Raw genomic sequence first — 72089 nt, 5'->3', positions numbered from 1 at the left:
AGTGAATATTCTAAGAGTTTGTGCTTTGAGCGGCTCCTGGGAGACCAGTATTGGATTCCGATGCACCAGTGCAGGTTTACTGTATCCATTGGACCTTCACATTGACGATGAAACACAGATATCGCATCGGAATTGAATATAAAAGGCACAATGCCGACTCAAGTACAAGAAGAGTGAATCTTCTAAGAGTTTGTGCTTTGGGCGGCTCCTGGGAGACCAGTAGTAGATTCCGATGCACCAGTGCAGGTTTACTGTATCTCTTGGACCTTCACATTGACGATGAAATACAGAAATCGCATTGGAATTGAATATAAAAGGCACAATGTCGACTTAAGTACAAGAAGAGTGAATCTTCTAAGAGTTTGTGCTTTGAGCGGCTCCTGGGAGACCAGAGTAAGATTCCGATGCACCAGTGCAGCTTTACTGTATCCCTTGGACCTTCACATTGACGATGAAACACAGAAACCGCATCGGAATTGAATATAAATGGCACAATGCCGACTTAAGTACAAGAAGGGTGAATCTTCAAAGAGTTTGTGTTTTGAGCGGCTCCTGGGAGACCAGTATTAGATTCCGATGCACCAGTACAGGTTTACTGTATCCCTTGGACCTTCACATTGACGATGAAACACAGAAATCGCATCGGAATTGAATATAAAAGGCACAATGCCGACATAAGTACAAGAAGAGTGAATCTTCTAAGAGTTTGTCTTTTGAGCGGCACCTGGGAGACCAGTATTAGATTCCGATGCACCAGTACAGGTTTACTGTATCCCTTGGACCTTCACATTGACGATGAAACACAGAAATCTCATCGGAATTGAATATAAAAGGCACAATGCCGACGTAAGTACAAGAGGAGTGAATCTTCTAAGAGTTTGTGCTTAGAGCGGCTCCTGGGAGACCAGTATTAGATTCTGATGCACCAGTGCAGGTTTACTGTACCCCTTGGACCTTCACATTGACGATGAAACACAGAAATCGCATCGGAATTGAATATAAAAGGCACAATGCCGACTTAAGTACAAGAAGAGTGAATCTTCTAACAGTTTGTGCTTTGAGCGGCTCCTGTGAGACCAGTATTAGATTCCGATGCACCAGTGCAGGTTTACTGTACCCCTTGGACCTTCACATTGACGATGAAACACAGAAATCGCATCGGAATTGAATATAAAAGGCACAATGCCGACTTAAGTACAAGAAGAGTGAATCTTCTAAGAGTTTGTGCTTTGAGTGGCTCCTGGGAGACCAGTATTAGATTCCGATGCACCAGTGCAGGTTTACTGTATCCCTTGGACCTTCATATTGTCGATGAAACACAGAAATCGCATCGGAATTTAATATAAAAGGCACAATGCCGACTCAAGTACAAGAAGAGTGAATCTTCTAAGAGTTTTTGCTTTGAGCGGCTCCTGGGAGACCAGTATTAGATTCCGATGCACGAGTGCAGGTTTACTCTATCCCTTGGACCTTCACATTGACGATGAAACACAGAAATCGCATCGGAATTGAATATAAAAGGCACAGTGCCGACTTAAGTACAAGAAGAGTGAATCTTCTAAGAGTTTGTGCTTTGAGCGGCTCCTGGGGGACCAGTATTAGATTCCGATGCACCAGTGCAGGTTTACTGTATCTCTTGGACCTTCACATTGACGATGAAACACAGAAATCGCATCGGAATTGAATATAAAAGGCACAATGCCGACTTAAGTACAAGAAGAGTGAATCTTCTAAGAGTTTGTGTTTTGAGCGGCTCCTGGGGGACCGGTATTAGATTCCGATGCACCAGTACAGGTTTACTGTATCCCTTGGACCTTCACATTGACGATGAAACACAGAAATCGCATCGGAATTGAATATAAAGGGCACAATGCCGACTTAAGTACAAGAAGAGTGAATCTTCTAAGAGTTTGTGCTTTGAGCGGCTCCTAACCGACAAGTATTAGATTCCGATGCACCAGTGCAGGTTTACTGTATCCCTTGGACCTTCACATTGACGATGAAACACAGAAATCGCATCGGAATTGAATATAAAAGGCACAATGCCGACTTAAGTACAAGAAGAGTGAATCTTCTAAGAGTTAGTGCTTTGAGCGGCTCCTGGGAGACCAGTATTAGATTCCGATGCACCAGTGCAGGTTTACTGTATCCCTTGGACCTTCACATTGACGATGAAACACAGAAATCGCATCGGCACAATGCCGACTTAAGTACAAGAAGAGTGAATCTTCTAAGAGTTTGTGCTTTGAGGGGCTCCTGGGAGACCAGTATTAGATTCCGATGCACCAGTGCAGGTTTACTGTATCATTTGGACCTTCATATTGTCGATGAAGCTCAGAAATCGCATCGGAATTGATTATAAAAGGCACAATGCCGACTCAAGTACAAGAAGAGTGAATCTTCTAAGAGTTTGTGCTTTGAGCGGCTCCTGGGAGACCAGTATTAGATTCCGATGCGCCAGTGCAGGTTTACTGTATCCCTTGGACCTTCACATTGACGATGAAACACAGAAATCGCATCGGAATTGAATATAAAAGGCACAGTGCCGACTTAAGTACAAGAAGAGTGAATCTTCTAAGAGTTTGTGCTTTGAGCGGCTCCTGGGAGACCAGTATTAGATTCCGATGAACCAGTGCAGGTTTACTGTATCTCTTGGACCTTCACATTGACGATGAAACACAGAAACCGCATCGGAATTGAATATAAATGGCACAATGCCGACTTAAGTACAAGAAGGGTGAATCTTCAAAGAGTTTGTGTTTTGAGCGGCTCCTGGGAGACCAGTATTAGATTCCGATGCACCAGTACAGGTTTACTGTATCCCTTGGACCTTCACATTGACGATGAAACACAGACATCGCATCGGAATTGAATATAAAAGGCACAATGCCGACATAAGTACAAGAAGAGTGAATCTTCTAAGAGTTTGTGTTTTGAGCGGCACCTGGGAGACCAGTATTAGATTCCGATGCACCAGTACAGGTTTACTGTATCCCTTGGACCTTCACATTGACGATGAAACACAGAAATCGCATCGGAATTGAATATAAAAGGCACAATGCCGACGTAAGTACAAGAGGAGTGAATCTTCTAAGAGTTTGTGCTTAGAGCGGCTCCTGGGAGACCAGTATTAGATTCTGATGCACCAGTGCAGGTTTACTGTACCCCTTGGACCTTCACATTGACGATGAAACACAGAAATCGCATCGGAATTGAATATAAAAGGCACAATGCCGACTTAAGTACAAGAAGAGTGAATCTTCTAACAGTTTGTGCTTTGAGCGGCTCCTGTGAGACCAGTATTAGATTCCGATGCACCAGTGCAGGTTTACTGTACCCCTTGGACCTTCACATTGACGATGAAACACAGAAATCGCATCGGAATTGAATATAAAAGGCACAATGCCGACTTAAGTACAAGAAGAGTGAATCTTCTAAGAGTTTGTGCTTTGAGTGGCTCCTGGGAGACCAGTATTAGATTCCGATGCACCAGTGCAGGTTTACTGTATCCCTTGGACCTTCATATTGTCGATGAAACACAGAAATCGCATCGGAATTTAATATAAAAGGCACAATGCCGACTCAAGTACAAGAAGAGTGAATCTTCTAAGAGTTTTTGCTTTGAGCGGCTCCTGGGAGACCAGTATTAGATTCCGATGCACGAGTGCAGGTTTACTCTATCCCTTGGACCTTCACATTGACGATGAAACACAGAAATCGCATCGGAATTGAATATAAAAGGCACAGTGCCGACTTAAGTACAAGAAGAGTGAATCTTCTAAGAGTTTGTGCTTTGAGCGGCTCCTGGGGGACCAGTATTAGATTCCGATGCACCAGTGCAGGTTTACTGTATCTCTTGGACCTTCACATTGACGATGAAACACAGAAATCGCATCGGAATTGAATATAAAAGGCACAATGCCGACTTAAGTACAAGAAGAGTGAATCTTCTAAGAGTTTGTGTTTTGAGCGGCTCCTGGGGGACCGGTATTAGATTCCGATGCACCAGTACAGGTTTACTGTATCCCTTGGACCTTCACATTGACGATGAAACACAGAAATCGCATCGGAATTGAATATAAAGGGCACAATGCCGACTTAAGTACAAGAAGAGTGAATCTTCTAAGAGTTTGTGCTTTGAGCGGCTCCTAACCGACAAGTATTAGATTCCGATGCACCAGTGCAGGTTTACTGTATCCCTTGGACCTTCACATTGACGATGAAACACAGAAATCGCATCGGAATTGAATATAAAAGGCACAATGCCGACTTAAGTACAAGAAGAGTGAATCTTCTAAGAGTTAGTGCTTTGAGCGGCTCCTGGGAGACCAGTATTAGATTCCGATGCACCAGTGCAGGTTTACTGTATCCCTTGGACCTTCACATTGACGATGAAACACAGAAATCGCATCGGCACAATGCCGACTTAAGTACAAGAAGAGTGAATCTTCTAAGAGTTTGTGCTTTGAGGGGCTCCTGGGAGACCAGTATTAGATTCCGATGCACCAGTGCAGGTTTACTGTATCATTTGGACCTTCATATTGTCGATGAAGCTCAGAAATCGCATCGGAATTGATTATAAAAGGCACAATGCCGACTCAAGTACAAGAAGAGTGAATCTTCTAAGAGTTTGTGCTTTGAGCGGCTCCTGGGAGACCAGTATTAGATTCCGATGCGCCAGTGCAGGTTTACTGTATCCCTTGGACCTTCACATTGACGATGAAACACAGAAATCGCATCGGAATTGAATATAAAAGGCACAGTGCCGACTTAAGTACAAGAAGAGTGAATCTTCTAAGAGTTTGTGCTTTGAGCGGCTCCTGGGAGACCAGTATTAGATTCCGATGAACCAGTGCAGGTTTACTGTATCTCTTGGACCTTCACATTGACGATGAAACACAGAAATCGCATCGGAATTGAATATAAAAGGCACAATGCCGACTTAAGTACAAGAAGAGTGAATCTTCTAAGAGTTTGTGTTTTGAGCGGCTCCTGGGGGACCGGTATTAGATTCCGATGCACCAGTACAGGTTTACTGTATCCCTTGGACCTTCACATTGAAGATGAAACACAGAAATCGCATCGGAATTGAATATAAAAGGCACAATGCCGACTTAAGTACAAGAAGAGTGAATCTTCTAAGAGTTTGTGCTTTGAGCGGCTCCTAACCGACAAGTATTAGATTCCGATGCACCAGTGCAGGTTTACTGTATCCCTTGGACCTTCACATTGACGATGAAACACAGAAATCGCATCGGAATTGAATATAAAAGGCACAATGCCGACTTAAGTACAAGAAGAGTGAATCTTCTAAGAGTTTGTGCTTTGAGCGGCTCCTGGGAGACCAGTATTAGATTCCGATGCACCAGTGCAGGTTTACTGTATCCCTTGGACCTTCACATTGACGATGAAACACAGAAATCGCATCGGCACAATGCCGACTTAAGTACAAGAAGAGTGAATCTTCTAAGAGTTTGTGCTTTGAGGGGCTCCTGGGAGACCAGTATTAGATTCCGATGCACCAGTGCAGGTTTACTGTATCATTTGAACCTTCATATTGTCGATGAAGCTCAGAAATCGCATCGGAATTGATTATAAAAGGCACAATGCCGACTCAAGTACAAGAAGAGTGAATCTTCTAAGAGTTTGTGCTTTGAGCGGCTCCTGGGAGACCAGTATTAGATTCCGATGCGCCAGTGCAGGTTTACTGTATCCCTTGGACCTTCACATTGACGATGAAACACAGAAATCGCATCGGAATTGAATATAAAAGGCACAGTGCCGACTTAAGTACAAGAAGAGTGAATCTTCTAAGAGTTTGTGCTTTGAGCGGCTCCTGGGAGACCAGTATTAGATTCCGATGAACCAGTGCAGGTTTACTGTATCTCTTGGACCTTCACATTGACGATGAAACACAGAAATCGCATCGGAATTGAATATAAAAGGCACAATGCCGACTTAAGTACAAGAAGAGTGAATCTTCTAAGAGTTTGTGTTTTGAGCGGCTCCTGGGGGACCGGTATTAGATTCCGATGCACCAGTACAGGTTTACTGTATCCCTTGGACCTTCACATTGAAGATGAAACACAGAAATCGCATCGGAATTGAATATAAAAGGCACAATGCCGACTTAAGTACAAGAAGAGTGAATCTTCTAAGAGTTTGTGCTTTGAGCGGCTCCTAACCGACAAGTATTAGATTCCGATGCACCAGTGCAGGTTTACTGTATCCCTTGGACCTTCACATTGACGATGAAACACAGAAATCGCATCGGAATTGAATATAAAAGGCACAATGCCGACTTAAGTACAAGAAGAGTGAATCTTCTAAGAGTTTGTGCTTTGAGCGGCTCCTGGGAGACCAGTATTAGATTCCGATGCACCAGTGCAGGTTTACTGTATCCCTTGGACCTTCACATTGACGATGAAACACAGAAATCGCATCGGCACAATGCCGACTTAAGTACAAGAAGAGTGAATCTTCTAAGAGTTTGTGCTTTGAGGGGCTCCTGGGAGACCAGTATTAGATTCCGATGCACCAGTGCAGGTTTACTGTATCATTTGAACCTTCATATTGTCGATGAAGCTCAGAAATCGCATCGGAATTGATTATAAAAGGCACAATGCCGACTCAAGTACAAGAAGAGTGAATCTTCTAAGAGTTTGTGCTTTGAGCGGCTCCTGGGAGACCAGTATTAGATTCCGATGCACCAGTGCAGGTTTACTGTATCCCTTGGACCTTCACATTGACGATGAAACACAGAAATCGCATCGGAATTGAATATAAAAGGCACAGTGCCGACTTAAGTACAAGAAGAGTGAATCTTCTAAGAGTTTGTGCTTTGAGCGGCTCCTGGGAGACCAGTATTAGATTCCGATGCACCAGTGCAGGTTTACTGTATCTCTTGGACCTTCACATTGACGATGAAACACAGAAATCGCATCGGAATTGAATATAAAAATCACAATGCCGACTTAAGTACAAGAAGGGTGAATCTTCTAAGAGTTTGTGTTTTGAGCGGCTCCTGGGGGACCGGTATTAGATTCCGATGCACCAGTGCAGGTTTACTGTATCCCTTGGACCTTCACATTGACGATGAAACACAGAAATCGCATCGGAATTGAATATAAAAGGCACAATGCCGACTTAAGTACAAGAAGAGTGAATCTTCTAAGAGTTTGTGCTTTGAGCGGCTCCTAACCGACAAGTATTAGATTCCGATGCACCAGTGCAGGTTTACTGTATCCCTTGGACCTTCACATTGACGATGAAACACAGAAATCGCATCGGAATTGAATATAAAAGGCACAATGCCGACTTAAGTACAAGAAGAGTGAATCTTCTAAGAGTTTGTGCTTTGAGCGGCTCCTGGGAGACCAGTATTAGATTCCGATGCACCAGTGCAGGTTTACTGTATCCCTTGGACCTTCACATTGACGATGAAACACAGAAATCGCATCGGAATTGAATATAAAAGGCACAATGCCGACTTAAGTACAAGAAGAGTGAGTCTTCTAACAGTTTGTGCTTTGAGCGGCTCCTGGGAGACCTGTATTAGATTTAGATGCACCAGTGCAATTTGACAGTATCCCTTTGACCTTCACATTGACGATGAATCACAGAAATCGCATCGGAATTGAATATAAAAGGCACAATGCCGACTTAAGTACAAGAATAGGGAATCTTCTAAGAGCTTGTGCTTTGAGCGGCTCCTGGGAGACCAGTATTAGATTCCGATGCACCAGTGCAGCTTTACTGTATCCCTTGGACCTTCACATTGACGATGAAACACAGAAATCGCATCGGAATTGAATATAAAAGGCACAATGCTGACTTCAGTACAACAAGAGTGAATCTTCGAAGAGTTTGTGCTTTGAGCGGCTCCTCGGAGACCAGTATTAGATTCCGATGCACCAGTGCAGGTTTACTGTATCCCTTGGACCTTCACATTGACGATGAAACACAGAAATCGCATCGGAATTGAATATAAAAGGCACAATGCCGACTTAAGTACAAGAAGAGTGTCTTCTAACAGTTTGTCCTTTGAGCGGCTCCTGGGAGACCAGTATTATATTCCGATGCACCAGTGCAGGTTTACTGTATCCCTTGGACCTTCACATTGACAATGAAACACAGAAATCGCATCGGAATTGAATATAAAAAGCACAATGCCGACTTAAGTACAAGAAGAGTGAGTCTTCTAACAGTTTGTGCTTTGAGCGGCTCCTGGGAGACCAGTATTAGATTCCGATGCACCAGTACAGGTTTACTGTATCTCTTGGACCTTCACATTGACGATGAAACACAGAAATCGCATCGGAATTGAATATAAAAGGCACAATGCCGACTTAAGTACAAGAAGAGTGAATCTTCTAAGCGTTTGTGGTTTGAGCGGCTCCTGGGAGACCAGTATTAGATTCCGATGCACCAGTGCAGGTTTACTGTATCCCTTGGACCTTCACATTATGATGAAACACAGAAATCGCATCGGAATTAAATATAAAACGCACAATGCCGATTTAAGTACAAGAAGAGTGAATCTTCTAAGTGTTTGTGCTTTGAGCGGCTCCTGGGTGACCAGTATTGGATTCCGATGCACCAGTGCAGGTTGACTGTATTCCTTGGGCCTTCACATTGAGATGAAACACAGAAATCGCATCGGAATTGAATATAAAAGGCACAATGCCGACTTAAGTACAAGAAGAGTGAATCTTCTAAGAGTTTGTGCTTTGAGCGGCTCCTGGCAGACCAGTATTGGATTCCGATGCACCAGTGCATGTTTACTGTATCCCTTGGACCTTCACATTGACGATGAAACAAAGAAATCGCATCGGAATTGAATATATAAGGCACAATGCCGACTTAGGTACAAGAAGAGTGAATCTTCTAAGAGTTTTTGCTTTGAGCGGCTCCTGGGAGACCAGTATTACATTCCGATGCACCAGTGCAGGTTTACTGTATCCCTTGGACCTTCACATTGAGATGAAACACAGAAATCGCATCGGAATTGAATATAAAAGGCACAATGCCGACTTAAGTACAAGAAGAGTGAATCTTCTAAGAGTTTGTGCTTTGAGTGGCTCCTGGGAGACCAGTAATAGATTCCGATGCACCAGTGCAGGTTTACTGTATCCCTTGGACCTTCATATTGTCGATGAAACACAGAAATCGCATCGGAATTTAATATAAAAGGCACAATGCCGACTCAAGTACAAGAAGAGTGAATCTTCTAAGAGTTTGTGCTTTGAGCGGCTCCTGGGAGACCAGTATTAGATTCCGATGCACCAGTGCAGGTTTACTGTATCTCTTGGACCTTCACATTGACGATGAAACACAGAAATCGCATCGGAATTGAATATAAAAGGCACAATGCCGACTTAAGTACAAGAAGAGTGAATCTTCTAAGAGTTTGCGTTTTGAGCGGCTCCTGGGGGACCGGTATTAGATTCCGATGCACCAGTACAGGTTTACTGTATCCCTTGGACCTTCACATTGACGATGAAACACAGAAATCGCATCGGAATTGAATATAAAAGGCACAATGCCGACTTAAGTACAAGAAGAGTGAATCTTCTAAGAGTTTGTGCTTTGAGCGGCTCCTGGCCGAAAAGGATTAGATTCCGATGCACCAGTGCAGGTTTACTGTATCCCTTGGACCTTCACATTGACGATGAAACACAGAAATCGCATCGGAATTGAATATAAATGGCACAATGCCGACTTAAGTACAAGAAGAGTGAATCTTCTAAGAGTTTGTGCTTTGAGCGGCTCCTGGGAGACCAGTATTAGATTCCGATGCACCAGTGCAGGTTTACTGTATCCCTTGGACCTTCACATTGACGATGAAACGCAGAAATCGCATCGGCACAATGCCGACTTAAGTACAAGAAGAGTGAATCTTCTAAGAGTTTGTGCTTTGAGGGGCTCCTGGGAGACCAGTATTAGATTCCGATGCACCAGTGCAGGTTTACTGTATCATTTGGACCTTCATATTGTCGATGAAACTCAGAAATCGCATCGGAATTGATTATAAAAGGCACAATGCCGACTCAAGTACAAGAAGAGTGAATCTTCTAAGAGTTTGTGCTTTGAGCGGCTCCTGGGAGACCAGTATTAGATTCCGATGCACAAGTACATGTTTACTGTCTCCCTTGGACCTTCACATTGACGATGAAACACAGAAATCGCATCGGAATTGAATATAAAAGGCACAGTGCCGACTTAAGTACAAGAAGAGTGAATCTTCTAAGAGTTTGTGCTTTGAGCGGCTCCTGGGAGACCAGTATTAGATTCCGATGAACCAGTGCAGGTTTACTGTATCTCTTGGACCTTCACATTGACGATGAAACACAGAAATCGCATCGGAATTGAATATAAAAGGCACAATGCCGACTTAAGTACAAGAAGAGTGAATCTTCTAAGAGTTTGTGTTTTGAGCGGCTCCTGGGGGACCGGTATTAGATTCCGATGCACCAGTACAGGTTTACTGTATCCCTTGGACCTTCACATTGAAGATGAAACACAGAAATCGCATCGGAATTGAATATAAAAGGCACAATGCCGACTTAAGTACAAGAAGAGTGAATCTTCTAAGAGTTTGTGCTTTGAGCGGCTCCTAACCGACAAGTATTAGATTCCGATGCACCAGTGCAGGTTTACTGTATCCCTTGGACCTTCACATTGACGATGAAACACAGAAATCGCATCGGAATTGAATATAAAAGGCACAATGCCGACTTAAGTACAAGAAGAGTGAATCTTCTAAGAGTTTGTGCTTTGAGCGGCTCCTGGGAGACCAGTATTAGATTCCGATGCACCAGTGCAGGTTTACTGTATCCCTTGGACCTTCACATTGACGATGAAACACAGAAATCGCATCGGCACAATGCCGACTTAAGTACAAGAAGAGTGAATCTTCTAAGAGTTTGTGCTTTGAGGGGCTCCTGGGAGACCAGTATTAGATTCCGATGCACCAGTGCAGGTTTACTGTATCATTTGAACCTTCATATTGTCGATGAAGCTCAGAAATCGCATCGGAATTGATTATAAAAGGCACAATGCCGACTCAAGTACAAGAAGAGTGAATCTTCTAAGAGTTTGTGCTTTGAGCGGCTCCTGGGAGACCAGTATTAGATTCCGATGCACCAGTGCAGGTTTACTGTATCCCTTGGACCTTCACATTGACGATGAAACACAGAAATCGCATCGGAATTGAATATAAAAGGCACAGTGCCGACTTAAGTACAAGAAGAGTGAATCTTCTAAGAGTTTGTGCTTTGAGCGGCTCCTGGGAGACCAGTATTAGATTCCGATGCACCAGTGCAGGTTTACTGTATCTCTTGGACCTTCACATTGACGATGAAACACAGAAATCGCATCGGAATTGAATATAAAAATCACAATGCCGACTTAAGTACAAGAAGGGTGAATCTTCTAAGAGTTTGTGTTTTGAGCGGCTCCTGGGGGACCGGTATTAGATTCCGATGCACCAGTGCAGGTTTACTGTATCCCTTGGACCTTCACATTGACGATGAAACACAGAAATCGCATCGGAATTGAATATAAAAGGCACAATGCCGACTTAAGTACAAGAAGAGTGAATCTTCTAAGAGTTTGTGCTTTGAGCGGCTCCTAACCGACAAGTATTAGATTCCGATGCACCAGTGCAGGTTTACTGTATCCCTTGGACCTTCACATTGACGATGAAACACAGAAATCGCATCGGAATTGAATATAAAAGGCACAATGCCGACTTAAGTACAAGAAGAGTGAATCTTCTAAGAGTTTGTGCTTTGAGCGGCTCCTGGGAGACCAGTATTAGATTCCGATGCACCAGTGCAGGTTTACTGTATCCCTTGGACCTTCACATTGACGATGAAACACAGAAATCGCATCGGAATTGAATATAAAAGGCACAATGCCGACTTAAGTACAAGAAGAGTGAGTCTTCTAACAGTTTGTGCTTTGAGCGGCTCCTGGGAGACCTGTATTAGATTTAGATGCACCAGTGCAATTTGACAGTATCCCTTTGACCTTCACATTGACGATGAATCACAGAAATCGCATCGGAATTGAATATAAAAGGCACAATGCCGACTTAAGTACAAGAATAGGGAATCTTCTAAGAGCTTGTGCTTTGAGCGGCTCCTGGGAGACCAGTATTAGATTCCGATGCACCAGTGCAGCTTTACTGTATCCCTTGGACCTTCACATTGACGATGAAACACAGAAATCGCATCGGAATTGAATATAAAAGGCACAATGCTGACTTCAGTACAACAAGAGTGAATCTTCGAAGAGTTTGTGCTTTGAGCGGCTCCTCGGAGACCAGTATTAGATTCCGATGCACCAGTGCAGGTTTACTGTATCCCTTGGACCTTCACATTGACGATGAAACACAGAAATCGCATCGGAATTGAATATAAAAGGCACAATGCCGACTTAAGTACAAGAAGAGTGTCTTCTAACAGTTTGTCCTTTGAGCGGCTCCTGGGAGACCAGTATTATATTCCGATGCACCAGTGCAGGTTTACTGTATCCCTTGGACCTTCACATTGACAATGAAACACAGAAATCGCATCGGAATTGAATATAAAAAGCACAATGCCGACTTAAGTACAAGAAGAGTGAGTCTTCTAACAGTTTGTGCTTTGAGCGGCTCCTGGGAGACCAGTATTAGATTCCGATGCACCAGTACAGGTTTACTGTATCTCTTGGACCTTCACATTGACGATGAAACACAGAAATCGCATCGGAATTGAATATAAAAGGCACAATGCCGACTTAAGTACAAGAAGAGTGAATCTTCTAAGCGTTTGTGGTTTGAGCGGCTCCTGGGAGACCAGTATTAGATTCCGATGCACCAGTGCAGGTTTACTGTATCCCTTGGACCTTCACATTATGATGAAACACAGAAATCGCATCGGAATTAAATATAAAACGCACAATGCCGATTTAAGTACAAGAAGAGTGAATCTTCTAAGTGTTTGTGCTTTGAGCGGCTCCTGGGTGACCAGTATTGGATTCCGATGCACCAGTGCAGGTTGACTGTATTCCTTGGGCCTTCACATTGAGATGAAACACAGAAATCGCATCGGAATTGAATATAAAAGGCACAATGCCGACTTAAGTACAAGAAGAGTGAATCTTCTAAGAGTTTGTGCTTTGAGCGGCTCCTGGCAGACCAGTATTGGATTCCGATGCACCAGTGCATGTTTACTGTATCCCTTGGACCTTCACATTGACGATGAAACAAAGAAATCGCATCGGAATTGAATATATAAGGCACAATGCCGACTTAGGTACAAGAAGAGTGAATCTTCTAAGAGTTTTTGCTTTGAGCGGCTCCTGGGAGACCAGTATTACATTCCGATGCACCAGTGCAGGTTTACTGTATCCCTTGGACCTTCACATTGAGATGAAACACAGAAATCGCATCGGAATTGAATATAAAAGGCACAATGCCGACTTAAGTACAAGAAGAGTGAATCTTCTAAGAGTTTGTGCTTTGAGTGGCTCCTGGGAGACCAGTAATAGATTCCGATGCACCAGTGCAGGTTTACTGTATCCCTTGGACCTTCATATTGTCGATGAAACACAGAAATCGCATCGGAATTTAATATAAAAGGCACAATGCCGACTCAAGTACAAGAAGAGTGAATCTTCTAAGAGTTTGTGCTTTGAGCGGCTCCTGGGAGACCAGTATTAGATTCCGATGCACCAGTGCAGGTTTACTGTATCTCTTGGACCTTCACATTGACGATGAAACACAGAAATCGCATCGGAATTGAATATAAAAGGCACAATGCCGACTTAAGTACAAGAAGAGTGAATCTTCTAAGAGTTTGCGTTTTGAGCGGCTCCTGGGGGACCGGTATTAGATTCCGATGCACCAGTACAGGTTTACTGTATCCCTTGGACCTTCACATTGACGATGAAACACAGAAATCGCATCGGAATTGAATATAAAAGGCACAATGCCGACTTAAGTACAAGAAGAGTGAATCTTCTAAGAGTTTGTGCTTTGAGCGGCTCCTGGCCGAAAAGGATTAGATTCCGATGCACCAGTGCAGGTTTACTGTATCCCTTGGACCTTCACATTGACGATGAAACACAGAAATCGCATCGGAATTGAATATAAATGGCACAATGCCGACTTAAGTACAAGAAGAGTGAATCTTCTAAGAGTTTGTGCTTTGAGCGGCTCCTGGGAGACCAGTATTAGATTCCGATGCACCAGTGCAGGTTTACTGTATCCCTTGGACCTTCACATTGACGATGAAACGCAGAAATCGCATCGGCACAATGCCGACTTAAGTACAAGAAGAGTGAATCTTCTAAGAGTTTGTGCTTTGAGGGGCTCCTGGGAGACCAGTATTAGATTCCGATGCACCAGTGCAGGTTTACTGTATCATTTGGACCTTCATATTGTCGATGAAACTCAGAAATCGCATCGGAATTGATTATAAAAGGCACAATGCCGACTCAAGTACAAGAAGAGTGAATCTTCTAAGAGTTTGTGCTTTGAGCGGCTCCTGGGAGACCAGTATTAGATTCCGATGCACAAGTACATGTTTACTGTCTCCCTTGGACCTTCACATTGACGATGAAACAAAGAAATCCCATAGGAATGGAATATAAAATGCACAATGCCGACTTAAGTACAAGAAGAGTGAATCTTCTAAGAGTTTGTGCTTTGAGCGGCTCCTGGGAGACCGGTATTAGATTCAGATGCACCAGTGCAGGTTTACTGTATCCCTTGCACCTTCACATTGACGATGAAACACAGAAATCGCATCGGAATTGAATATAAAATGCACAATGCCGACTTCAGTACAAGAAGAGTGAATCTTCTAAGAGTATGTGCTTTGTGCGGATCCTGGGAGACCGGTATTAGATTCAGATGCACCAGTGCAGGTTTACTGTATCCCTTGGACTATCACATTGACGATGAAACACAGAAATCGCAACAGAATTGAATATAAAGGGCACAATGCCGACTTAAGTACAAGAAGAGTGAATCTTCTAAGTGTTTGTGTTTTGAGCGGCTCCTGGCAGACCAGTATTGGATTCCGATGCACCAGTGCATGTTTACTGTATCCCGTGGACCTTCACATTGACGATGAAACAAAGAAATCGCATCGGAATTGAATATATAAGGCACAATGCCGACTTAGGTACAAGAAGAGTGAATCTTCTAAGAGTTTTTGCTTTGAGCGGCTCCTGGGAGACCAGTATTAGATTCCGATGCACCAGTGCAGGTTTACTGTATCCCTTGGACCTTCACATTGAGATGAAACACAGAAATCGCATCGGAATTGAATATAAAAGGCACAATGCCGACTTAAGTACAAGAAGAGTGAATCTTCTAAGAGTTTGTGCTTTGAGTGGCTCCTGGGAGACCAGTATTAGATTCCGATGCACCAGTGCAGGTTTACTGTATCCCTTGGACCTTCATATTGTCGATGAAACACAGAAATCGCATCGGAATTTAATATAAAAGGCACAATGCCGACTCAAGTACAAGAAGAGTGAATCTTCTAAGAGTTTGTGCTTTGAGCGGCTCCTGGGAGACCAGTATTAGATTCCGATGCACCAGTGCAGGTTTACTGTATCTCTTGGACCTTCACATTGACGATGAAACACAGAAATCGCATCGGAATTGAATATAAAAGGCACAATGCCGACTTAAGTACAAGAAGAGTGAATCTTCTAAGAGTTTGCGTTTTGAGCGGCTCCTGGGGGACCGGTATTAGATTCCGATGCACCAGTACAGGTTTACTGTATCCCTTGGACCTTCACATTGACGATGAAACACAGAAATCGCATCGGAATTGAATATAAAAGGCACAATGCCGACTTAAGTACAAGAAGAGTGAATCTTCTAAGAGTTTGTGCTTTGAGCGGCTCCTGGCCGAAAAGGATTAGATTCCGATGCACCAGTGCAGGTTTACTGTATCCCTTGGACCTTCACATTGACGATGAAACACAGAAATCGCATCGGAATTGAATATAAATGGCACAATGCCGACTTAAGTACAAGAAGAGTGAATCTTCTAAGAGTTTGTGCTTTGAGCGGCTCCTGGGAGACCAGTATTAGATTCCGATGCACCAGTGCAGGTTTACTGTATCCCTTGGACCTTCACATTGACGATGAAACGCAGAAATCGCATCGGCACAATGCCGACTTAAGTACAAGAAGAGTGAATCTTCTAAGAGTTTGTGCTTTGAGGGGCTCCTGGGAGACCAGTATTAGATTCCGATGCACCAGTGCAGGTTTACTGTATCATTTGGACCTTCATATTGTCGATGAAACTCAGAAATCGCATCGGAATTGATTATAAAAGGCACAATGCCGACTCAAGTACAAGAAGAGTGAATCTTCTAAGAGTTTGTGCTTTGAGCGGCTCCTGGGAGACCAGTATTAGATTCCGATGCACAAGTACATGTTTACTGTCTCCCTTGGACCTTCACATTGACGATGAAACAAAGAAATCGCATAGGAATGGAATATAAAATGCACAATGCCGACTTAAGTACAAGAAGAGTGAATCTTCTAAGAGTTTGTGCTTTGAGCGGCTCCTGGGAGACCGGTATTAGATTCAGATGCACCAGTGCAGGTTTACTGTATCCCTTGCACCTTCACATTGACGATGAAACACAGAAATCGCATCGGAATTGAATATAAAATGCACAATGCCGACTTCAGTACAAGAAGAGTGAATCTTCTAAGAGTATGTGCTTTGTGCGGATCCTGGGAGACCGGTATTAGATTCAGATGCACCAGTGCAGGTTTACTGTATCCCTTGGACTATCACATTGACGATGAAACACAGAAATCGCAACGGAATTGAATATAAAGGGCACAATGCCGACTTAAGTACAAGAAGAGTGTATCTTCTAAGTGTTTGTGTTTTGAGCGGCTCCTGGGAGACCAGTATTAGGTTCCGATGCACCGGTGCAGGTTTACTGTATACCTTGGATCTTCATATTGACGATGAGACACAGAAATCGCATCGGAATTGAATATAAAAGGCACAATGCCGACTTAAGTACAAGAAGAGTGAGTCTTCTAACAGTTTGTGCTTTTAGCGGCTCCTGGGAGACCAGTATTAGATTTAGATGCACCAGTGCAATTTGACAGTATCCCTTTGACCTTCACATTGACGATGAATCACAGAAATCGTATCGGAATTGAATATAAAAGGCACAATGCCGACTTAAGTACAAGAATAGGGAATCTTCTAAGAGTTTGTGCTTTGAGCGGCTCCTGGGAGACCAGTATTAGATTCCGATGCACCAGTGCAGCTTTACTGTATCCCTTGGACCTTCACATTGACGATGAAACACAGAAATCGCATCGGAATTGAATAAAAAAGGCACAATGCTGACTTCAGTACAACAAGAGTGAATCTTCGAAGAGTTTGTGCTTTGAGCGGCTCCTCGGAGACCAGTATTAGATTCCGATGCACCAGTGCAGGTTTACTGTATCCCTTGGACCTTCACATTGACGATGAAACACAGAAATCGCATCGGAATTGAATATAAAAGGCACAATGCCGACTTAAGTACAAGAAGAGCGTCTTCTAACAGTTTGTCCTTTGAGCGGCTCCTGGGAGACCAGTATTATATTCCGATGCACCAGTACAGGTTTACTGTATCCCTTGGACCTTCACATTGACGATGAAACACAGAAATCGCATCGGAATTGAATATAAAAAGCACAATGCCGACTTAAGTACAAGAAGAGTGAGTCTTCTAACAGTTTGTGCTTTGAGCGGCTCCTGGGAGACCAGTATTAGATTCCGATGCACCAGTACAGGTTTACTGTATCTCTTGGACCTTCACATTGACGATGAAACACAGAAATCGCATCGGAATTGAATATAAAAGGCACAATGCCGACTTAAGTACAAGAAGAGTGAATCTTCTAAGAGTTTGTGGTTTGAGCGGCTCCTGGGAGACCAGTATTAGATTCCGATGCACCAGTGCAGGTTTACTGTATCCCTTGGACCTTCACATTATGATGAAACACAGAAATCGCATCGGAATTGAATATAAAAGGCACAATGCCGATTTAAGTACAAGAAGAGTGAATCTTCTAAGTGTTTGTGCTTTGAGCGGCTCCTGGGTGACCAGTATTGGATTCCGATGCACCAGTGCAGGTTGACTGTATTCCTTGGGCCTTCACATTGAGATGAAACACAGAAATCGCATCGGAATTGAATATAAAAGGCACAATGCCAACTTAAGTACAAGAAGAGTGAATCTTCTAAGAGTTTGTGCTTTGAGCGGCTCCTGGCAGACCAGTATTGGATTCCGATGCACCAGTGCAGGTTTACTGTATCCCGTGGACCTTCACATTGACGATGAAACAAAGAAATCGCATCGGAATTGAATATATAAGGCACAATGCCGACTTAGTACAAGAAGAGTGAATCTTCTAAGAGTTTTTGCTTTGAGCGGCTCCTGGGAGACCAGTATTAGATTCCGATGCACCAGTGCAGGTTTACTGTATCCCTTGGACCTTCACATTGAGATGAAACACAGAAATCGCATCGGAATTGAATATAAAAGGCACAATGCCGACTTAAGTACAAGAAGAGTGAATCTTCTAAGAGTTTGTGCTTTGAGCGGCTCCTGGCAAACCAGTATTGGATTCCGATGCACCAGTGCAGGTTTACTCTATCCCTTGGACCTTCACATTTACGATGAAACACAGAAATCGCATCGGAATTGAATATAAAAGGCACAATGCCGACTTAAGTACAAGAAGTGTGAATCTTCTAATAGTTTGTGCTTTGAGCGGCTCCTGGGAGACCAGTATTAGATTCCGATGCACCAGTGCAGGTTTACTGTATCCCTTGGACCTTCACATTGACGATGAAACACAGAAATCGCATCGGAATTGAATATAAAAGGCACAATGCCGACTTAAGTACAAGAAGAGTGAATCTTCTAAGAGTTTGTGCTTTGAGCGGCTCCTGGGAGACCAGTATTGGATTCCGATGCACCAGTGCAGGTTTACTGTATCCCTTGGGCCTTCACATTTACGATGAAACACAGAAATCGCATCGGAATTGAATATACAAGGCACAATGCCGACTTAGGTACAAGAAGAGTGAATCTTCTAAGAGTTTTTGCTTTGAGCGGCTCCTGGGAGACCAGTATTAGATTCCGATGCACCAGTGCAGGTTTACTGTATCCCTTGGACCTTCACATTGATGATGAAACACAGAAATCCCATCGGAATTGAATATAAAAGGCACAATGCCGACTTAAGTACAAGAAGAGTGAATCTTCTAAGACTTTGTGCTTTGAGCGGCTCCTGGGAGACCAGTATTAGATTCCGATGCACCAGTGCAGGTTTACTGTATCCCTTGGACCTTCACATTTACGATGAAACACAGAAATCGCATCGGAATTGAATATAAAAGGCACAATGCCGACTTAAGTACAAGAAGAGTGAATCTTCTTATTGTTTGTGCTTTGAGCGGCTCCTGGGTGACCAGTATTGGATTCCGATGCACCAGTGCAGGTTGACTGTATCCCTTGGGCCTTCCCTTTGAGATGAAACACAGAAATCGCATCGGAATTGAATATAAAAGGCACAATGCCGACTTAAGTACAAGAAGAGTGAATCTTCTAAGAGTTTGTGCTTTGAGCGGCTCCTGGCAGACCAGTATTGGATTCCGATGCAACAGTGCAGGTTTACTGTATCCATTGGACCTTCTTATTGACGATGAAACACAGATATCACATCGGAATTGAATATAAAAGGCACAATGCCGAATTAAGTACAAGAAGAGTGAATCTTCTGAGAGTTTGTGCTTTGAGCGGCTCCTGGGAGACCAGTATTGGATTCCGATGCACCAGTGCAGGTTTACTGTATCCCCTGGACCTTCACATTGACGATGAAACACAGAAATCGCATCGGAATTGAATATACAAGGCACAATGCCGACTTAGGTACAAGAAGAGTGAATCTTCTAACAGTTTGTGCTTTGAGCGGCTCCTGGGAGACCAGTATTGGATTCCGATGCACCAGTGCAGGTTTACTGTATCCCTTGGACCTTCACATTGACGATGAAACACAGAAATCGCATCGGAATTGAATATACAAGGCACAATGCAGACTTAGGTACAAGAAGAGTGAATCTTCTAAGAGTTTTTGCTTTGAGCGGATCCTGGGAGACCAGTAGTAGATTCCGATGCGCCAGTGCAGGTTCACTGTATCCATTGGACCTTCACATTCATGATGAAACACAGAAATCGCATCGGAATTGAATATAAAAGGCACAATGCCGACTTAAGTACAAGAAGGGTGAATCTTCTAAGATTTTGTGCTTTGAGCGGCTCCTGGCAGACCAGTATTGGATTCCGATGCACCAGTGCAGGTTTACTGTATCCATTGGACCTTCACATTGACGATGAAACACAGATATCGCATCGGAATTGAATATAAAACGCACAATGCCGACTTAAGTACAAGAAGAGTGAATCGTCTAAGAGTTTGTGCTTTGAGCGGCTCCTGGGAGACCAGTATTGGATTCCGATGCACCAGTGCAGGTTTACTGTATCCCTTGGACCTTCACATTGACGATGAAACACAGAAATCGCATCGGAATTGAATATACAAGGCACAATGCCGACTTAGGTACAAGAAGAGTGAATCTTTTAAGAGTTTGTGCTTTGAGCGGCTCCTGGGAGACCAGTATTGGATTCCGATGCACCATTGCAGGTTTACTGTATCCCTTGGACCTTCACATTGACGATGAAACACAGAAATCGCATCGGAATTGAATATACAAGGCACAATCCCGACTTAGGTTCAAGAAGAGTGAATCTTCTAAGAGTTTTTACTTTGAGCGGCTCCTGGGAGACCAGTATTAGATTCCGATGCACCAGTGCAGGTTTACTGTATCCCTTGGACCTTCACATTGACGATGAAACACAGAAATCGCATCGGAATTGAATATAAAAGGCACAATGCCGACTTAAGTACAAGAAGAGTGAATCTTCTAAGAGTTTGTGCTTTGAGCGGCTCCTGGGAGACCAGTATTAGATTCCGATGCACCAGTGCAGGTTTACTGTATCCCTTGGACCTTCACATTGACGATGAAACACAGAAATCGCATCGGAATTGAATATAAAAGGCACAATGCCGACTTAAGTACAAGAAGAGTGAATCTTCTAAGAATTTGTGCTTTGAGCGGCTCCTGGGAGACCAGTATTAGATTCCGATGCACCAGTGCAGGTTTACTGTATCCCTTGGACCTTCACATTGATGATGAAACACAGAAATCGCATCGAAATTGAGTATAAAAGGCACAATGCCGACTTAAGTACAAGAAGAGTGAATCTTCTAAGAGTTTGTGCTTTGAGCGGCTCCTGGGAGACCAGTATTGGATTCCGATGCACCAGTGCAGGTTTACTCTATACCTTGGACCTTCACATTGACGATGAGACACAGAAATCGCATCGGAATTGAATATAAAAGGCACAATGCCGACTTAAGTACAAGAAGAGTGAATCTTCTAAGAGTTTGTGCTTTGAGCGGCTCCTGGGAGACCAGTATTGGATTCCGATGCTCCAGTGCAGGTTTACTGTATCCCTTGGACCTTCACATTGACGATGAAACACAGAAATCGCATCGGAATGGAATATACAAGGCACAATGCCGACTTAGGTACAAGAAGAGTGAATCTTCTAAGAGTTTTTGCTTTGAGCGGCTCCTGGGAGACCAGTATTAGATTCCGATGCACCAGTGCAGGTTTACTGTATCCCTTGGACCTTCACATTGACGATGAAACACAGAAATCGCATCGGAATTGAATATCGAATGCACAATGCCGACTTAAGTACAAGAAGAGTGAATCTTCTAAGAATTTGTGCTTTGAGCGGCTCCTGGGAGACCAGTATTAGGTTCCGATGCACCAGTGCATTTTTACTGTATCCCTTGGACCTTCACATTTACGATGAAACACAGAAAGCGCATCGGAATTGAATATAAAAGGCACAATGCCGACTTAAGTACAAGAAGAGTGAATCTTCTAAGTGTTCGTGCTTTGAGCGGCTCCTGGCAGACCAGTATTGGATTCCGATGCACCAGTGCAGGTTGACTGTATCCCTTGGGCCTTCACATTGAGATGAAACACAGAAATCGCATCGGAATTGAATATAAAAGGCACAATGCCGACTTAAGTACAAGAAGAGTGAATCTTCTAAGAGTTTGTGCTTTGAGCGGCTCCTGGCAGACCAGTATTGGATTCCGATGCACCAGTGCAGGTTTACTGTATCCCTTGGACCTTCACATTGACGATGAAACACAGAAATCGCATCGGAATTGAATATAAAAGGCACAATGCCGACTTAAGTACAAGAAGAGTGAATCTTCTAAGAGTTTGTGCTTTGAGCGGCTCCTGGGAGACCAGTATTGGATTCCGATGCACCAGTGCAGGTTTACTGTATCCCTTGGACCTTCACATTTACGATGAAACACAGAAATCGCATCGGAATTTAATATAAAAGGCACAATGCCGACTTAAGTACAAGAAGAGTGAATCTTCTAATAGTTTGTGCTTTGAGCGGCTCCTGGGAGACCAGTATTAGATTCCGATGCACCAGTGCAGGTTTACTGTATCCCTTGGACCTTCACATTGACGATGAAACACAGAAATCGCATCGGAATTGAATATAAAAGGCACAATGCCGACTTAAGTACAAGAAGAGTGAATCTTCTAAGAGTTTGTGCTTTGAGCGGCTCCTGGGAGACCAGTATTGGATTCCGATGCACCAGTGCAGGTTTACTGTATCCCTTGGACCTTCACATTTACGATGAAACACAGAAATCGCATCGGAATTGAATGTACAAGGCACAATGCCGACTTAGGTACAAGAAGAGTGAATCTTCTAAGAGTTTTTGCTTTGAGCGGCTCCTGGGAGACCAGTATTAGATTCCGATGCACCAGTGCAGGTTTACTGTATCCCTTGGAGCTTCACATTGATGATGAAACACAGAAATCGCATCGGAATTGAATATAAAAGGCACAATGCCGACTTAAGTACAAGAAGAGTGAATCTTCTAAGAATTTGTGCTTTGAGCGGCTCCTGGGAGACCAGTATTAGATTCCGATGCACCAGTGCAGGTTTACTGTATCCCCTGGACCTTCACATTGACGATGAAACACAGAAATCGCATCGGAATTGAATATACAAGGCACAATGCCGACTTAGGTACAAGAAGAGTGAATCTTCTAAGAGTTTGTGCTTTGAGCGGCTCCTGGGAGACCAGTATTGGATTCCGATGCACCAGTGCAGGTTTACTGTATCCCTTGGACCTTCACATTGACGATGAAACACAGAAATCGCATCGGAATTGAATATACAAGGCACAATGCCGACTTAGGTACAAGAAGAGTGAATCTTCTAAGAGTTTTTGCTTTGAGCGGATCCTGGGAGACCAGTAGTAGATTCCGATGCGCCAGTGCAGGTTTACTGTATCCATTGGACCTTCACATTGATGATGAAACACAGAAATCGCATCGGAATTGAATATAAAAGGCACAATGCCGACTTAAGTACAAGAAGGGTGAATCTTCTAAGATTTTGTGCTTTGAGCGGCTCCTGGCAGACCAGTATTGGATTCCGATGCACCAGTGCAGGTTTACTGTATCCATTGGACCTTCACATTGACGATGAAACACAGATATCGCATCGGAATTGAATATAAAACGCACAATGCCGACTTAAGTACAAGAAGAGTGAATCGTCTAAGAGTTTGTGCTTTGAGCGGCTCCTGGGAGACCAGTATTGGATTCCGATGCACCAGTGCAGGTTTACTGTATCCCTTGGACCTTCACATTGACGATGAAACACAGAAATCGCATCGGAATTGAATATACAAGGCACAATGCCGACTTAGGTACAAGAAGAGTGAATCTTTTAAGAGTTTGTGCTTTGAGCGGCTCCTGGGAGACCAGTATTGGATTCCGATGCACCATTGCAGGTTTACTGTATCCCTTGGACCTTCACATTGACGATGAAACACAGAAATCGCATCGGAATTGAATATACAAGGCACAATCCCGACTTAGGTTCCAGAAGAGTGAATCTTCTAAGAGTTTTTACTTTGAGCGGCTCCTGGGAGACCAGTATTAGATTCCGATGCACCAGTGCAGGTTTACTGTATCCCTTGGACCTTCACATTGACGATGAAACACAGAAATCGCATCGGAATTGAATATAAAAGGCACAATGCCGACTTAAGTACAAGAAGAGTGAATCTTCTAAGAGTTTGTGCTTTGAGCGGCTCCTGGGAGACCAGTATTAGATTCCGATGCACCAGTGCAGGTTTACTGTATCCCTTGGACCTTCACATTGACGATGAAACACAGAAATCGCATCGGAATTGAATATAAAAGGCACAATGCCGACTTAAGTACAAGAAGAGTGAATCTTCTAAGAGTTTGTGCTTTGAGCGGCTCCTGGGAGACCAGTATTAGATTCCGATGCACCAGTGCAGGTTTACTGTATCCCTTGGACCTTCACATTGATGATGAAACACAGAAATCGCATCGAAATTGAGTATAAAAGGCACAATGCCGACTTAAGTACAAGAAGAGTGAATCTTCTAAGAGTTTGTGCTTTGAGCGGCTCCTGGGAGACCAGTATTGGATTCCGATGCACCAGTGCAGGTTTACTCTATACCTTGGACCTTCACATTGACGATGAGACACAGAAATCGCATCGGAATTGAATATAAAAGGCACAATGCCGACTTAAGAACAAGAAGAGTGAATCTTCTAAGAGTTTGTGCTTTGAGCGGCTCCTGGGAGACCAGTATTGGATTCCGATGCTCCAGTGCAGGTTTACTGTATCCCTTGGACCTTCACATTGACGATGAAACACAGAAATCGCATCGGAATGGAATATACAAGGCACAATGCCGACTTAGGTACAAGAAGAGTGAATCTTCTAAGAGTTTTTGCTTTGAGCGGCTCCTGGGAGACCAGTATTAGATTCCGATGCACCAGTGCAGGTTTACTGTATCCCTTGGACCTTCACATTGACGATGAAACACAGAAATCGCATCGGAATTGAATATCGAATGCACAATGCCGACTTAAGTACAAGAAGAGTGAATCTTCTAAGAATTTGTGCTTTGAGCGGCTCCTGGGAGACCAGTATTAGGTTCCGATGCACCAGTGCATTTTTACTGTATCCCTTGGACCTTCACATTTACGATGAAACACAGAAAGCGCATCGGAATTGAATATAAAAGGCACAATGCCGACTTAAGTACAAGAAGAGTGAATCTTCTAAGTGTTCGTGCTTTGAGCGGCTCCTGGCAGACCAGTATTGGATTCCGATGCACCAGTGCAGGTTGACTGTATCCCTTGGGCCTTCACATTGAGATGAAACACAGAAATCGCATCGGAATTGAATATAAAAGGCACAATGCCGACTTAAGTACAAGAAGAGTGAATCTTCTAAGAGTTTGTGCTTTGAGCGGCTCCTGGCAGACCAGTATTGGATTCCGATGCACCAGTGCAGGTTTACTGTATCCCTTGGACCTTCACATTGACGATGAAACACAGAAATCGCATCGGAATTGAATATAAAAGGCACAATGCCGACTTAAGTACAAGAAGAGTGAATCTTCTAAGAGTTTGTGCTTTGAGCGGCTCCTGGGAGACCAGTATTGGATTCCGATGCACCAGTGCAGGTTTACTGTATCCCTTGGACCTTCACATTTACGATGAAACACAGAAATCGCATCGGAATTGAATATAAAAGGCACAATGCCGACTTAAGTACAAGAAGAGTGAATCTTCTAATAGTTTGTGCTTTGAGCGGCTCCTGGGAGACCAGTATTAGATTCCGATGCACCAGTGCAGGTTTACTGTATCCCTTGGACCTTCACATTGACGATGAAACACAGAAATCGCATCGGAATTGAATATAAAAGGCACAATGCCGACTTAAGTACAAGAAGAGTGAATCTTCTAAGAGTTTGTGCTTTGAGCGGCTCCTGGGAGACCAGTATTGGATTCCGATGCACCAGTGCAGGTTTACTGTATCCCTTGGACCTTCACATTTACGATGAAACACAGAAATCGCATCGGAATTGAATGTACAAGGCACAATGCCGACTTAGGTACAAGAAGAGTGAATCTTCTAAGAGTTTTTGCTTTGAGCGGCTCCTGGGAGACCAGTATTAGATTCCGATGCACCAGTGCAGGTTTACTGTATCCCTTGGAGCTTCACATTGATGATGAAACACAGAAATCGCATCGGAATTGAATATAAAAGGCACAATGCCGACTTAAGTACAAGAAGAGTGAATCTTCTAAGACTTTGTGCTTTGAGCGGCTCCTGGGAGACCAGTATTAGATTCCGATGCACCAGTGCAGGTTTACTGTATCCCTTGGACCTTCACATTTACGATGAAACACAGAAATCGCATCGTAATTGAATATAAAAGGCACAATGCCGACATAAGTACAAGAAGAGTGAATCTTCTAAGTGTTTGTGCTTTGAGCGGCTCCTGGGTGACCAGTATTGGATTCCGATGCACCAGTGCAGGTTGACTGTATCCCTTGGGCCTTCACATTGAGATGAAACACAGAAATCGCATCGGAATTGAATATAAAAGGCACAATGCCGACTTAAGTACAAGAAGAGTGAATCTTCTAAGAGTTTGCGTTTTGAGCGGCTCCTGGCAGACCAGTATTGGATTCCGATGCACCAGTGCAGGTTTACTGTATCCATTGGACCTTCACATTGACGATGAAACACAGATATCACATCGGAATTGAATATAAAAGGCACAATGCCGACTTAAGTACAAGAAGAGTGAATCTTCTAAGAGTTTGTGCTTTGAGCGGCTCCTGGGAGACCAGTATTGGATTCCGATGCACCAGTGCAGGTTTACTGTATCCCTTGGATCTTCACATTGACGATGAAACACAGAAATCGCATCGGAATTGAATATACACGGCACAATGCCGACTTAGGTACAAGAAGAGTGAATCTTCTAAGAGTTTGTGCTTTGAGCGGCTCCTGGGAGACCAGTATTGGATTCCGATGCACCAGTGCAGGTTTACTGTATCCCTTGGACCTTCACATTGACGATGAAACACAGAAATCGCACCGGAATTGAATATACAAGGCACAATCCCGACTTAGGTTCAAGAAGAGTGAATCTTCTAAGAGTTTTTGCTTTGAGCGGCTCCTGGGAGACCAGTATTAGATTCCGATGCACCAGTGCAGGTTTACTGTATCCCTTGGACCTTCACATTGACGATGAAACACAGAAACCGCATCGGAATTGAATATAAAAGGCACAATGCCGACTTAAGTACAAGAAGAGTGAATCTTCTAAGTGTTTGTGCTTTGAGCGGCTCCTGGGAGACCAGTTTTAGATTCCGATGCACCGGTGCAGGTTTACTGTATCCCTTGGACCTTCACATCGACGATGAAACACAGAAATCGCATCGGAATTGAATATAAAAGGCACAATGCCGACTTAAGTACAAGAAGAGTGAGTCTTGTAACAGTTTGTGCTTTGAGCGGCTCCTGGGAGACCAGTATTAGATTCCGATGCACCAGTGCAGGTTTACTGTATCCCTTGGACCTTCACATTGACGATGAAACACCGAAATCGCATCGGAATTGAATATAAAAGGCACAATGCCGACTTAAGTACAAGAAGAGTGAATCTTCTAAGTGTTTGTGCTTTGAGCGGCTCCTGGGAGACCAGTATTGGATTCCGATGCACCAGTGCAGGTTTACTGTATCCCTTGAGCCTTCACATTGAGATGAAACACAGAAATCGCATCGGAATTGAATATAAAAGGCACAATGCCGACTTAAGTACAAGAAGAGTGAATCTTCTAAGAGTTTGTGATTTGAGCGGCTCCTTTCAGACCAGTATTGGATTCCGATGCACCAGTGCAGGTTTACTGTATCCCTTGGACCTTCACATTGACGATGAAACACAGATATCGCATCGGAATTGAATACAAAAGGCACAATGCCGACTTAAGTACATGAAGAGTGAATCTTCTAAGAGTTTGTGCTTTGAGCGGCTCCTGGGAGACCAGTATTGGATTCCGATGGACCAGTGCAGGTTTACTGTATCCCTTGGACCTTCACATTGACGATGAAACACAGAAATCGCATCGGAATTGAATATCGAATGCACAATGCCGACTTAAGTACAAGAAGAGTGAATCTTCTAAGAATTTGTGCTTTGAGCGGCTCCTGGGAGACCAGTATTAGGTTCCGATGCACCAGTGCATTTTTACTGTATCCCTTGGACCTTCACATTTACGATGAAACACAGAAAGCGCATCGGAATTGAATATAAAAGGCACAATGCCGACTTAAGTACAAGAAGAGTGAATCTTCTAAGTGTTCGTGCTTTGAGCGGCTCCTGGCAGACCAGTATTGGATTCCGATGCACCAGTGCAGGTTGACTGTATCCCTTGGGCCTTCACATTGAGATGAAACACAGAAATCGCATCGGAATTGAATATAAAAGGCACAATGCCGACTTAAGTACAAGAAGAGTGAATCTTCTAAGAGTTTGTGCTTTGAGCGGCTCCTGGCAGACCAGTATTGGATTCCGATGCACCAGTGCAGGTTTACTGTATCCCTTGGACCTTCACATTGACGATGAAACACAGAAATCGAATCGGAATTGAATATAAAAGGCACAATGCCGACTTAAGTACAAGAAGAGTGAATCTTCTAAGAGTTTGTGCTTTGAGCGGCTCCTGGGAGACCAGTATTGGATTCCGATGCACCAGTGCAGGTTTACTGTATCCCTTGGACCTTCACATTTACGATGAAACACAGAAATCGCATCGGAATTGAATATAAAAGGCACAATGCCGACTTAAGTACAAGAAGAGAGAATCTTCTAATAGTTTGTGCTTTGAGCGGCTCCTGGGAGACCAGTATTAGATTCCGATGCACCAGTGCAGGTTTACTGTATCCCTTGGACCTTCACATTGACGATGAAACACAGAAATCGCATCGGAATTGAATATAAAAGGCACAATGCCGACTTAAGTACAAGAAGAGTGAATCTTCTAAGAGTTTGTGCTTTGAGCGGCTCCTGGGAGACCAGTATTGGATTCCGATGCACCAGTGCAGGTTTACTGTATCCCTTGGACCTTCACATTTACGATGAAACACAGAAATCGCATCGGAATTGAATGTACAAGGCACAATGCCGACTTAGGTACAAGAAGAGTGAATCTTCTAAGAGTTTTTGCTTTGAGCGGCTCCTGGGAGACCAGTATTAGATTCCGATGCACCAGTGCAGGTTTACTGTATCCCTTGGAGCTTCACATTGATGATGAAACACAGAAATCGCATCGGAATTGAATATAAAAGGCACAATGCCGACTTAAGTACAAGAAGAGTGAATCTTCTAAGACTTTGTGCTTGGAGCGGCTCCTGGGAGACCAGTATTAGATTCCGATGCACCAGTGCAGGTTTACTGTATCCCTTGGACCTTCACATTTACGATGAAACACAGAAATCGCATCGTAATTGAATATAAAAGGCACAATGCCGACATAAGTACAAGAAGAGTGAATCTTCTAAGTGTTTGTGCTTTGAGCGGCTCCTGGGTGACCAGTATTGGATTCCGATGCACCAGTGCAGGTTGACTGTATCCCTTGGGCCTTCACATTGAGATGAAACACAGAAATCGCATCGGAATTGAATATAAAAGGCACAATGCCGACTTAAGTACAAGAAGAGTGAATCTTCTAAGAGTTTGTGCTTTGAGCGGCTCCTGGCAGACCAGTATTGGATTCCGATGCACCAGTGCAGGTTTACTGTATCCATTGGACCTTCACATTGACGATGAAACACAGATATCACATCGGAATTGAATATAAAAGGCACAATGCCGACTTAAGTACAAGAAGAGTGAATCTTCTAAGAGTTTGTGCTTTGAGCGGCTCCTGGGAGACCAGTATTGGATTCCGATGCACCAGTGCAGGTTTACTGTATCCCTTGGATCTTCACATTGACGATGAAACACAGAAATCGCATCGGAATTGAATATACAAGGCACAATGCCGACTTAGGTACAAGAAGAGTGAATCTTCTAAGAGTTTGTGCTTTGAGCGGCTCCTGGGAGACCAGTATTTGATTCCGATGTACCAGTGCAGATTTACTGTATCCCTTGGACCTTCACATTGACGATGAAACACAGAAATCGCACCGGAATTGAATATACAAGGCACAATCCCGACTTAGGTTCAAGAAGAGTGAATCTTCTAAGAGTTTTTGCTTTGAGCGGCTCCTGGGAGACCAGTATTAGATTCCGATGCACCAGTGCAGGTTTACTGTATCCCTTGGACCTTCACATTGACGATGAAATACAGAAACCGCATCGGAATTGAATATAAAAGGCACAATGCCGACTTAAGTACAAGAAGAGTGAATCTTCTAAGTGTTTGTGCTTTGAGCGGCTCCTGGGAGACCAGTTTTAGATTCCGATGCACCGGTGCAGGTTTACTGTATCCCTTGGACCTTCACATCGACGATGAAACACAGAAATCGCATCGGAATTGAATATAAAAGGCACAATGCCGACTTAAGTACAAGAAGAGTGAGTCTTGTAACAGTTTGTGCTTTGAGCGGCTCCTGGGAGACCAGTATTAGATTCCGATGCACCAGTGCAGGTTGACTGTATCCCTTGGACCTTCACATTGACGATGAAACACAGAAATCGCATCGGAATTGAATATAAAAGGCACAATGCCGACTTAAGTACAAGAAGAGTGAATCTTCTAAGTGTTTGTGCTTTGAGCGGCTCCTGGGAGACCAGTATTGGATTCCGATGCACCAGTGCAGGTTTACTGTATCCCTTGAGCCTTCACATTGAGATGAAACACAGAAATCGCATCGGAATTGAATATAAAAGGCACAATGCCGACTTAAGTACAAGAAGAGTGAATCTTCTAAGAGTTTGTGATTTGAGCGGCTCCTTTCAGACCAGTATTGGATTCCGATGCACCAGTGCAGGTTTACTGTATCCCTTGGACCTTCACATTGACGATGAAACACAGATATCGCATCGGAATTGAATACAAAAGGCACAATGCCGACTTAAGTACATGAAGAGTGAATCTTCTAAGAGTTTGTGCTTTGAGCGGCTCCTGGGAGACCAGTATTGGATTCCGATGGACCAGTGCAGGTTTACTGTATCCCTTGGACCTTCACATTGACGATGAAACACAGAAATCGCATCGGAATTGAATATAAAAGGCACAATGCCGACTTAAGTACAAGAAGAGTGAATCTTCTAAGAGTTTGTGCTTTGAGCGGCTCCTGGGAGACCAGTATTAGATTCCGATGCACCATTGCAGGTTACTGTATCCCTTGGACCTTCACATTGACGATGAAACACAGAAATCGCATCGGAATTGAATATAAAAGGCACAATGCCGACTTCAGTACAAGAAGAGTGAATCTTCTAAGAGTTTGTGCTTTGAGCGGCTCCTGGGAGACCAGTATTGGATTCCGATGCACCAGTGCAGGTTTACTGTATCCCTTGGACTTTCACATTGACGATGAAACACAGAAATCGCATCGGAATTGAATATAAAAGGCACAATGCCGACTTAAGTACAAGAAGAGTGAATCTCCTAAGAGTTTGTGCTTTGAGCGGCTCCTGGGAGACCAGTATTAGATTCCGATGCACCAGTGCAGGTTTACTGTATCCCTTGGACCTTCACATTGACGATGACATACAGAAAGCGCATCGGAATTGAATATAAAAGGCACAATGCCGACTTAAGTACAAGAAGAGTGAATCTTCTAAGAGTTTGTGCTTTGAGCGGCTCCTGGGACACCAGTATTAGATTCCGATGCACCAGTGCAGGTTTACTCTATCCCTTGGACCTTCACATTGACGATGACACACAGAAAGCGCATCGGAATTGAATATAAAAGGCACAATGCCGATTAAAGTACAAGAAGAGTGAATCTCCTAAGAGTTTGTGCTTTAAGCTGCTCCTGGGAGACCAGTATTAGATTCCGATGCACCAGTGCAGGTTTACTGTATCCCTTGGACCTTCACATTGATGATGAAACACAGAAATCGCATCGGAATTGAATATAAAAGGCACAATGCCGACTTAAGTACAAGAAGAGTGAATCTTCTAAGACTTTGTGCTTTGAGCGGCTCCTGGGAGACCTGTTTTAGATTCCGATGCACCAGTGCAGGTTTACTGTATCGCTTGGACCTTCACATTTACGATGAAACACAGAAATCGCATCGGAATTGAATATAAAAGGCACAATGCCGACTTAAGTACAAGAAGAGTGAATCTTCTAAGTGTTTGTGCTTTGAGCGGCTCCTGGGTGACCAGTATTGGATTCCGATGCACCAGTGCAGGTTGACTGTATCCCTTGGGCCTTCACATTGAGATGAAACACAGAAATCGCATCGGAATTGAATATAAAAGGCACAATGCCGACTTAAGTACAAGAAGAGTGAATCTTCTAAGAGTTTGTGCTTTGAGCGGCTCCTGGCAGACCAGTATTGGATTCCGATGCACCAGTGCAGGTTTACTGTATCCCTTGGGCCTTCACATTGACGATGAAACACAGAAATCGCATCGGAATTGAATATAAAAGGCACAATGCCGACTTAAGTACAAGAAGAGTGAATCTTCTAAGAGTTTGTGCTTTGAGCGGCTCCTGGCAGACCAGTATTGGATTCCGATGCACCAGTGCAGGTTTACTGTATCCCTTTGGCCTTCACATTGAGATGAAACACAGAAATCGCATCGGGATTGAATATCAAAGGCACAATGCCGACTTAAGTACAAGAAGAGTGAATCTTCTAAGAGTTTGTGCTTTGAGTGGCTCCTGGCAGACCAGTATTGGATTCCGATGCACCAGTGCAGGATTACTGTATCCCTTGGACCTTCACATTGACGATGAAACACAGATATCGCATCGGAATTGAATATAAAAGGCACAATGCCGACTTAAGTACAAGAAGAGTGAATCTTCTAAGAGTTTGTGCTTTGAGCGGCTCCTGGGAGACCAGTATTAGATTCCGATGCACCAGTGCAGGTTTACTGTATCCCTTGGACCTTCACATTGACGATGAAACACAGAAATCGCATCGGAATTGAATATAAAAAGCACAATGCCGACTTCATTACAAGAAGAGTGAATCTTCTAAGAGTTTGTGCTTTGAGCGGCTCCTGGGAAACAGTATTGGATTCCGATGCACCAGTGCAGGTTTACTGTATCCCTTGGACCTTCACATTTACGATGAAACACAGAAATCGCATCGGAATTGAATATACAAGGCACAATGCCGACTTAGGTACAAGAAGAGTGAATCTTCTAAGAGTTTTTGCTTTGAGCGGCTCCTGGGAGACCAGTATTAGATTCCGATGCACCAGTGCATGTTTACGGTATCCCTTGGACCTTCACATTGATGATGAAACACAGAAATCGCATCGGAATTGAATATAAAAGGCACAATGCCGACTTAAGTACAAGAAGAGTGAATCTTCTAAGACTTTGTGCTTTGAGCGGCTCCTGGGTGACCAGTAATAGATTCCGATGCACCAGTGCAGGTTTACTGTATCCCTTGGACCTTCACATTGACGATGAAACACAGAAATCTCATCGGAATTGAATATAAAAGGCACAATGCCGACTTAAGTACAAGAAGAGTGAATCTTCTAAGTGTTTGTGCTTTGAGCGGCTTCTGGGTGACCAGTATTGGATTCCGATGCACCAGTGCAGGTTGACTGTATCCCTTGGGCCTTCACATTGAGATGAAACACAGAAATCGCATCGGAATTGAATATAAAAGGCACAATGCCGACTTAAGTACAAGAAGAGTGAATCTTCTAAGAGTTTGTGCTTTGAGCGGCTCCTGGCAGACCAGCATTGGATTCCGATGCACCAGTGCAGGTTGACTGTATCCCTTGGGCCTTCACATTGAGATGAAACACAGAAATCGCATCGGAATTGAATATAAAAGGCACAATGCCGACTTAAGTACAAGAAGAGTGAATCTTCTAAGAGTTTGTGCTTTGAGCGGCTCCTGGCAGACCAGTATTGGATTCCGAAGCACCAGTGCAGGTTTACTGTATCCCTTTGGCCTTCACATTGAGATGAAACACAGAAATCGCATCGGGATTGAATATCAAAGGCACAATGCCGACTTAAGTACAAGAAGAGTGAATCTTCTAAGAGTTTGTGGTTTGAGCGGCTCCTGGCAGACCAGTATTGGATTCCGATGCACCAGTGCAGGTTTACTGTATCCATTGGACCTTCACATTGACGATGAAACACAGATATCGCATCGGAATTGAATATAAAAGGCACAATGCCGACTTAAGTACAAGAAGAGTGAATCTTCTAAAAGTTTGTGCTTTGAGCGGCTCCTGGGAGACCAGTATTAGATTCCGATGCACCAGTGCAGGTTTACTGTATCCCTTGGACGTTCACATTGACGATGAAACACAGAAATCGCATCGGAATTGAATATAAAAGGCACAATGCCGACTTCAGTACAAGAAGAGTGAATCTTCTAAGAGTTTGTGCTTTGAGCGGCTCCTGGGAGACAGTATTGGATTCCGATGCACCAGTGCAGGTTTACTGTATCCCTTGGACCTTCACATTTACGATGAAACACAGAAATCGCATCGGAATTGAATGTACAAGGCACAATGCCGACTTAGGTACAAGAAGAGTGAATCTTCTAAGAGTTTTTGCTTTGAGCGGCTCCTGGGAGACCAGTATTAGATTCCGATGCACCAGTGCAGGTTTACTGTATCCCTTGGACCTTCACATTGATGATGAAACACAGAAATCGCATCGGAATTGAATATAAATGGCACAATGCCGACTTAAGTACAAGAAGAGTGAATCTTCTAAGACTTTGTGCTTTGAGCGGCTCCTGGGTGACCAGTAATAGATTCCGATGCACCAGTGCAGGTTTACTGTATCCCTTGGACCTTCACATTTACGATGAATCACAGAAATCGCATCGGAATTGAATATAAAAGGCACAATGCCGACTTAAGTACAAGAAGAGTGAATCTTCTAAGTGTTTGTGTTTTGAGCGGCTCCTGGGTGACCAGTATTGGATTCCGATGCACCAGTGCAGGTTGACTGTAGACTGTATCCCTTGGGCCTTCACATTGAGATGAAACACAGAAATCGCATCGGAATTGAATATAAAAGGCACAATGCCGACTTAAGTACAAGAAGAGTGAATCTTCTAAGAGTTTGTGCTTTGAGCGGCTCCTGGCAGACCAGTATTGGATTCCGATGCACTAGTGCAGGTTGACTGTATCCCTTGGGCCTTCACATTGAGATGAGATACAGAAATCGCATCGGAATTGAATATAAAAGGCACAATGACGACTTAAGTACAAGAAGAGTGAATCTTCTAAGAGTTTGTGCTTTGAGCGGCTCCTGGCAGACCAGTATTGGATTCCGATGCACCAGTGCAGGTTTACTGTATCCCTTTGGCCCTCACATTGAGATGAAACACAGAAATCGCATCGGGATTGAATATCAAAGGCACAATGCCGACTTAAGTACAAGAAGAGTGAATCTTCTAAGAGTTTGTGCTTTGAGCGGCTCCTGGCAGACCAGTATTGGATTCCGATGCACCAGTGCAGGTTTACTATATCCATTGGACCTTCACATTGACGATGAAACACAGATATCGCATCGGAATTGAATATAAAAGGCACAATGCCGACTTAAGTACAAGAAGAGTGAATCTTCTAAGAGTTTGTGCTTTGAGCGGCTCCTGGGAGACCAGTATTAGATTCCGATGGACCAGTGCAGGTTTACTGTATCCCTTGGACCTTCACATTGACGATGAAACACAGAAATCGCATCGGAATTGAATATAAAAGGCACAATGCCGACTTAAGTACAAAAAGAGTGAATCTTCTAAGAGTTTGTGCTTTGAGCGGCTCCTGGGAGACCAGTATTGGATTCAGATGCACCAGTGCAGGTTTACTGTATCCCTTGGACCTTCACATTTACGAAGAAACACAGAAATCGCATCGGAATTGAATATAAAAGGCACAATGCCGACTTAAGTACAAGAAGAGTGAATCTTCTAAGACTTTGTGCTTTGAGCGGCTCCTGGGAGACCAGTATTAGATTCCGATGCACCAGTGCAGGTTTACTGTATCCCTTGGACCTTCACATTGACGATGAAACACAGAAATCGCATCGGAATTGAATATAAAAGGCACAATGCCTACTTAAGTACAAGAAGAGTGAATCTTCTAAGTGTTTGTGCTTTGAGCGTCTCTTGGGTGACCAGTATTGGATTCCGATGAACCAGTGCAGGTTGACTGTATCCCTTGGGCCTTCACATTGAGATGAAACACAGAAAACGCATCGGGATTGAATATCAAAGGCACAATGCCGACTTAAGTACAAGAAGAGTGAATCTTCTAAGAGTTTGTGCTTTGAGCGGCTCCTGGCAGACCAGTATTGGATTCCGATGCACCAGTGCAGGTTTACTGTATCCATTGGACCTTCACATTGACGATGAAACACAGATATCGCATCGGAATTGAATATAAAAGGCACAATGCCGACTTAAGTACAAGAAGAGTGAATCTTCTAAGAGTTTGTGCTTTGAGCGGCTCCTGGGAGACCAGTATTAGATTCCGATGCACCAGTGCAGGTTTACTGTATCCCTTGGACCTTCACATTGACGATGAAACACAGAAATCGCATCGGAATTGAATATAAAAGGCACAATGCCGACTTAAGTACAAGAAGAGTGAATCTTCTAAGAGTTTGCGCTTTGAGCGGCTCCTGGGAGACCAGTATTGGATTCCGATGCACCAGTGCAGGTTTACTGTATCCCTTGGACCTTCACATTTACGAAGAAACACAGAAATCGCATCGGAATTGAATATAAAAGGAACAATGCCGACTTAAGTACAAGAAGAGTGAATCTACTAATAGTTTGTGCTTTGGGCGGCTCCTGGGAGACCAGTATTGGATTCCGATGCACCAGTGCAGGTTGACTGTATCCCTTGGGCCTTCACATTGAGATGAAACACAGAAATCGCATCGGAATTGAATATAAAAGGCACAATGCCGACTTAAGTACAAGAAGAGTGAATCTTCTAAGAGTTTGTGCTTTGAGCGGCTCCTGGGAGACCTGTTTTAGATTCCGATGCACCGGTGCAGGTTTACTGTATCCCTTGGACCTTCACATCGACGATGAAACACAGAAATCGCATCGGAATTGAATATAAAAGGCACAATGCCGACTTAAGTACAAGAAGAGTGAGTCTTCTAACAGTTTGTGCTTTGAGCGACTCCTGGGAGACCAGTATTAGATTCCGATGCACCAGTGCAAGTTGACTGTATCCCTTTGACCTTCACATTGACGATGAAACACAAAATCGCATCGGAATTGAATATAAAAGGCACAATGCCGACTTAAGTACATGAAGAGTGAATCTTCTAAGAGTTTGTGATTTGAGCGGCTCCTGGGAGACCAGTATTGGATTCCGATGCACCAGTGCAGGTTTACTGTATCCCTTGGACCTTCACATTGACGATGAAACACAGAAATCGCATCGGAATCGAATATAAAAGGCACAATGCCGACTTAAGTACAAGAAGAGTGAATCTTCTAAGTGTTTGTGCTTTGAGCGGCTCCTGGCAGACTAGTTATGGATTTCGATGCACCAGTGCAGGTTTACTGTATCCATTGGACCTTCACATTGACGATGAAACACAGATATCGCATCGGAATTGAATATAAAAGGCACAATGCCGACTTAAGTACAAGAAGAGTGAATCTTCTAACAGTTTGTGCTTTGAGCGGCTCCTGGGAGACCAGTATTGGATTCCGATGCACCAGTGCAGGTTTACTGTATCCCTTGGACCTTCACATTGACGATGAAACACAGAAATCGCATCGGAATTGAATATACAAGGCACAATGCCGACTTAAGTACAAGAAGAGTGAATCTTCTAAGAGTTTGTGCTTTGAGCGGCTCCTGGGAGACCAGTATTAGATTCCGATGCACCAGTGCAGGTTTACTGTATCCCTTGGACCTTCACATTGACGATGAAACACAGAAATCGCATCGGAATTGAATATAAAAGGCACAATGCCGACTTAAGCACAAGAAGAGTGAATCTTCTAAGTGTTTGTGCTTTGAGCGGCTCCTGGGTGACCAGTATTGGATTCCGATGCACCAGTGCAGGTTGACTGTATCCCTTGGGCCTTCACATTGAGATGAAACACAGAAATCGCATCGGAATTGAATATAAAAGGCACAATGCCGACTTAAGTACAAGAAGAGTGAATGTTCTACGAGTTTGTGCTTTGAGCTGCTCCTGGGAGACCAGTATTGGATTCCGATGCACCAGTGCAGGTTTACTGTATCCCTTGGGCCTTCACATTGACGATGAAACACAGAAATCGCATCGGAATTGAATATAAATGGCACAATGCAGACTTAAGTACAAGAAGAGTGAATCTTCTAAGAGTTTGTGCTTTGAGCGGCTCCTGGGAGACCAGTTTTAGATTCCGATGCACCGGTGCAGGTTTACTGTATCCCTTGGACCTTCACATCGACGATGAAACACAGAAATCGCATCGGAATTGAATATAAAAGGCACAATGCCGACTTAAGTACAAGAAGAGTGAGTCTTCTAACAGTTTCTGCTTTGAGCGGCTCCTGGGAGACCAGTATTAGATTCCGATGCACCAGTGCAGGTTGACTGTATCCCTTTGACCTTCACATTGACGATGAAACACAGAAATCGCATCGGAATTGAATATAAAAGGCACAATGCCGACTTAAGTACGTTAAGAGTGAATCTTCTAAGAGTTTGTGCTTTGAGCGGCACCTGGGAGACCAGTATTGGATTCCGATGCACCAGTGCAGGTTTACTGTATCCCTTGGACCTTCACATTGACGATGAAACACAGAAATCGCATCGGAATTGAATATAAAAGGCACAATGCCGACTTAAGTACAAGAAGAGTGAATCTTCTAAGTGTTTGTGCTTTGAGCGGCTCCTGGGAGACCAGTATTGGATTCCGATGCATCAGTGCAGGTTGACTGTATCCCTTGGGCCTTCACATTGACGATGAATCACAGAAATCGCATCGGAATTGAATATAAAAGGCACAATGCCGACTTAAGTACAAGAAGAGTGAATCTTCTAAGAGTTTGTGCTTTGAGCGGCTCCTGGCAGACTAGTATTGGATTTCGATGCACCAGTGCATGTTTACTGTATCCATTGGACCTTCACATTGACGATGAAACACAGATATCGCATCGGAATTGAATATAAAAGGCACAATGCCGACTTAAGTACAAGAAGAGTGAATCTTCTAATAGTTTGTGCTTTGAGCGGCTCCTGGGAGACCAGTATTAGATTCCGATGCACCAGTGCAGGTTTACTGTATCCCATGGACCTTCACATTGACGATGAAACACAGAAATCGCATCGGAATTGAATATACAAGGCACAATGCCGACTTAGGTACTAGAAGAGTGAATCTTCTAAGAGTTTTTGCTTTGAGCGGTTCCTGGGAGACCAGTATTGGATTCCGATGCACCAGTGCAGGTTTACTGTATCCCTTGGACCTTCACATTGACGATGAAACACAGAAATAGCATCGGAATTGAATATAAAAGGCACAATGCCGACTTAAGTACAAGAAGAGTGAATCTTCTAAGACTTTGTGCTTTGAGCGGCTCCTGGGAGACCAGTATTGGATTCCGATGCACCAGTGCAGGTTGACTGTATCCCTCGGGCCTTCACATTGAGATGAAACACAGAAATCACATCGGAATTGAATATAAAAGGCACAATGCCGACTTAAGTACAAGAAGAGTGAATCTTCTAAGACTTTGTGCTTTGAGCGGCTCCTGGGTGACCAGTAATAGATTCCGATGCACCAGTGCAGGTTTACTGTATCCCTTGGACCTTCACATTTACGATGAAACACAGAAATCGCATCGGAATTGAATATAAAAGGCACAATGCCGACTTAAGTACAAGAAGAGTGAATCTTCTAAGTGTTTGTGCTTTGAGCGGCTCCTGGGTGACCAGTATTGGATTCCGATGCACCAGTGCAGGTTGACTGTATCCCTTGGGCCTTCACATTGAGATGAAACACAGAAATCGCATCGGAATTGAATATAAAAGGCACAATGCCGACTTAAGTACAAGAAGAGTGAATCTTCTAAGAGTTTGTGCTTTGAGCGGCTCCTGGCAGACCAGTATTGGATTCCGATGCACTAGTGCAGGTTGACTGTATCCCTTGGGCCTTCACATTGAGATGAGATACAGAAATCGCATCGGAATTGAATATAAAAGGCACAATGCCGACTTAAGTACAAGAAGAGTGAATCTTCTAAGAGTTTGTGCTTTGAGCGGCTCCTGGCAGACCAGCATTGGATTCCGATGCACCAGTGCAGGTTGACTGTATCCCTTGGGCCTTCACATTGAGATGAAACACAGAAATCGCATCGGAATTGAATATAAAAGGCACAATGCCGACTTAAGTACAAGAAGAGTGAATCTTCTAAGAGTTTGTGCTTTGAGCGGCTCCTGGCAGACCAGTATTGGATTCCGAAGCACCAGTGCAGGTTTACTGTATCCCTTTGGCCTTCACATTGAGATGAAACACAGAAATCGCATCGGGATTGAATATCAAAGGCACAATGCCGACTTAAGTACAAGAAGAGTGAATCTTCTAAGAGTTTGTGCTTTGAGCGGCTCCTGGCAGACCAGTATTGGATTCCGATGCACCAGTGCAGGTTTACTGTATCCATTGGACCTTCACATTGACGATGAAACACAGATATCGCATCGGAATTGAATATAAAAGGCACAATGCCGACTTAAGTACAAGAAGAGTGAATCTTCTAAAAGTTTGTGCTTTGAGCGGCTCCTGGGAGACCAGTATTAGATTCCGATGCACCAGTGCAGGTTTACTGTATCCCTTGGACGTTCACATTGACGATGAAACACAGAAATCGCATCGGAATTGAATATAAAAGGCACAATGCCGACTTCAGTACAAGAAGAGTGAATCTTCTAAGAGTTTGTGCTTTGAGCGGCTCCTGGGAGACAGTATTGGATTCCGATGCACCAGTGCAGGTTTACTGTATCCCTTGGACCTTCACATTTACGATGAAACACAGAAATCGCATCGGAATTGAATGTACAAGGCACAATGCCGACTTAGGTACAAGAAGAGTGAATCTTCTAAGAGTTTTTGCTTTGAGCGGCTCCTGGGAGACCAGTATTAGATTCCGATGCACCAGTGCAGGTTTACTGTATCCCTTGGACCTTCACATTGATGATGAAACACAGAAATCGCATCGGAATTGAATATAAATGGCACAATGCCGACTTAAGTACAAGAAGAGTGAATCTTCTAAGACTTTGTGCTTTGAGCGGCTCCTGGGTGACCAGTAATAGATTCCGATGCACCAGTGCAGGTTTACTGTATCCCTTGGACCTTCACATTTACGATGAAACACAGAAATCGCATCGGAATTGAATATAAAAGGCACAATGCCGACTTAAGTACAAGAAGAGTGAATCTTCTAAGTGTTTGTGCTTTGAGCGGCTCCTGGGTGACCAGTATTGGATTCCGATGCACCAGTGCAGGTTGACTGTATCCCTTGGGCCTTCACATTGAGATGAAACACAGAAATCGCATCGGAATTGAATATAAAAGGCACAATGCCGACTTAAGTACAAGAAGAGTGAATCTTCTAAGAGTTTGTGCTTTGAGCGGCTCCTGGCAGACCAGTATTGGATTCCGATGCACTAGTGCAGGTTGACTGTATCCCTTGGGCCTTCACATTGAGATGAGATACAGAAATCGCATCGGAATTGAATATAAAAGGCACAATGCCGACTTAAGTACAAGAAGAGTGAATCTTCTAAGAGTTTGTGCTTTGAGCGGCTCCTGGCAGACCAGTATTGGATTCCGATGCACCAGTGCAGGTTTACTGTATCCCTTTGGCCTTCACATTGAGATGAAACACAGAAATCGCATCGGGATTGAATATCAAAGGCACAATGCCGACTTAAGTACAAGAAGAGTGAATCTTCTAAGAGTTTGTGCTTTGAGCGGCTCCTGGCAGACCAGTATTGGATTCAGACGCACCAGTGCAGGTTTACTATATCCATTGGACCTTCACATTGACGATGAAACACAGATATCGCATCGGAATTGAATATAAAAGGCACAATGCCGACTTAAGTACAAGAAGAGTGAATCTTCTAAGAGTTTGTGCTTTGAGCGGCTCCTGGGAGACCAGTATTAGATTCCGATGGACCAGTGCAGGTTTACTGTATCCCTTGGACCTTCACATTGACGATGAAACACAGAAATCGCATCGGAATTGAATATAAAAGGCACAATGCCGACTTAAGTACAAAAAGAGTGAATCTTCTAAGAGTTTGTGCTTTGAGCGGCTCCTGGGAGACCAGTATTGGATTCAGATGCACCAGTGCAGGTTTACTGTATCCCTTGGACCTTCACATTTACGAAGAAACACAGAAATCGCATCGGAATTGAATATAAAAGGCACAATGCCGACTTAAGTACAAGAAGAGTGAATCTTCTAAGACTTTGTGCTTTGAGCGGCTCCTGGGAGACCAGTATTAGATTCCGATGCACCAGTGCAGGTTTACTGTATCCCTTGGACCTTCACATTGACGATGAAACACAGAAATCGCATCGGAATTGAATATAAAAGGCACAATGCCTACTTAAGTACAAGAAGAGTGAATCTTCTAAGTGTTTGTGCTTTGAGCGTCTCTTGGGTGACCAGTATTGGATTCCGATGAACCAGTGCAGGTTGACTGTATCCCTTGGGCCTTCACATTGAGATGAAACACAGAAAACGCATCGGGATTGAATATCAAAGGCACAATGCCGACTTAAGTACAAGAAGAGTGAATCTTCTAAGAGTTTGTGCTTTGAGCGGCTCCTGGCAGACCAGTATTGGATTCCGATGCACCAGTGCAGGTTTACTGTATCCATTGGACCTTCACATTGACGATGAAACACAGATATCGCATCGGAATTGAATATAAAAGGCACAATGCCGACTTAAGTACAAGAAGAGTGAATCTTCTAAGAGTTTGTGCTTTGAGCGGCTCCTGGGAGACCAGTATTAGATTCCGATGCACCAGTGCAGGTTTACTGTATCCCTTGGACCTTCACATTGACGATGAAACACAGAAATCGCATCGGAATTGAATATAAAAGGCACAATGCCGACTTAAGTACAAGAAGAGTGAATCTTCTAAGAGTTTGCGCTTTGAGCGGCTCCTGGGAGACCAGTATTGGATTCCGATGCACCAGTGCAGGTTTACTGTATCCCTTGGACCTTCACATTTACGAAGAAACACAGAAATCGCATCGGAATTGAATATAAAAGGAACAATGCCGACGTAAGTACAAGAAGAGTGAATCTACTAATAGTTTGTGCTTTGGGCGGCTCCTGGGAGACCAGTATTGGATTCCGATGCACCAGTGCAGGTTGACTGTATCCCTTGGGCCTTCACATTGAGATGAAACACAGAAATCGCATCGGAATTGAATATAAAAGGCACAATGCCGACTTAAGTACAAGAAGAGTGAATCTTCTAAGAGTTTGTGCTTTGAGCGGCTCCTGGGAGACCTGTTTTAGATTCCGATGCACCGGTGCAGGTTTACTGTATCCCTTGGACCTTCACATCGACGATGAAACACAGAAATCGCATCGGAATTGAATATAAAAGGCACAATGCCGACTTAAGTACAAGAAGAGTGAGTCTTCTAACAGTTTGTGCTTTGAGCGACTCCTGGGAGACCAGTATTAGATTCCGATGCACCAGTGCAAGTTGACTGTATCCCTTTGACCTTCACATTGACGATGAAACACAAAATCGCATCGGAATTGAATATAAAAGGCACAATGCCGACTTAAGTACATGAAGAGTGAATCTTCTAAGAGTTTGTGCTTTGAGCGGCTCCTGGGAGACCAGTATTGGATTCCGATGCACCAGTGCAGGTTTACTGTATCCCTTGGACCTTCACATTGACGATGAAACACAGAAATCGCATCGGAATCGAATATAAAAGGCACAATGCCGACTTAAGTACAAGAAGAGTGAATCTTCTAAGTGTTTGTGCTTTGAGCGGCTCCTGGGAGACCAGTATTGGATTCCGATGCACCAGTGCAGGTTGACTATATCCCTTGGGCCTTCACATTCACGATGAAACACAGAAATCGCATCGGAATTGAATATAAAAGGCACAATGCCGACTTAAGTACAAGAAGAGTGAATCTTCTAAGTGTTTGTGCTTTGAGCGGCTCCTGGCAGACTAGTTATGGATTTCGATGCACCAGTGCAGGTTTACTGTATCCATTGGACCTTCACATTGACGATGAAACACAGATATCGCATCGGAATTGAATATAAAAGGCACAATGCCGACTTAAGTACAAGAAGAGTGAATCTTCTAACAGTTTGTGCTTTGAGCGGCTCCTGGGAGACCAGTATTGGATTCCGATGCACCAGTGCAGGTTTACTGTATCCCTTGGACCTTCACATTGACGATGAAACACAGAAATCGCATCGGAATTGAATATACAAGGCACAATGCCGACTTAGGTACAAGAAGAGTGAATCTTCTAAGAGTTTGTGCTTTGAGCGGCTCCTGGGAGACCAGTATTAGATTCCGATGCACCAGTGCAGGTTTACTGTATCCCTTGGACCTTCACATTGACGATGAAACACAGAAATCGCATCGGAATTGAATATAAAAGGCACAATGCCGACTTAAGCACAAGAAGAGTGAATCTTCTAAGTGTTTGTGCTTTGAGCGGCTCCTGGGTGACCAGTATTGGATTCCGATGCACCAGTGCAGGTTGACTGTATCCCTTGGGCCTTCACATTGAGATGAAACACAGAAATCGCATCGGAATTGAATATAAAAGGCACAATGCCGACTTAAGTACAAGAAGAGTGAATGTTCTACGAGTTTGTGCTTTGAGCTGCTCCTGGGAGACCAGTATTGGATTCCGATGCACCAGTGCAGGTTTACTGTATCCCTTGGGCCTTCACATTGACGATGAAACACAGAAATCGCATCGGAATTGAATATAAATGGCACAATGCAGACTTAAGTACAAGAAGAGTGAATCTTCTAAGAGTTTGTGCTTTGAGCGGCTCCTGGGAGACCAGTTTTAGATTCCGATGCACCGGTGCAGGTTTACTGTATCCCTTGGACCTTCACATCGACGATGAAACACAGAAATCGCATCGGAATTGAATATAAAAGGCACAATGCCGACTTAAGTACAAGAAGAGTGAGTCTTCTAACAGTTTCTGCTTTGAGCGGCTCCTGGGAGACCAGTATTAGATTCCGATGCACCAGTGCAGGTTGACTGTATCCCTTTGACCTTCACATTGACGATGAAACACAGAAATCGCATCGGAATTGAATATAAAAGGCACAATGCCGACTTAAGTACTTTAAGAGTGAATCTTCTAAGAGTTTGTGCTTTGAGCGGCACCTGGGAGACCAGTATTGGATTCCGATGCACCAGTGCAGGTTTACTGTATCCCTTGGACCTTCACATTGACGATGAAACACAGAAATCGCATCGGAATTGAATATAAAAGGCACAATGCCGACTTAAGTACAAGAAGAGTGAATCTTCTAAGTGTTTGTGCTTTGAGCGGCTCCTGGGAGACCAGTATTGGATTCCGATGCACCAGTGCAGGTTGACTGTATCCCTTGGGCCTTCACATTGACGATGAATCACAGAAATCGCATCGGAATTGAATATAAAAGGCACAATGCCGACTTAAGTACAAGAAGAGTGAATCTTCTAAGAGTTTGTGCTTTGAGCGGCTCCTGGCAGACTAGTATTGGATTTCGATGCACCAGTGCATGTTTACTGTATCCATTGGACCTTCACATTGACGATGAAACACAGATATCGCATCGGAATTGAATATAAAAGGCACAATGCCGACTTAAGTACAAGAAGAGTGAATCTTCTAATAGTTTGTGCTTTGAGCGGCTCCTGGGAGACCAGTATTAGATTCCGATGCACCAGTGCAGGTTTACTGTATCCCATGGACCTTCACATTGACGATGAAACACAGAAATCGCATCGGAATTGAATATACAAGGCACAATGCCGACTTAGGTACTAGAAGAGTGAATCTTCTAAGAGTTTTTGCTTTGAGCGGTTCCTGGGAGACCAGTATTGGATTCCGATGCACCAGTGCAGGTTTACTGTATCCCTTGGACCTTCACATTGACGATGAAACACAGAAATAGCATCGGAATTGAATATAAAAGGCACAATGCCGACTTAAGTACAAGAAGAGTGAATCTTCTAAGACTTTGTGCTTTGAGCGGCTCCTGGGAGACCAGTATTGGATTCCGATGCACCAGTGCAGGTTGACTGTATCCCTCGGGCCTTCACATTGAGATGAAACACAGAAATCACATCGGAATTGAATATAAAAGGCACAATGCCGACTTAAGTACAAGAAGAGTGAATCTTCTAAGAGTTTGTGCTTTGAGCGGCTCCTGGGAGACCAGTATTGGATTCCGATGCACCAGTGCAGGTTTACTGTATCCCTTGGACCTTCACATTTACGATGAAACATAGAAATCGCATCGGAATTGAATATAAAAGGCACAATGCCGACTTAAGTACAAGAAGAGTGAATCTTCTAATAGTTTGTGCTTTGAGCGGCTCCTGGGAGACCAGTATTGGATTCCGATGCACCAGTGCAGGTTGACTGTATCCCTTGGGCTTTCACATTGAGATGAAACACAGAAATCGCATCGGAATTGAGTATAAAAGGCACAATGCCGACTTAAGTACAAGAAGACTGAATCTTCTAAGAGTTTTTGCTTTGAGCGGCTCCTGGGAGACCAGTATTGGATTCCGATGGACCAGTGCAGGTTTACTGTATCCCTTGGACCTTCACATTGACGATGAAACACAGAACTCGCATCGGAATTGAATATAAAAGCCACAACGCCGACTTAAGTACAAGAAGACTGAATCTTCTAAGAGTTTGTGCTTTGAGCGGCTCCTGGGAGACCAGTATTAGATTCCGATGCACCACTGCAGGTTTACTGTATCCCTTGGACCTTCACATTGACGATGAAACACAGAAATCGCATCGGAATTGAATATAAAAGGCACAATGCCGACTTAAGTACAAGAAGAGTGAATCTTCTAAGAGTTTGTGCTTTGAGCGGCTTCTGGGAGACCAGTATTGGATTCCGATGCACCAGTGCAGGTTTACTGTATCCCTTGGACCTTCACATTTACGATGAAACACAGAAATCGCATCGGAATTGAATATAAAATGCAAAATGCCGACTTTAGTACAAGAGAGTGAATCTTCTAATAGTTTGTGCTTTGAGCGGCTCCTGGGACACCAGTATTTGATTCCGATGCACCAGTGCAGGTTTACTGTATCCCTTGGACCTTCACATTGACGATGAAACACAGAAATCGCATCGGAATTGAATATAAAAGGCACAATGCCGACTTAAGTACAAGAAGAGTGAATCTTCTAAGAGTTTGTGCTTTGAGCGGCTCCTGGGAGACCAGTTTTAGATTCCGATGCACCGGTGCAGGTTTACTGTATCCCTTTGACCTTCACATTGACGATGAAACACAGAAATCGCATCGGAATTGAATATAAAAGGCACAATGCCGACTTAAGTACAAGAAGAGTGAATCTTCTAAGAGTTTGTGCTTTGAGCGGCTCCTGGGAGACCAGTATTGGATTCCGATGCACCAGTGCAGGTTTACTGTATCCCTTGGACCTTCACATTGACGATGAAACACAGAGATCGCATCGGAATTGAATATAAAAGGCACAATGCCGACTTAAGTACAAGAAGAGTGAATCTTCTAAGTGTTTGTGCTTTGAGCGGCTCCTGGGAGACCAGTATTGGATTCCGATGCACCAGTGCAGGTTGACTATATCCCTTGGGCCTTCACATTCACGATGAAACACAGAAATCGCATCGGAATTGAATATAAAGGGCACAATGCCGACTTAAGTACAAGAAGAGTGAATCTTCTAAGTGTTTGTGCTTTGAGCGGCTCCTGGCAGACTAGTATTGGATTTCGATGCACCAGTGCAGGTTTACTGTATCCCTTGGACCTTCACATTGACGATGAAACACAGAAATCGCATCGGAATTGAACATAAAAGGCACAATGCCGACTTAAGTACAAGAAGACTGAATCTTCTAAGACTTTGTGCTTTGAGCGGCTCCTGGGTGACCAGTATTGGATTCCGATGCACCAGTGCAGGTTGACTGTATCCCTTGGACCTTCACATTGAGATGAAACACAGAAATCGCATCGGAATTGAATATAAAAGGCACAATGCCGACTTAAGTACAAGAAGAGTGAATCTTCTAAGAGTTTGTGCTTTGAGCGGCTCCTGGGAGACCAGTATTGGATTCCGATGCACCAGTGCAGGTTTACTGTATCCCTTGGACCTTCACATTTACGATGAAACACAGAAATCGCATCGGAATTGAATATAAAAGGCAAAATGCCGACTTTAGTACAAGAGAGTGAATCTTCTAATAGTTTGTGCTTTGAGCGGCTCCTGGGACACCAGTATTTGATTCCGATGCACCAGTGCAGGTTTACTGTATCCCTTGGACCTTCACATTGACGATGAAACACAGAAATCGCATCGGAATTGAATATAAAAGGCACAATGCCGACGTAAGTACAAGAAGAGTGAATCTTCTAAGAGTTTGTGCTTTGAGCGGCTCCTGGGAGACCAGTTTTAGATTCCGATGCACCGGTGCAGGTTTACTGTATCCCTAGGACCTTCACATCGACGATGAAACACAGAAATCGCATCGGAATTGAATATAAAAGGAACAATGCCGACTTAAGTACAAGAAGAGTGAGTCTTCTAACAGTTTGTGCTTTGAGCGGCTCCTGGGAGACCAGTATTAGATTCCGATGCACCAGTGCAGGTTGACTGTATCCCTTTGACCTTCACATTGACGATGAAACACAGAAATCGCATCGGAATTGAATATAAAAGGCACAATGCCGACTTAAGTACAAGAAGAGTGAATCTTCTAAGAGTTTGTGCTTTGAGCGGCTCCTGGGAGACCAGTATTGGATTCCGATGCACCAGTGCAGGTTTACTGTATCCCTTGGACCTTCACATTGACGATGAAACACAGAGATCGCATCGGAATTGAATATAAAAGGCACAATGCCGACTTAAGTACAAGAAGAGTGAATCTTCTAAGTGTTTGTGCTTTGAGCGGCTCCTGGGAGACCAGTATTGGATTCCGATGCACCAGTGCAGGTTGACTATATCCCTTGGGCCTTCACATTCACGATGAAACACAGAAATCGCATCGGAATTGAATATAAAAGGCACAATGCCGACTTAAGTACAAGAAGAGTGAATCTTCTAAGTGTTTGTGCTTTGAGCGGCTCCTGGCAGACTAGTATTGGATTTCGATGCACCAGTGCAGGTTTACTGTATCCATTGGACCTTCACATTGACGATGAAACACAGAAATCGCATCGGAATTGAATATACAAGGCACAATGCCGACTTAGGTACAAGAAGACTGAATCTTCTAAGAGTTTTTGCTTTGAGCGGCTCCTGGGAGACCAGTATTAGATTCCGATGCACCAGTGCAGGTTTACTGTATCCCTTGGACCTTCACATTGACGATGAAACACAGAAATCGCATCGGAATTGAACATAAAAGGCACAATGCCGACTTAAGTACAAGAAGACTGAATCTTCTAAGACTTTGTGCTTTGAGCGGCTCCTGGGTGACCAGTATTGGATTCCGATGCACCAGTGCAGGTTGACTGTATCCCTTGGACCTTCACATTGAGATGAAACACAGAAATCGCATCGGAATTGAATATAAAAGGCACAATGCCGACTTAAGTACAAGAGGAGTGAATCTTCTAAGAGTTTGTGCTTTGAGCGGCTCCTGGGAGACCAGTATTGGATTCCGATGCACCAGTGCAGGTTTACTGTATCCCTTGGACCTTCACATTTACGATGAAACACAGAAATCGCATCGGAATTGAATATAAAAGGCAAAATGCCGACTTTAGTACAAGAGAGTGAATCTTCTAATAGTTTGTGCTTTGAGCGGCTCCTGGGACACCAGTATTTGATTCCGATGCACCAGTGCAGGTTTACTGTATCCCTTGGACCTTCACATTGACGATGAAACACAGAAATCGCATCGGAATTGAATATAAAAGGCACAATGCCGACGTAAGTACAAGAAGAGTGAATCTTCTAAGAGTTTGTGCTTTGAGCGGCTCCTGGGAGACCAGTTTTAGATTCCGATGCACCGGTGCAGGTTTACTGTATCCCTTGGACCTTCACATCGACGATGAAACACAGAAATCGCATCGGAATTGAATATAAAAGGAACAATGCCGACTTAAGTACAAGAAGAGTGAGTCTTCTAACAGTTTGTGCTTTGAGCGGCTCCTGGGAGACCAGTATTAGATTCCGATGCACCAGTGCAGGTTGACTGTATCCCTTTGACCTTCACATTGACGATGAAACACAGAAATCGCATCGGAATTGAATATAAAAGGCACAATGCCGACTTAAGTACAAGAAGAGTGAATCTTCTAAGAGTTTGTGCTTTGAGCGGCTCCTGGGAGACCAGTATTGGATTCCGATGCACCAGTGCAGGTTTACTGTATCCCTTGGACCTTCACATTGACGATGAAACACAGAGATCGCATCGGAATTGAATATAAAAGGCACAATGCCGACTTAAGTACAAGAAGAGTGAATCTTCTAAGTGTTTGTGCTTTGAGCGGCTCCTGGGAGACCAGTATTGGATTCCGATGCACCAGTGCAGGTTGACTATATCCCTTGGGCCTTCACATTCACGATGAAACACAGAAATCGCATCGGAATTGAATATAAAAGGCACAATGCCGACTTAAGTACAAGAAGAGTGAATCTTCTAAGTGTTTGTGCTTTGAGCGGCTCCTGGCAGACTAGTATTGGATTTCGATGCACCAGTGCAGGTTTACTGTATCCATTGGACCTTCACATTGACGATGAAACACAGAAATCGCATCGGAATTGAATATACAAGGCACAATGCCGACTTAGGTACAAGAAGACTGAATCTTCTAAGAGTTTTTGCTTTGAGCGGCTCCTGGGAGACCAGTATTAGATTCCGATGCACCAGTGCATGTTTACTGTATCCCTTGGACCTTCACATTGACGATGAAACACAGAAATCGCATCGGAATTGAACATAAAAGGCACAATGCCGACTTAAGTACAAGAAGAGTGAATCTTCTAAGACTTTGTGCTTTGAGCGGCTCCTGGGTGACCAGTATTGGATTGCGATGCACCAGTGCAGGTTGACTGTATCCCTTGGACCTTCACATTGAGATGAAACACAGAAATCGCATCGGAATTGAATATAAAAGGCACAATGCCGACTTAAGTACAAGAAGAGTGAATCTTCTAAGAGTTTGCGCTTTGAGCGGCTCCTGGGAGACCAGTATTGGATTCCGATGGACCAGTGCAGGTTTACTGTATCCCTTGGACCTTCACATTGACGATGAAACACAGAAATCGCATCGGAATTGAATATAAAAGGCACAACGCTGACTTAAGTACAAGAAGACTGAATCTTCTAAGAGTTTGTGCTTTGAGCGGCTCCTGGGAGACCAGTATTAGATTCCGATGCACCACTGCAGGTTTACTGTATCCCTTGGACCTTCACATTGACGATGAAACACAGAAATCGCATCGGAATTGAATATAAAAGGCACAATGCCGACTTAATTACAAGAAGAGTGAATCTTCTAAGAGTTTGTGCTTTGAGCGGCTCCTGGGAGACCAGTATTGGATTCGGATGCACCAGTGCAGGTTTGCTGTATCCCTTGGACCTTCAAATTTACAATGAAACACAGAAATCGCATCGGAATTGAATATAAAAGGCACAATGCCGACTTAAGTACAAGAGAGTGAATCTTCTAATAGTTTGTGCTTTGAGCGGCTCCTGGGACACCAGTATTTGATTCCGATGCACCAGTGCAGGTTTACTGTATCCCTTCGACCTTCACATTGACGATGAAACACAGAAATCGCATCGGAAATGAATATAAAAAGCACAATGCCGACTTAAGTACAAGAAGAGTGAATCTTCTAAGAGTTTGTGCTTTGAGCGGCTCCTGGGAGACCAGTTTTAGATTCCGATGCACCGGTGCAGGTTTACTGTATCCCTTGGACCTTCACATTGACGATGAAACACAGAAATCGCATCGGAATTGAATATAAAAGGCACAATGCCGACTTAAGTACAAGAAGAGTGAGTCTTCTAACAGTTTGTGCTTTGAGCGGCTCCTGGGAGACCAGTATTAGATTACGATGCACCAGTGCAGGTTGACTGTATCCCTTTGACCTTCACATTGACGATGAAACACAGAAATCGCATCGGAATTGAATATAAAAGGCACAATGCCGACTTAAGTACAAGAAGAGTGAATCTTCTAAGTGTTTGTGCTTTGAGCGGCTCCTGGGAGACCAGTATTGGATTCCGATGCACCAGTGCAGGTTGACTATATCCCTTGGGCCTTCACATTCACGATGAAACACAGAAATCGCATCGGAATTGAATATAAAAGGCACAATGCCGACTTAAGTACAACAAGAGTGAATCTTCTAAGTGTTTGTGCTTTGAGCGGCTCCTGGCAGACTAGTATTGGATTTCGATGCACCAGTGCAGGTTTACTGAATCCATTACACCTTCACATTGACGATGAAACACAGATATCGCATCGGAATTGAATATAAAAGGCACAATGCCGACTTAAGTACAAGAAGAGTGAATCTTCTAATAGTTTGTGCTTTGAGCGGCTCCTGGGAGACCAGTATTGGATTCCGATGCACCAGTGCAGGTTTACTGTATCCCTTGGACCTTCACATTGACGATGAAACACATAAATCGCATCGGAATTGAATATACAAGGCACAATGCCGACTTAGGTACAAGAAGAGTGAATCTTCTAACAGTTTGTGCTTTGAGCGGCTCCTGGGAGACCAGTATTAGATTCCGATGCACCAGTGCAGGTTTACTGTATCCCTTGGACCTTCACATTGACGATGAAACACAGAAATCTCATCGGAATTGAATATAAAAGGCACAATGCCGACTTAAGTACAAAAAGGGTGAATCTTCTAAGAATTTGTGCTTTGAGAGGCTCCTGGGAGACCAGTATTAGATTCCGATGCACCAGTGCAGGTTTACTGTATCCCTTGGAACTTCACATTGACGATGAAACACAGAAAGCGCATCGGAATTGAATATAAAAGACACAATACCAACTTAAATACAAGAAGTGTGAATCTTCTAAGAGTTTGTGCTTTGAGCGGCTCCTGGGAGACGAGTATTAGATTCCAATGCACCAGTGAAGGTTTACTGTATCCCTTGGACCTTCAGATTTACGATGAAACACAGAAATCGCATCGGAATTGAATATAAAAGGCACAATGCCGACTTAAGTACAAGAAGAGTGAATCTTCTAATAGTTTGTGCTTTGAGCGGCTCCTGGGACACCAGTATTTGATTCCGATGCACCAGTGCAGGTTTACTGTATCCCTTGGACCTTCACATTGACGATGAAACACAGAAATCGCATCGGAATTGAATATAAAAGGCACAATGCCGACTTAAGTACAAGAAGAGTGAATCTTCTAAGAGTTTGTGCTTTGAGCGGCTCCTGGGAGACCAGTTTTAGATTCCGATGCACCGGTGCAGGTTTACTGTATCCCTTGGACCTTCACATCGACGATGAAACACAGAAATCGCATCGGAATTGAATATAAAAGGAACAATGCCGACTTAAGTACAAGAAGAGTGAGTCTTCTAACAGTTTGTGCTTTGAGCGGCTCCTGGGAGACCAGTATTAGATTCCGATGCACCAGTGCAGGTTGACTGTATCCCTTTGACCTTCACATTGACGATGAAACACAGAAATCGCATCGGAATTGAATATAAAAGGCACAATGCCGACTTAAGTACAAGAAGAGTGAATCTTCTAAGAGTTTGTGCTTTGAGCGGCTCCTGGCAGACCAGTATTGGATTCCGATGCACCAGTGCAGGTTTACTGTATCCATTGGACCTTCACATTGACAATGAAACACAGATATCGCATCGGAATTGAATATAAAAGGCACAATGCCGACTTAAGTACAAGAAGAGTGAATCTTCTAAGAGTTTGCGCTTTGAGCGGCTCCTGGGAGACCAGTATTGGATTCCGATGGACCAGTGCAGGTTTACTGTATCCCTTGGACCTTCACATTGACGATGAAACACAGAAATCGCATCGGAATTGAATATAAAAGGCACAACGCTGACTTAAGTACAAGAAGACTGAATCTTCTAAGAGTTTGTGCTTTGAGCGGCTCCTGGGAGACCAGTATTAGATTCCGATGCACCACTGCAGGTTTACTGTATCCCTTGGACCTTCACATTGACGATGAAACACAGAAATCGCATCGGAATTGAATATAAAAGGCACAATGCCGACTTAATTACAAGAAGAGTGAATCTTCTAAGAGTTTGTGCTTTGAGCGGCTCCTGGGAGACCAGTATTGGATTCGGATGCACCAGTGCAGGTTTGCTGTATCCCTTGGACCTTCACATTTACGATGAAACACAGAAATCGCATCGGAATTGAATATAAAAGGCACAATGCCGACTTAAGTACAAGAGAGTGAATCTTCTAATAGTTTGTGCTTTGAGCGGCTCCTGGGACACCAGTATTTGATTCCGATGCACCAGTGCAGGTTTACTGTATCCCTTCGACCTTCACATTGACGATGAAACACAGAAATCGCATCGGAAATGAATATAAAAGGCACAATGCCGACTTAAGTACAAGAAGAGTGAATCTTCTAAGAGTTTGTGCTTTGAGCGGCTCCTGGGAGACCAGTTTTAGATTCCGATGCACCGGTGCAGGTTTACTGTATCCCTTGGACCTTCACATTGACGATGAAACACAGAAATCGCATCGGAATTGAATATAAAAGGCACAATGCCGACTTAAGTACAAGAAGAGTGAGTCTTCTAACAGTTTGTGCTTTGAGCGGCTCCTGGGAGACCAGTATTAGATTCCGATGCACCAGTGCAGGTTGACTGTATCCCTTTGACCTTCACATTGACGATGAAACACAGAAATCGCATCGGAATTGAATATAAAAGGCACAATGCCGACTTAAGTACATGAAGAGTGAATCTTCTAAGAGTTTGTGCTTTGAGCGGCTCCTGGGAGACCAGTATTGGATTCCGATGCACCAGTGCAGGTTTACTGTATCCCTTGGACCTTCACATTGACGATGAAACACAGAAATCGCATCGGAATTGAATATAAAAGGCACAATGCCGACTTAAGTACAAGAAGAGTGAATCTTCTAAGTGTTTGTGCCTTGAGCGGCTCCTGGGAGACCAGTATTGGATTCCGATGCACCAGTGCAGGTTTACTGTATCCCTTGGACCTTCACATTGACGATGAAACACAGAAATCGCATCGGAATTGAATATAAAAGGCACAATGCCGACTTAAGTACAACAAGAGTGAATCTTCTAAGTGTTTGTGCTTTGAGCGGCTCCTGGCAGACTAGTATTGGATTTCGATGCACCAGTGCAGGTTTACTGTATCCATTACACCTTCACATTGACGATGAAACACAGATATCGCATCGGAATTGAATATAAAAGGCACAATGCCGACTTAAGTACAAGAAGAGTGAATCTTCTAATAGTTTGTGCTTTGAGCGGCTCCTGGGAGACCAGTATTGGATTCCGATGCACCAGTGCAGGTTTACTGTATCCCTTGGACCTTCACATTGACGATGAAACACAGAAATCGCATCGGAATTGAATATACAAGGCACAATGCCGACTTAGGTACAAGAAGAGTGAATCTTCTAACAGTTTGTGCTTTGAGCGGCTCCTGGGAGACCAGTATTAGATTCCGATGCACCAGTGCAGGTTTACTGTATCCCTTGGACCTTCACATTGACGATGAAACACAGAAAGCGCATCGGAATTGAATATAAAAGACACAATACCAACTTAAATACAAGAAGTGTGAATCTTCTAAGAGTTTGTGTTTTGAGCGGCTCCTGGGAGACGAGTATTAGATTCCAATGCACCAGTGAAGGTTTACTGTATCCCTTGGACCTTCACATTTACGATGAAACACAGAAATCGCATCGGAATTGAATAGAAAAGGCACAATGCCGACTTAAGTACAAGAAGAGTGAATCTTCTAATAGTTTGTGCTTTGAGCGGCTCCTGGGAGACCAGTATTAGATTCCGATACACCAGTGCAGGTAAACTGTATCCCTTGGACCTTCACATTGTCGATGTAACACAGAAATCGCATCGGAATTGAATATAAAAGGCACAATGCCGACTTAAGTACAAGAAGATTGAGTCTCCTAACAGTTTGTGCTTTGAGCGGCTCCTGGGAGACCAGTATTAGATTCCGATGCACCTGTGCAGGTTTACTGTATCCCTTGGACCTTCACATTGACGATGAAACACAGAAATCGCATCGGAATTGAATATAAAAGGCACAATGCCGACTTAAGTACAAGAAGAGTGAATCTTCTAAGTGTTTGTGCTTTGAGCGGCTCCTGGGTGACCAGTATTGGATTCCGATGCACCAGTGCAGGTTGACTGTATCCCTTGGGCCTTCACATTGAGATGAAACACAGAAATCGCATCGGAATTGAATATAAAAGGCACAATGCCGACTTAAGTACAAGAAGAGTGAATCTTCTAAGAGTTTGTGCTTTGAGCGGCTCCTGGGAGACCAGTATTGGATTCCGATGCACCAGTGCAGGTTTACTGTATCCCTTGGACCTTCACATTTACGATGAAACATAGAAATCGCATCGGAATTGAATATAAAAGGCACAATGCCGACTTAAGTACAAGAAGAGTGAATCTTCTAATAGTTTGTGCTTTGAGCGGCTCCTGGGAGACCAGTATTGGATTCCGATGCACCAGTGCCGGTTTACTGTATCCCTTGGACCTTCACATTGACGATGAAACACAGAAATCGCATCGGAATTGAATATGCAAGGCACAATGCCGACTTAGGTACAAGAAGAGTGAATCTTCTAACAGTTTGTGCTTTGAGCGGCTCCTGGGAGACCAGTATTAGATTCCGATGCACCAGTGCAGGTTTACTGTATCCCTTGGACCTTCACATTGACGATGAAACACAGAAATCTCATCGGAATTGAATATAAAAGGCACAATGCCGACTTAAGTACAAGAAGAGTGAATCTTCTAAGAATTTGTGCTTTGAGAGGCTCCTGGGAGACCAGTATTAGATTCCGATGCACCAGTGCAGGTTTACTGTATCCCTTGGAACTTCACATTGACGATGAAACACAGAAAGCGCATCGGAATTGAATATAAAAGACACAATACCAACTTAAATACAAGAAGTGTTAATCTTCTAAGAGTTTGTGCTTTGAGCGGCTCCTGGGAGACCAGTATTAGATTCCAATGCACCAGTGAAGGTTTACTGTATCCCTTGGACCTTCACATTTACGATGAACACAGAAATCGCATCGGAATTGAATAGAAAAGGCACAATGCCGACTTAAGTACAAGAAGAGTGAATCTTCTAATAGTTTGTGCTTTGAGCGGCTCCTGGGAGACCAGTATTAGATTCCGATACACCAGTGCAGGTTTACTGTATCCGTTGGACCTTCACATTGTCGATGTAACACAGAAATCGCATCGGAATTGAATATAAAAGGCACAATGCCGACTTAAGTACAAGAAGATTGAGTCTCCTAACAGTTTGTGCTTTGAGCGGCTCCTGGGAGACCAGTATTAGATTCCGATGCACCTGTGCAGGTTTACTGTATCCCTTGGACCTTCACATTTACGATGAAACACAGAAATCGCATTGGAATTGAATATACAAGGCACAATGCCGACTTAGGTACAAGAAGAGTGAATCTTCTAAGTGTTTGTGCTTTGAGCGGCTCCTGGGTGACCAGTATTGGATTCCGATGCACCAGTGCAGGTTGACTGTATCCCTTGGGCCTTCACATTGAGATGAAACACAGAAATCGCATCGGAATTGAATATAAAAGGCACAATGCCGACTTAAGTACAAGAAGAGTGAATCTTCTAAGTGTTTGTGCTTTGAGCGGCTCCTGGGAGACCAGTATTAGATTCCGATGCACCAGTGCAGGTTTACTGTATCCCTTGGGCCTTCACATTGTCGATGTAACACAGAAATCGCATCGGAATTGAATATAAAAGGCACAATGCCGACTTAAGTACAAGAAGATTGAGTCTCCTAACAGTTTGTGCTTTGAGCGGCTCCTGGGAGTCCAGTATTGGATTCCGATGCACCAGTGCAGGTTTACTGTATCCCTTGGACCTTCACATTGACGATGAAGCACAGAAATCGCATCAGAATAGAATATAAAAGGCACAATGCCGACTTAAGTACAAGAAGAGTGAATCTTCTAAGTGTTTGTGCTTTGAGCGGCTCCTGGGAGACCAGTATTAGATTCCGATGCACCAGTGCAGGTTTAATGTATCCCTTGGGCCTTCACATTGTCGATGTAACACAGAAATCGCATCGGAATTGAATATAAAAGGCACAATGCCGACTTAAGTACAAGAAGATTGAGTCTCCTAACAGTTTGTGCTTTGAGCGGCTCCTGGGAGACCAGTATTGGATTCCGATGCACCAGTGCAGGTTTACTGTATCCCTTGGACCTTCACATTGACGATGAAGCACAGAAATCGCATCGGAATTGAATATAAAAGGCACAGTGCCGACTTAAGTACAAGAAGAGTGAATATTCTAAGTGTTTGTGCTTTGAGCGGCTCCTGGGAGACCAGTATTGGATTCCGATGCACCAGTGCAGGTTGACTATATCCCTTGGGCCTTCACATTCACGATGAAACACAGAAATCGCATCGGAATTGAATATAAAAGGCACAATGCCGACTTAAGTACAACAAGAGTGAATCTTCTAAGTGTTTGTGCTTTGAGCGGCTCCTGGCAGACTAGTATTGGATTTCGATGCACCAGTGCAGGTTTACTGTATCCATTACACCTTCACATTGACGATGAAACACAGATATCGCATCGGAATTGAATATAAAAGGCACAATGCCGACTTAAGTACAAGAAGAGTGAATCTTCTAATAGTTTGTGCTTTGAGCGGCTCCTGGGAGACCAGTATTGGATTCCGATGCACCAGTGCAGGTTTACTGTATCCCTTGGACCTTCACATTGACGATGAAACACAGAAATCGCATCGGAATTGAATATACAAGGCACAATGCCGACTTAGGTACAAGAAGAGTGAATCTTCTAACAGTTTGTGCTTTGAGCGGCTCCTGGGAGACCAGTATTAGATTCCGATGCACCAGTGCAGGTTTACTGTATCCCTTGGACCTTCACATTGACGATGAAACACAGAAATCTCATCGGAATTGAATATAAAAGGCACAATGCCGACTTAAGTACAAGAAGGGTGAATCTTCTAAGAATTTGTGCTTTGAGAGGCTCCTGGGAGACCAGTATTAGATTTCGATGCACCAGTGCAGGTTTACTGTATCCCTTGGAACTTCACATTGACGATGAAACACAGAAAGCGCATCGGAATTGAATATAAAAGACACAATACCAACTTAAATACAAGAAGTGTGAATCTTCTAAGAGTTTGTGCTTTGAGCGGCTCCTGGGAGACGAGTATTAGATTCCAATGCACCAGTGAAGGTTTACTGTATCCCTTGGACCTTCACATTTACGATGAAACACAGAAATCGCATCGGAATTGAATAGAAAAGGCACAATGCCGACTTAAGTACAAGAAGAGTGAATCTTCTAATAGTTTTTGCTTTGAGCGGCTCCTGGGAGACCAGTATTAGATTCCGATACACCAGTGCAGGTTAACTGTATCCCTTGGACCTTCACATTGTCGATGTAACACAGAAATCGCATCGGAATTGAATATAAAAGGCACAATGCCGACTTAGGTACAAGAAGATTGAGTCTCCTAACAGTTTGTGCTTTGAGCGGCTCCTGGGAGACCAGTATTAGATTCCGATGCACCTGTGCAGGTTTACTGTATCCCTTGGACCTTCACATTGACGATGAAACACAGAAATCGCATCGGAATTGAATATAAAAGGCACAATGCCGACTTAAGTACAAGAAGAGTGAATCTTCTAAGTGTTTGTGCTTTGAGCGGCTCCTGGGTGACCAGTATTGGATTCCGATGCACCAGTGCAGGTTGACTGTACCCTTGGGCCTTCACATTGAGATGAAACACAGAAATCGCATCGGAATTGAATATAAAAGGCACAATGCCGACTTAAGTACAAGAAGAGTGAATCTTCTAAGAGTTTGTGCTTTGAGCGGCTCCTGGGAGACCAGTATTGGATTCCGATGCACCAGTGCAGGTTTACTGTATCCCTTGGACCTTCACATTTACGATGAAACATAGAAATCGCATCGGAATTGAATATAAAAGGCACAATGCCGACTTAAGTACAAGAAGAGTGAATCTTCTAATAGTTTGTGCTTTGAGCGGCTCCTGGGAGACCAGTATTGGATTCCGATGCACCAGTGCAGGTTTACTGTATCCCTTGGACCTTCACATTGACGATGAAACACAGAAATCGCATCGGAATTGAATATACAAGGCACAATGCCGACTTAGGTACAAGAAGAGTGAATCTTCTAACAGTTTGTGCTTTGAGCGGCTCCTGGGAGACCAGTATTAGATTCCGATGCACCAGTGCAGGTTTACTGTATCCCTTGGACCTTCACATTGACGATGAAACACAGAAATCTCATCGGAATTGAATATAAAAGGCACAATGCCGACTTAAGTACAAGAAGAGTGAATCTTCTAAGAATTTGTGCTTTGAGAGGCTCCTGGGAGACCAGTATTAGATTCCGATGCACCAGTGCAGGTTAACTGTATCCCTTGGAACTGCACATTGACGATGAAACACAGAAAGCGCATCGGAATTGAATATAAAAGACACAATACCAACTTAAATACAAGAAGTGTTAATCTTCTAAGAGTTTGTGCTTTGAGCGGCTCCTGGGAGACCAGTATTAGATTCCAATGCACCAGTGAAGGTTTACTGTATCCCTTGGACCTTCACATTTACGATGAAACACAGAAATCGCATCGGAATTGAATAGAAAAGGCACAATGCCGACTTAAGTACAAGAAGAGTGAATCTTCTAATAGTTTGTGCTTTGAGCGGCTCCTGGGAGACCAGTATTAGATTCCGATACACCAGTGCAGGTTTACTGTATCCCTTGGACCTCCACATTGTCGATGTAACACAGAAATCGCATCGGAATTGAATATAAAAGGCACAATGCCGACTTAAGTACAAGAAGATTGAGTCTCCTAACAGTTTGTGCTTTGAGCGGCTCCTGGGAGACCAGTATTAGATTCCGATGCACCTGTGCAGGTTTACTGTATCCCTTGGACCTTCACATTTACGATGAAACACAGAAATCGCATTGGAATTGAATATACAAGGCACAATGCCGACTTAGGTACAAGAAGAGTGAATCTTCTAAGTGTTTGTGCTTTGAGCGGCTCCTGGGTGACCAGTATTGGATTCCGATGCACCAGTGCAGGTTGACTGTATCCCTTGGGCCTTCACATTGAGATGAAACACAGAAATCGCATCGGAATTGAATATAAAAGGCACAATGCCGACTTAAGTACAAGAAGAGTGAATCTTCTAAGTGTTTGTGCTTTGAGCGGCTCCTGGGAGACCAGTATTAGATTCCGATGCACCAGTGCAGGTTTACTGTATCCCTTGGGCCTTCACATTGTCGATGTAACACAGAAATCGCATCGGAATTGAATATAAAAGGCACAATGCCGACTTAAGTACAAGAAGATTGAGTCTCCTAACAGTTTGTGCTTTGAGCGGCTCCTGGGAGACCAGTATTGGATTCCGATGCACCAGTGCAGGTTTACTGTATCCCTTGGACCTTCACATTGACGATGAAGCACAGAAATCGCATCAGAATAGAATATAAAAGGCACAATGCCGACTTAAGTACAAGAAGAGTGAATCTTCTAAGTGTTTGTGCTTTGAGCGGCTCCTGGGAGACCAGTATTAGATTCCGATGCACCAGTGCAGGTTTAATGTATCCCTTGGGCCTTCACATTGTCGATGTAACACAGAAATCGCATCGGAATTGAATATAAAAGGCACAATGCCGACTTAAGTACAAGAAGATTGAGTCTCCTAACAGTTTGTGCTTTGAGCGGCTCCTGGGAGACCAGTATTGGATTCCGATGCACCAGTGCAGGTTTACTGTATCCCTTGGACCTTCACATTGACGATGAAGCACAGAAATCGCATCGGAATTGAATATAAAAGGCACAGTGCCGACTTAAGTACAAGAAGAGTGAATATTCTAAGAGTTTGTGCTTTGAGCGGCTCCTGGGAGACCAGTATTAGATTCCGATGCACCAGTGCAGGTTTACTGTATCCCTTGGACCCTCACATTGACGATGAAACACAGAAATCGCATCGGAATTGAATATAAAAGGCACAATGCCGACTAAGGTACAAGAAGAGTGAGTCTTCTAGCAGTTTGTGCTTTGAGCGGCTCCTGGGAGACCAGTATTAGATTCCGATGCACCAGTGCAGGTTTACTGTATCCCTTGGACCTTCACATTGACGATGAAACACAGAAATCGCATCGGAATTGAATATAAAAGGCACAATGCCGACTTAAGTACAAGAAGAGTGAATCTTCAAAGAGTTTGTGCTTTGAGCGGCTCCTGGGAGACCAGTATTAGATTCCGATGCTCCAGTGCAGGTTTACTGTATCCCTTGGACATTCACATTGACAATGAAACACAGAAATCGCATCGGAATTGAATATAAAAGGCACAATACCGACTTAAGTACAAGAAGATTGAATCTTCTAAAAGTTTGTGCTTTGAGCGGCTCCTGGGAGACCAGTATTGGATTCCGATGCACCAGTGCAGGTTTACTGTATCCCTTGGACCTTCACATTGACGATGAAACACAGAAATCGCATCGGAATTGAATATAAAAGGCACAATGCCGACTTATGTACAAGAAGAGTGAATCTTCTAAGAGTTTGCGCTTTGAGCGGATCCTGGCAGACCAGTATTAGATTCCGATGCACCAGTGCAGGTTTACTGTATCCCTTGGACCTTCGCATTGACGATGAAACACAGAAATCGCATCGGAATTGAATATAAAAGGCCCAATGCCGACTTCAGTACAAGAAGAGTGAATCTTCTAATAGTTTGTGCTTTGAGCGGCTCCTGGGACACCAGTATTGGATTCCGATGCACCAGTGCAGGTTTACTGTATCCCTTGGACCTTCACATTGACGATGAAACACAGAAATCGCATCGGAATTGAATATAAAAGGAACAATGCCGACTTAAGTACAAGAAGAGTGAATCTTCTACGAGTTTGTGCTTTGAGCGGCTCCTGGGAGACCAGTATGAGATTCCGATGCACCAGTGAAGGTTTACTGTATCCCTTGGACCTTCACATTGACGATGAAACACAGAAATCGCATCGGAATTGAATATAAAAAAGGCACAATATCGACTTAAGTACAAGAAGAGTGAATCTTCTAAGAGTATGTGCTTTGAGCGGCTCCTGGGAGACCAGTATTGGATTCCGATGCACCAGTGCAGGTTTACTGTATCCCTTGGACCCTCACATTGACGATGAAACACAGAAATCGCATCGGAATTGAATATAAAAGTCACAATGCCGACTTAAGTACAAGAAGAGTGAATCTTTTAAGAGTTTGTGCTTTGAGCGGCTCCTGGGAGACCAGTATTAGATTCCGATGCACCAGTGCAGGTTTACTGTATCCCTTGGACCTTCACATTAACGATGAAACACAGAAATCGCATCGGAATTGAATATAAAAGGCACAATGCCGACTTAAGTACAAGAAGAGTGAATCTTCTAAGAGTTTGTGGTTTGAGCGACTCCTGGGAGACCAGTATTAGATTCCGATGCACCAGTGCAGGTTTACTGTATCCCTTGGACCTTCACATTGACGATGACACACAGAAAGCGCATCGGAATTGAAAAAAAAGGCACAATGCCGACTTAAGTACAAGAAGAGTGAATCTTCTAAGAGTTTGTGCTTTGAGCGGTTCCTGGGAGACCAGTATTAGATTCCGATGCACCAGTGCAGGTTTACTCTATCCCTTGGACCTTCACATTGACGATGAAACACAGAAATCGCATCGGAATTGAATATAAAAGGCACAATGCCGACTTAAGTACAAGAATAGGGAATCTTCTAAGAGTTTGTGTTTTGAGCGGCTCCTGGGAGACCAGTATTAGATTCCAATGTACCAGTGCAGGTTTACTGTATCCCTTGGACCTTCACATTGACGATGAAACACAGAAATCGCATCGGAATTGAATATAAAAGGCACAGTGCCGACTTATGTACAAGAAGAGTGAATCTTCTAAGAGTTTGTGCTTTGAGCGGCTCCTGGGAGACCAGTATTAGATTCCGATGCACCAGTGCTGGTTTACTGTATCCCTTGGACCGTCACATTGACGATGAAACACAGAAATCGCATCGGAATTGAATATAAAAGGCACAATGCCGACTTAAGTACAAGAAGAGTGAGTCTTCTAGCAGTTTGTGCTTTGAGCGGCTCCTGCGAGACCAGTATTAGATTCCGATGCACCAGTGCAGGTTTACTGTATCCCTTGGACCTTCACATTGACGATGAAACACAGAAATCGCATCGGAACTGAATATAAAAGGCACAATACGGACTTAAGAACAAGAAGATTGAGTCTTCTAAGAGTTTGTGCTTTGAGCGGATCCTGGCAGACCAGTATTAGATTCCGATGCACCAGTGCAGGTTTACTGTATCCCTTGGACCTTCACATTGACGATGAAACACAGAAATCGCATCGGAATTGAATATAAAAGGCACAATGCCGACTTAAGTACAAGAAGAGTGAATCTTCTAAGAGTTTGTGCTTTGAGAGGCTCCTGGGAGACCAGTATTGGATTCCGATGCACCAGTGCAGGTTTACTGTATCCCTTGGACCTTCACATTGACGATGAAACACAGAATTCGCATCGGAATTGAATATAAAAGGCACAATGCCGACTTAAGTATAAGAAGAGTGAATCTTCTAAGAGATTGTGCTTTGAGCGGCTCCTGGGAGACCTGTATTAGATTCCCATGCACCAGTGCAGGTTTACTGTATCCCTTGGACCTTCACATTGACGATGACACACAGAAAGCGCATCCGAATTGAATATAAAACGCACAATGCCGACTTATGTACAAGAAGAGTGAATCTTCTAAGAGCCTGTGCTTTGAGCGGTTCCTGGGAGACCAGTATTAGATTCCGATGCACCAGTGCAGGTTTACTGTATCCCTTGGACCTTCACATTGACGATGAAACACAGAAATCGCATCGGAATTGAATATAAAAGGCACAGTGCCGACTTAAGTACAAGAAGAGTGAATCTTCTAAGAGTTTGTGCTTTGAGCGGCTCCTGGGAGACCAGTATTAGATTCCGATGCACCAGTGCAGGTTTACTGTATCCCTTGGACCCTCACATTGACGATGAAACACAGAAATCGCATCGGAATTGAACATAAAAGGCACAATGCCGACTTAAGTACAAGAAGAGTGAGTCTTCTAGCAGTTTGTGCTTTGAGCGGCTCCTGGGAGACCAGTATTGGATTCCGATGCACCAGTGCAGGTTTACTGTATCCCTTGGACCTTCACATTGACGATGAAACACAGAAATCGCATCGGAATTGAATATAAAAGGCACAATGCCGACTTAAGTACAAGAATAGTGAATCTTCTCAGATTTTGTGCTTTGGGTGGCTCCTGGGAGACCAGTATTGGATTCCGATGCACCAGTGCAGGTTTACTGTATCCCTTGGACCTTCACATTGACGATGAAACACAGAAATCGCATCGGAATTGAATATAAAAGGCACAGTGCCGACTTAAGTACAAGAAGAGTGAATCTTCTCAGAGTTTGTGCTTTGGGCGGCTCCTGGGAGACCAGTATTGGATTCCGATGCACCAGTGCAGGTTTACTGTATCCCTTGGACCTTCACATTGACGATGAAACACAGAAATCGCATCGGAATTGAATGTAAAAGGCACAGTGCCGACTTAAGTACAAGAAGAGTGAATCTTCTCAGAGTTTGTGCTTTGGGCGGCTCCTGGGAGACCAGTATTGGATTCCGATGCACCAGTGCAGGTTTACTGTATCCCTTGGACCTTCACATTGACAATGAAACACAGAAATCGCATCGGAATTGAATATAAAAGACACAGTGCCGACTTAAGTACAAGAAGAGTGAATCTTCTCAGAGTTTGTTCTTTGAGCGTTTCCTGGGAGACCAGTATTGGATTCCGATGCACCAGTGCAGGTTTACTGTATCCCTTGGACCTTCACATTGACAATGAAACACAGAAATCACATCGGAATTGAATATAAAAGGCACAATGCCGACTTAAGTACAAGAAGAGTGAGTCTCCTAAGAGTTTGTGCTTTGAGCGGATCCTTTGAGACCAGTATTGGATTCCGATGCACCAGTGCAGGTTTACTGTATCCCTTGGACCTTCACATTGACGATGAAACACAGAAATCGCATCGGAATTGAATATAAAGGGCACAATGCCGACTTAAGTACAAGAAGAGTGAATCTTCTAAGAGTTTGTGCTTTGAGCGGCTCCTGGGAGACCAGTATTGGATTCCGAAGCACCAGTGTAGGTTTACTGTATCCCTTGAACCTTCACATTGACGATGAAACACAGAAATCACATCGGAATTGAGTATAAAAGGCACAATACCGACTTAAGAACAAGATGATTGAATCTTCTAAGGGTTTGTGCTTTGAGCGGCTCCTGGGAGACCAGTATTGGATTCCGATGCACCAGTGCAGGTTTACTGTATCCCTTGGACCTTCACATTGACGATGAAACACAGAAATCGCATCGGAATTGAATATAAAAAACACAATGCCGACTTAAGTACAAGAAGAGTGAATCTTCTAAGAGTTTGTGCTTTGAGCGGATCCTGGCAGACCAGTATTAGATTCCGATGCACCAGTGCAGGTTTACTGTATCCCTTGGACCTTCACATTGACGATGAAACACAGAAATCGCATCGGAATTGAATATAATAGGCACAATGCCGACTTAAGTACAAGAATAGGGAATCTTCTAAGAGTTTGTGTTTTGAGCGGCTCCTGGGAGACCAGTATTAGATTCCAATGCACCAGTGCAGGTTTACTGTATCCCTTGGACCTTCACATTGACGATGAAACACAGAAATCGCATCGGAATTGAATATAAAAGGCACAGTGCCGACTTATGTACAAGAAGAGTGAATCTTCTAAGAGTTTGTGGTTTGAGCGGCTCCTGGGAGACCAGTATTAGATTCCGATGCACCAGTGCTGGTTTACTGTATCCCTTGGACCGTCACATTGACGATGAAACACAGAAATCGCATCGGAATTGAATATAAAAGGCACAATGCCGACTTAAGTACAAGAAGAGTGAGTCTTCTAGCAGTTTGTGCTTTGAGCGGCTCCTGCGAGACCAGTATTAGATTCCGATGCACCAGTGCAGGTTTACTGTATCCCTTGGACCTTCACATTGACGATGAAACACAGAAATCGCATCGGAACTGAATATAAAAGGCACAATACGGACTTAAGAACAAGAAGATTGAGTCTTCTAAGAGTTTGTGCTTTGAGCGGATCCTGGCAGACCAGTATTAGATTCCGATGCACCAGTGCAGGTTTACTGTATCCCTTGGACCTTCACATTGACGATGAAACACAGAAATCGCATCGGAATTGAATATAAAAGGCACAATGCCGACATAAGTACAAGAAGAGTGAATCTTCTAAGAGTTTGTGCTTTGAGAGGCTCCTGGGAGACCAGTATTGGATTCCGATGCACCAGTGCAGGTTTACTGTATCCCTTGGACCTTCACATTGACGATGAAACACAGAATTCGCATCGGAATTGAATATAAAAGGCACAATGCCGACTTAAGTATAAGAAGAGTGAATCTTCTAAGAGATTGTGCTTTGAGCGGCTCCTGGGAGACCTGTATTAGATTCCCATGCACCAGTGCAGGTTTACTGTATCCCTTGGACCTTCACATTGACGATGACACACAGAAAGCGCATCCGAATTGAATATAAAACGCACAATGCCGACTTATGTACAAGAAGAGTGAATCTTCTAAGAGCCTGTGCTTTGAGCGGTTCCTGGGAGACCAGTATTAGATTCCGATGCACCAGTGCAGGTTTACTGTATCCCTTGGACCTTCACATTGACGATGAAACACAGAAATCGCATCGGAATTGAATATAAAAGGCACAGTGCCGACTTAAGTACAAGAAGAGTGAATCTTCTAAGAGTTTGTGCTTTGAGCGGCTCCTGGGAGACCAGTATTAGATTGCGATGCACCAGTGCAGGTTTACTGTATCCCTTGGACCCTCACATTGACGATGAAACACAGAAATCGCATCGGAATTGAACATAAAAGGCACAATGCCGACTTAAGTACAAGAAGAGTGAGTCTTCTAGCAGTTTGTGCTTTGAGCGGCTCCTGGGAGACCAGTATTGGATTCCGATGCACCAGTGCAGGTTTACTGCATCCCTTGGACCTTCACATTGACGATGAAACACAGAAATCGCATCGGAATTGAATATAAAAGGCACAATGCCGACTTAAGTACAAGAATAGTGAATCTTCTCAGATTTTGTGCTTTGGGTGGCTCCTGGGAGACCAGTATTGGATTCCGATGCACCAGTGCAGGTTTACTGTATCCCTTGGACCTTCACATTGACGATGAAACACAGAAATCGCATCGGAATTGAATATAAAAGGCACAGTGCCGACTTAAGTACAAGAAGAGTGAATCTTCTCAGAGTTTGTGCTTTGGGCGGCTCCTGGGAGACCAGTATTGGATTCCGATGCACCAGTGCAGGTTTACTGTATCCCTTGGACCTTCACATTGACGATGAAACACAGAAATCGCATCGGAATTGAATGTAAAAGGCACAGTGCCGACTTAAGTACAAGAAGAGTGAATCTTCTCAGAGTTTGTGCTTTGGGCGGCTCCTGGGAGACCAGTATTGGATTCCGATGCACCAGTGCAGGTTTACTGTATCCCTTGGACCTTCACATTGACAATGAAACACAGAAATCGCATCGGAATTGAATATAAAAGACACAGTGCCGACTTAAGTACAAGAAGAGTGAATCTTCTCAGAGTTTGTGCTTTGAGCGGGTCCTGGGAGACCAGTATTGGATTCCGATGCACCAGTGCAGGTTTACTGTATCCCTTGGACCTTCACATTGACAATGAAACACAGAAATCACATCGGAATTGAATATAAAAGGCACAATGCCGACTTAAGTACAAGAAGAGTGAGTCACCTAAGAGTTTGTGCTTTGAGCGGATCCTTTGAGACCAGTATTGGATTCCGATGCACCAGTGCAGGTTTACTGTATCCCTTGGACCTTCACATTGACGATGAAACACAGAAATCGCATCGGAATTGAATATAAAGGGCACAATGCCGACTTAAGTACAAGAAGAGTGAATCTTCTAAGAGTTTGTGCTTTGAGCGGCTCCTGGGAGACCAGTATTGGATTCCGAAGCACCAGTGTAGGTTTACTGTATCCCTTGAACCTTCACATTGACGATGAAACACAGAAATCGCATCGGAATTGAGTATAAAAGGCACAATACCGACTTAAGAACAAGATGATTGAATCTTCTAAGGGTTTGTGCTTTGAGCGGCTCCTGGGAGACCAGTATTGGATTCCGATGCACCAGTGCAGGTTTACTGTATCCCTTGGACCCTCACATTGACGATGAAACACAGAAATCGCATCGGAATTGAATATAAAAAACACAATGCCGACTTAAGTACAAGAAGAGTGAATCTTCTAAGAGTTTGTGCTTTGAGCGGATCCTGGCAGACCAGTATTAGATTCCGATGCACCAGTGCAGGTTTACTGTATCCCTTGGACCTTCACATTGACGATGAAACACAGAAATCGCATCGGAATTGAATATAAAAGGCACAATGCCGACTTAAGTACAAGAAGAGTGAATCTTCTAATAGTCTGTGCTTTGAGTGGCTCCTGGGACACCAGTATTGGATTCCGATGCACCAGTGCAGGTTTACTGTATCCCTTGGACCTTCACATTGACGATGAAACACAGAAATCGCATCGGAATTGAATATAAAAGGCACAGTGCCGACTTAAGTACAAGAAGAGTGAATCTTCTAAGAGTTTGTGCTTTGAGTGGCTCCTGGGAGACCAGTATGAGATTCCGATGCACCAGTGAAGGTTTACTGTATCCCTTGGACCTTCACATTGACGATGAAACACAGAAATCGCATCGGAATTGAATATAAAAGGCACAATGCCGAGTTAAGTACAAGAAGAGTGAATCTTCTAAGAGTTTGTGCTTTGAGCGGCTCCTGGGAGACCACAATTGGATTCCGATGCACCAGTGCAGGTTTACTGTATCCCTTGGACCTTCACATTGACGATGAAACACAGAATTCGCATCGGAACTGAATATAAAAGGCACAATGCCGACTTAAGTACAAGATGAGTGAATCTTCTAAGAGTTTCTGCTTTGAGCGGCTCCTGGGAGACCTGTATTAGATTCCGATGCACCAGTGCAGGTTTACTGTATCCCTTGGACCTTCACATTGACGATGACACACAGAAAGCGCATCCGAATTGAATATAAAACGCACAATGCCGACTTATGTACAAGAAGAGTGAATCTTCTAAGAGCCTGTGCTTTGAGCGGTTCCTGGGAGACCAGTATTAGATTCCGATGCACCAGTGCAGGTTTACTGTATCCCTTGGACCTTCACATTGACGATGAAACACAGAAATCGCATCGGAATTGAATATAAAAGGCACAGTGCCGACTTAAGTACAAGAAGAGTGAATCTTCTAAGAGTTTGTGCTTTGAGCGGCTCCTGGGAGACCAGTATTAGATTCCGATGCACCAGTGCAGGTTTACTGTATCCCTTGGACCCTCACATTGACGATGAAACACAGAAATCGCATCGGAAGTGAACATAAAAGGCACAATGCCGACTTAAGTACAAGAAGAGTGAGTCTTCTAGCAGTTTGTGCTTTGAGCGGCTCCTGGGAGACCAGTATTGGATTCCGATGCACCAGAGCAGGTTTACTGTATCCCTTGGACCTTCACATTGACGATGACACACAGAAAGCGCATCCGAATTGAATATAAAACGCACAATGCCGACTTATGTACAAGAAGAGTGAATCTTCTCAGAGTTTGTGCTTTGAGCGGCTCCTGGGAGACCAGTATTGGATTCCGATGCACCAGTGCAGGTTTACTGTATCCCTTGGACCTTCACATTGACGATGAAACACAGAAATCGCATCGGAATCGAATATAAAAGGCACAATGCCGACTTAAGTACAAGAAGAGTGAATCTTCTAAGAGTTTGTGCTTTGAGCGGCTCCTGGGAGACCAGTATTAGATTCCGATGCACCAGTGCAGGTTTACTGTATCCCTTGGACCTTCACATTGACGATGAAACACAGAAATCGCATCGGAATTGAATATAAAAGGCACAATGCCGACTTAAGTACAAGAAGAGTGAATCTTCTAAGAGTTTGTGCTTTGAGCGGCTCCTGGGAGACCAGTATTGGATTCCGAAGCACCAGTGCAGGTTTACTGTATCCCTTGGACCTTCACATTGACGATGAAACACAGAAATCGCATCGGAATTGAATATAAAAGGCACAATGCCGACTTAAGTACAAGAAGAGTGAATCCTCTAAGAGTTCGTGCTTTGAGCGGATCCT

This window comes from Schistocerca nitens, chromosome 12, assembly GCF_023898315.1.
Source record: "Schistocerca nitens isolate TAMUIC-IGC-003100 chromosome 12, iqSchNite1.1, whole genome shotgun sequence".
Taxonomy (NCBI): Eukaryota; Metazoa; Arthropoda; class Insecta; order Orthoptera; family Acrididae; genus Schistocerca; species Schistocerca nitens.
Note: the sequence above shows the minus strand (reverse complement) of the source record.